The sequence below is a fragment of the Malania oleifera genome, chromosome 13 (genome assembly GCF_029873635.1).
Source record: "Malania oleifera isolate guangnan ecotype guangnan chromosome 13, ASM2987363v1, whole genome shotgun sequence".
Taxonomy (NCBI): Eukaryota; Viridiplantae; Streptophyta; class Magnoliopsida; order Santalales; family Ximeniaceae; genus Malania; species Malania oleifera.
In genome coordinates, this window is record NC_080429.1 from 32,283,971 (window position 1) to 32,356,059 (window position 72,089).

Consider the following 72,089-nt stretch of genomic DNA (forward strand, 5'->3'; position numbering starts at 1 on the left):
AAGGCTTAGATGTGGAGACGGGTCGGTATAATACCATAGGCGGAAGGTGTGAAATATCACTTTCTATACTAGTAGATCACCGAAGGGTGTGGGTTCACCAGATATCGTACCAGCAACCCATGGGAGCCTAGGTCTGCGCCATATGTCTGGGACACCTTGTAATGCGAACTGGCTTCATTGCCGAAGAGTGTGACGACACTGGATATGGATCATGTGTTTGTGAGATATACTGGAACTGTTATTGTGATTATACTGTAACTGCATTGAGAAAATACTGGAATTGTGTTATATTTTATGTCAAAATAACACTCATATGTCACACACTGATATAACCTGATTCTTCCTTACTGAGAGGTGTCTCACCCCTATCGTACGTACATGTTTTTAGATCCCTCGAGTAGCCGGAACTAGTGTCCTAGCGTTGGGACCGTGGTTGTCGGTCTAGCTGCGTTTAGTACTAGCTTAAGTATTGGATTATGGCCGGATTGTTGTGCTAGGTTTTGTAGACACTCGGGGCTTTGTTTTGTATTATGGGACCTGGATGTTGGGTTTTTATAGAATCCGGTATGGTATGGCATGTTATTATAGTTTGACTATTTCCCGCTGCGTAACTGTGTTGGTAAATGTGATTAGGGTACACGGGAATCCCACGGGGTCGGACCCTTACATTGTATTGTATCATGTGTGTTTGAATGGTACAGGGATAGGTTAGGTTACTAAATCACCCCTGGAGCCTATTTCCAGGTTCAGGACGTGAGAGATCTGCTTCGTCCCCAACAAACACCACCTCCCTCGCATCCTTGCAAACAAGCTCCCTCATGAATCCACGATCTAGAAACGCAGATAGGATCATTGTGCAGACCTTCTTTGTAGAGTTCTTTGGTGCTTGTTTGCATCTCCAATCTAGCAACACGCAGAACTATTCCCACCAGTTTTACATTTCACAAATTTCCTTATATTTTTCTTGTACAAATGCTAAGATCACTCGTGGGTGTACCAATTTTCCTATTGTATTGAAGCACCTCCCCGGTTGAGCTAAAAAAAAAAAAAGACAACAACAACAAAAACAAACAAACAAACAAAAAAAAAAACAAACAAAAAAAAAAGAACAAAAAAAAAAAAATCAAACATTTCCTATTTTGTCTCCATAGCTGCCAATACTGCAGGCACCGACAATTTTGATGATCCAAGTCATGTTTTTTATCTCAGTAATTCCGACAATCCTAGTATTGTCTTGGTTTCCAATCTCTTGACTAAAACCAATTACAATACATGGAACCAATCCATGGTCATTGCACTTAGCACAAAGAACAAAGTGGCTTCATTTATGGTACCATATCCAAGCCCTCCAAAACATCTTTTGCCTAGTATCGACAATGGAATCGTTGCAATAACATGGCAAAAGCATGGCTTCTTAACTCCCTTTCAAAAGAAATTTCTGCTAGTGTTCTCTTTTGTGATCTTGCTCAAGATATTTGGATAAATTTGAAGGAGCGGATTTCTTAAGTTAATGGTCCTAGGATATACCATCTTGAACAAGAAATACATAATCTTGTTCAAGGACATACATCTGTGGCTACCTATTTTACAAGGCTAAAATTGCTATAGGATGAACTGTCATCTCTTCAGTCTAATCTCTTTAAGGGAGATGTAACCTCATACCAACAGTACCAGCGCACCATGAAGTTTCTTATGGGACTTAATGACTCCTATGGTGCGATTCGCGCCCAGATTCTCTTGATGGATCCTTTGCCTATGATCAACCGTATCTATAGTTTAATCCTTCAAGAAGATTGTCAACAGAACATCCAAACTACTTCCCCTGTTAATAGGGTTGCATTAGTTGCAAAAGGTATTCTCCCCACACCAAAAGATGGTAAGCCGTTCCACAAGCCTAGACCAAAGTGTACTCACTGTCACAAAGAAGGTCATACGGTGGATCGCTGCTATTTCATCCATGGGTTCCCATTTGGACCCTGTAAAGCTAGCTTGGGTTCCAAGCCACGTGCACACTAGGCCTCTTCCGCTGACAACAATCCGTCCACTAGCAGTCTTCCTTTTACTCCAGATCCATGCCAACAGCTTTTAGCCCAACTCCACTCACAGTCATCGCCTATGGCAAACCACATAGGTACTACTGAGTCTTTATCAGGTATATTCTCCCATCATTCTTCTGAAAGTCTTTGGATTCTTGACAATGGAGCCACCGATCACATGGTGCGCTCTCCCACTGACTTAGCCTATTCTATTCCTGCTTCTGGTCGCACAGTATGACTCCCTGATGGTTCTCATGTTGTGGTAACACATATTGGATCCATTTTTTTTCTCCTTCCCTTATTTTGAAAAATGTTCTTTGTGTTCCTTTCATTTCAACCTCATTTATGTTCGTCTGTTTTGTCCAAATCTCAATTGCGTAATCATTTTTTTTGCTCACCTGTGTTTTATTCAAGACCTACGCTTGATGAGGATGATTGGACAGGGCACTGAGAAGTATGGGTTGTACTACTTCCACAAGCCATCTCCCGCATGTTGCCAGGTGGCTACATCGAATTCCCAACTCTGGCATCGCCGATTCCGTCATTTATCCAATAAAGTTTTGTCTTCACTTTTACAACATATTTCAAGAATTTGTTCTAATTTAGATCCATGTGCCATTTTCCCATTGGCTAAACAAACACATCTTACATTTCCTTCAAATTCTATTTCTTCTACTGTACGTTTTCAATTAATACATGTTGACATTTGGGGGGGTTATAGTGTTCCATCACTCACTGGGGCACAATTTTTCTTGACTATTGTTGATGATTACACTTGATGTAGTTAGGTCTATTTAATGCATCATAAGTCAAAGACTCGTTCTCTTCTCTAAACATTTATTCGACTCGTCGAAAATCAATTTAACCATACAATCAAAATTGTGGGTTGTGATAATGGTTCTAAATTTAACATTCCATCATTTTACTCTAAAAAGGGCATTGTGCATCAAACTAGTTGCGTTTCCACTCCTCAACAAAATGGGGTTGCGGAACGAAAACATCGCCATCTTTTAAATGTTGCCTGTGTTCTTCTATTTCGGGCCAACATGCCCAAAGAATTATGGGGTCATGCTCTTCTTACTGCCATTTATTTGATCAATAGAACCCTTACTCCTTTTTTAGGTGGGAAATCTCCCTATGAAAAACTCTACAACACCTTGCCTAAATATCACCACCTTTGAGTATTTGGGTGTCTCTGTTATGCCTCCACTCACTTCCGCCACCCTTCTAAATTTGACCCTCGTTCCATTCGTTGTGCCTTCATTGGATATCCCTATGGACAAAAGAGTTATGCGTTATATGATCTTGCCACTCACAAAACCTTTGTCTCTCATGATGTGATCTTCCATGAGAATCAATTTCCATTTAGCCACACTCCTTTTGAAACATCATATTTTGTCTTACCGCAACCTCTGGACTCTCCAGATCTCCTCTTCGCCAACCCTACCCAGACACCTCCTGGCTCACCTCCTCTTACTTCCCCTTCTAATGCTCCAATGGTCCTTGTCCGGCAATCTACACGTGCAGTTCAGCCACCTGCCTACCTATGGGATTACCATGTTCACCAAGCACTCCCTTCTCGTTCTATCCCATCATCTGACTAGGCGGCGGTCCGTTCTTCAGGTACTCCTTATCCTCTTTCTGATTTTCTTTCTTATGATTCCCTTTCTTCTACACACCATGCTTTCACCACTGCTATCTCCATTGCAAAAGAACCCTTGTCTTTTTTGCAAGCCATGCAGGATCCCGAGTGGCGTGCTGCCATGCATGCTGAGATTGATGCCTTGAAAGCCAATAACACTTGGACTTTGACTCCTCTTCCACCCCAAAAACTACCCATTGGCTGCAAATGGGTGTATAAAATCAAACACCATCCTAATGGATCTGTAGAACGTTACAAAGCTCACCTTGTTGCCAAAGGGTACAACCAAATGGAAGGGATTGATTACACTGAAACCTTTGCCCCTATAGCCAAGATGGTCACTATTTGCACTTTCCTCGCTTTTGTTGCTGCCCACAGTTGGCACCTCTTTTAGCTTGATGTTAATAATGCATTTCTACATGGTGATCTCGATGAAGATGTCTACATGCATCTTCCTCTTGGATTCGAACGAAAGGGGGAGACCATAATCTGCAAGCTTAACAAGTCTCTATACAGTCTCAAACAAGCATCCAAGCAGTGGTATGCTAAATTATCTTTCACACTTATCAATGTTGGTTATAAGCAATCTAAAGTAGATTACTCTATGTTTGTCCAATCCCATGAAACAAGTTTCACCATCGTTTTGGTCTATGTAGACGATATTATTTTGGCAGGAAATAATTTGGAATAGGTCAACGAGCTTAAGAAATACTTGGGAGAATGCTTCAAATTGAAGGATCTTGGTCCTTTGAAATACTTTCTATGGAAAGAGGTGGCTCACTCCAAAACTAGAATTTTCCTATCACAAAGGAAATATGCCTTGGAGATACTTGAGGGGACTGGTTTCCTTGGGGCTAAATCATGTAGTCTACCAATGGAACCAAACTTGGCACTTAGTGAGACGGATGGAAAACTTATCTCGGATCCATCTTCATATCGAATACTGAATGGGAAATTGATATATTTGACTGTCACTAAACCATATTTGGCATATGCATTGCACACAGTGAGTCAATTCATGGATAAGCCTCGAACTTCCCACTTGGATGCAGCACGTCGGGTTTTGCGCTATCTCAAACAGTCATCTGGGCAAGGAATCCTTTTGTCGCTTCTAGTGGTATTCAATTACATGCATTTTTTTATGCTAATTGGGCTCAATGCAGAGATACTCGGCGATCTGCTACTGGGTACTATATTTTATTAGGAAAATCACCAATCTCTTGGAAAACCAAGAAGTAAACAACAATTTCACGGTCCTCAATAGAAGCAAAATACCACTCTATGGCATCAACCTTTTGTGAAATTACTTGGTTAAAGCAACTTTTGACAGATCTCCAGATAGCTCACCCACAACCAATCAAGTTGTATTGTGATAATAAAGCAGCTATTCACATCGCATCTAATCCAGTCTTCCACGAGAGAACAAAGCATATAAAGATCGATTGCCATCTTGTACGGGAGAAGGTCCAAAACCAAGTTATTCAAATCATTCACATACCCACAAGTCAGCAGCCTACGGATTTATTCACAAAAGCACTCGGACCCACACAATTCAACCATTTACTGAGCAAGTTAAGTATGATCACTATCTATTCCAACTTGAGGGGGAGTGTTGAGGATCGCACAACTCATTCCACCAAGACTTCCCAAATATAGATGCATTGACTCTTATGATTGTAAATATTTCATTTATTCTAGGTTATTAGTTTCTATTTTACATACAATATCATTTAATTGTAATTATTTTGTAACTATTTTTTGTAATTATAAATATAGTATTAACACCCTTGTTGTCCCAAGGGTTTGGGAAGAGTGTTTTGAATGTCAGTGAAGAGAACGATTGTTGCGAGGAGTCGGGGAGGGAGTTTTGGTCGTGACAAGTGATCAAGGGTTTGTTATCGATCATCAGAGGTATACAATCATCGCAAGGGTCTCTGCATTTTTAGGCAACTAGGTTGTCGAGGGAAGCTGGTAGATGAAAGTATCTGGAATCGAAGTTTAGGGTTCTCGTATAGGATGCAGGATTGACTGCAAGGGAGGCTTAGAAGTTTAACTATGGAGAAGAAGATAGAAGGGAGCTAGGAGTTGACGCTAAGGAGGGGCCCACCATACTCAACTGCTTGAAGGGTAGGGACAATCCCATTGGGAGGGAAGCCTTGTCTCTTTGTCTCTGTTTGTCTAAAATAAAAAATTCAGACAAACCAGTATTTGTTTGGTTTGTCTCTGTTTAATGAGAGTTTTAATGTCAACGAGATTATTTTTTCAAGTCCTTTGCTGGACCCTGCATGTGCGGGATCTTTGTGCACCGGGCTACATTTTCTTTTTTATTTACTAAAAATAGTGTATTATGTTCAATTTTATTCAATTGACCTGAAGATAGTAGCATTCCTTTTTGAATTTGTGGTAAATTTGATTTCAGTGTGTTACATTATGAGCCATCAAGCCCCTGCACACAAAAATTACTTCGATTCAATAAAATGCAAGATTAAAGTTTGAATCATTTGAATATGGGACACAATTAACGTATTATGGATCTTGAGTTCATTGGTTTGAATTTCCTGGTTGTTGACACAAAGGTTCTTCTCATTTTTTTTTAATAGAAAACTAAAACCATGCACGCTGTTAAAATAAATAAAATTGTATTATTCCGGAATTGATTACCAAATGAATATACAGAGTATCAGTATTTATACTAATACATGAACTAACTCAACTAAAAATTGAATTAAGAACTAAATTAACAACTAATTAACAACTAATCTAACAATTAGCTAAACTAACTAAAACAACATCTGTTAATACGTCCCTCAAGATGGAGATGTGAATAATGATTTAAAATTTCCATCTTGGAGTAAAAAAAAAAAAACTTCCATTGATGAGAAGCATGAGAGCAACAAAGAAGGCAATGGCGACGAAGATGATCCGGAGAAGATGACGATGGAGAAGATGCCGATGCATAGAGCAGGAAAGACGTGTCGGTGAAGACAAAAATTTCTGCGAAGTAAAGGCCAAAAATATGGCCAAAATTTGAGGAAAAAACTTGAAAAAATTTCCTTCAAAAATCAAGAAACTCCAAGAGATCAACTGTCTCTGAGAAAGAGTGACGAAACACGGCATAGCCGGAGCAGGAATAGCTGACCAGTAGATCAGACCCAATATGAGTGAGTCGGAGACGAGATGGAGATGACGACATAGACTACCAAATCAAATAAAAGATGAGAGTGGAGAGCTGCAAAGTCACTCTGAAGTGCGAAGCTCCTGACCGGTAATCACTGCAACTAAAAACAAATCAAAGAAAATAGAGATATACCGAGCCGCATTCTAACACGAGCGACGGAATAAGGACACCGAAGCCGGAGAAGCAGTCGAAAAACCTGAGGTCGCAAGAGAATCTTGACATTGATGTCCTTCTTTCGAGAAATCGAGTAAAATTATGCTATGGGCCAAACTTGAATAAGGGTGGAGGAAAATTAGCGTGAAGCTGGGAAAACCCTGAAGACAATTGGTGAGCACTGGAGGTAATTAGGTGCATGTGCGAGTTTGGGCTGAGTTACCGTGTGGGGGTTGGGCTGAGTCCTTGCGAGCTGAGATGTGGAAGTTGGGCCAAGGCACTGTGGGACAAAGCCCATCTTATCTTTTATTACAAAGTCTTCTTTCATTACAAACTCTATCTTTTGCTTTACGTAAAGAAAAAGCCCATATGGGTATTCTAGAAGTAGGTTGTTGGAAGTTGTTAAGGGTATATAGTGGCTAGTGGGAATGAGGGAGAGGTAGAAAATTGGGAATCAATTTGTTTTCTATTTCTAGAGAGTGGCTCTCTCGAACCAGCCAACCTGTTCTTTCTTATTTCCATTTCCTTTGTATGCATTGTAGTATTAAATTCAGTTCATCTCTGTAATTTCATTCTCTTGCAAGTAATTCATCCAATCAAGGCATTATCACTCGCTTGAGTTCATTACAAATTGTGTTGAGTTCATTCCATTTCAAGTGGATTCATTACTCGCATGAACTAGATTTCGGAATCCATTATCAGCCACAAAAAATCACAAGAAAAGTGTCAAAAATTTTTGCAGGGGATGCAAACCACTCAAGCATATCAGCTTCGGCAATCCAGCGATCACTCGTTCTCTGATTTGATGGCGGAGGCAGAGACATTAGCATTCCAGGCGGATATAATTCTCCGCGAACTTATTGGTAACTCCTCCGATGCTCTGGACAAGATTCCGATGAAGGGTGAGGCGGTCAACGAGGAGGCGTATGATGAGATGGATGGTGACGATTAGTGCGAGATCGTGGAGCTCGATGCTAGGGATTGGCTTGTCGAGCACATACATTTCTACGAGATCTGCGAAAAGGAGTTTCATCGAGATGTCAATCTGTTAAAGTGCATGCGAGCTCACGAAAATTAGCTCACAACCCCAGAAGCGCTCGCCAAGCCACTGAGCTACGCTGAGACAAAAAGGACGAGGTTCTCGCGCCCGTTCTAGGGCTGCAATCATATAAAATCTCACTATTTTGTGTTTGGTTTGATTTCCTTAATGAAGTCATCGGTGGGTGTCTCAAAAGCGAGTTCTATGGGGGCTTTTGAAATGTCTTCGTTCAAGGGTCCTCCTATAATGGAGTTTTTGCAAGGGTCGAAGCCGCTTCCTGCTAGCGGGGTCTCGGTAGTCGAGGAAGTGAATAAAAGGGGAACAATGTGTTATGAGGATGAAGATGATGAGAAATATGTGGAAGTTTCTAAGCAGTTTTGTGTACATGGGCATTTGTCAATTGCGCCAAAATGGCAGATCGTGGTCGGGAACCAAGAAGTGGTGCTTTGATAGGGACATGGATGCCTTGGTGTTGCAGCTGAAGGATGGGTTTCCGCCAGAGGTTAAGGTCTTGTATGTGGGGAGTTTGAAGGCGGAGATCGAACCGGCGAAGTGGGAAGAGGTTGCCCAATTCTTGCTGAAGAAGTTTGGGTGCGTGCCGACTTTTCTTTCCAATGAAATTCAGGACAAGTTCTACCATGGATTCTGTAAGCATTACCTTTGGCCTGTGTTTCATTATATATTACCTGTTTCACCAATCAATGATGCCCAATTCAACTCATCTCAGTGGCGTGCCTATGTAAGGGCAAACCATATTTTTGCCAATAAGGTCTTGGAGGTGCTAAACAACCCCAATGAGGATTTCGTCTTGATACATGATTATCACCTCATGGCTATGTCGTCTTATCTGTGGAAAAAATTCACCAGGAAATAATGATAAAATCAGGGGTAGAAGGTTCTGGTTTTCAAGTTGATGAGTTTCCAGAGTTAGATATAGCAGTATGCCGGCTGGAAATCAAAGGAATGACATGCACCAACTGTGCCGAGTCTGCTGAACGTGCCCTTTTAATGGTTGATGGAGTGAAGAAAGCTGTGGTTGGTCTTGCCCTTGAAGAAGCAAAGGTCCACTTTGATCCAAATTTCACTAATACTAATCACATCATTGAAGCAATAGAAGATGCCGGCTTTGAAGCCGATCTTATAAGCTCTGGAAATGATGTTAACAAAGTGCACCTAAAACTTGAAGGAGTGAGTTCTCTGGAAGAAATGAATTTTGTTCAATCCTCTCTTGAGTTTGCTGAAGGTGTGAATCAAGTTGAAATGGACATGGAGGGAAGTACAGTAACTGTTAGTTATGACTTGAATCTTACTGGCCCAAGATCTCTTTTGCACTGCATTCAGGAAGCTAGGCATGACACCAAAAAGTACAATGCAACCTTGTTCAATCCTCCTAGACGAAGAGAAAGAGAGAGGGAGCATGAAATACAGATATATAGAAACCAGTTCTTCTGGAGCTGCCTATTTTTAGTTCCTGTTTTTGTTTTCTCTATGGTACTTCCAATGCTTCATCCTTATGGCAACTGGTTAGATTATATGGTGTACAACACGTTCACTATTGGCATGCTTCTAAGATGGATCCTTTGTACACCAGTGCAGTTTATTGTTGGTCAAAGGTTTTATGTGGGATCGTACCATGCTTTGAGACAGAGATATGCTAATATGGATGTTCTGGTTGCACTGGGAACCAATTATGCTTATGTCTATTCTCTGCATATAGTTATTAAAGCATTGACTTCTGAGGAATTTGAGGGACAAGATTTCTTTGAGACTAGTGCCATGTTAATATTTTTTATTCTCCTAGGAAAATATTTGGATGTGGTGGCTATGGGGAGGACATCAGATGCATTGGCAAAACTGACAGACCTTGCCCCTGAGACAGCTTGTCTGCTTATATTGGACACTGATGGAAATGTTGTCTCAGAGATGGAAATCAACACTCAATTGATACAAAGGAATGATATTATTAAGATTTTTCCAGGAACAAAAGTTCCTGTTGATGGGGTTGTAGCCATGGGTCCTAACTTCAGGAAGCTTTCCGTTGATCACCTTGTTAGTGCCTATGTGAATACAAATACTCAGTTGATACTTTTGGACTATGAGGGGACTATGATGTTGGAATCTTCCGTGGACAAAACTCCTAGCAATGAAGCTATTACTGTGTCAAATGCTTTGTGCAGTGATCCCAAGAACGTTGTTTTTGTTAGCAGTGGTAGAGGGAAGGATTCTCTCAACAAATGGTCTTCTACATATGAAAAATTAGGAATTTCACGAGAGCATGGTTCCTTTAACAGGTGGACTAGGGATTTCCCATGGGAATCTTGCCCATTAATAATGGAATTTGATTGGAAAAAGATGGTAGAACCTGTGATGGAGCTTTACACTGAAACAACTGATGGCTCTTCTATAGAACAGAAGGAAGGCGCGCTTGAAGGTGATCTTACTAATGAGCCTGTCGTTGTTAAAACAGGTCAACACATAGTTGGAGTGAAGCCACAGGGTGTTAGCAAAGGCTTGGTAGTGGAAAACCTTATATCGACCATGCGAAGTAGAGGAAAGGCCCTAGAGAAACATCTTTTTGCAAAACCTAATTCTCTGATCCAAAGCTACTGTTGGTTTGTGCATGTAAGAGGGGAGATAGAAGACAAATGGCGTTGTTCAAAGAAGCACTGCCAAGAAATCCTACAGCAGGAGAAGGAAGATGCAATGTGGGAGTGGTATCATACATTGAAGGAGAAGTTTTCTCACCTTGTGGGCAAGGTGCTCTAAAGGGGAGGGTATTGCCATGTGCCAAACTTGAATAAGGGTGGAGGAAGATCAGCAGGGAGCTGGAAGAACGCTGAAGACAGCTGGCGAGCACTAGAGGGAATTAGGTGCACGTGCGAGTTTGGGCTGAGTCCTTGCGAGCTGAGATGTTGAAGTCGGGGCAAGGCACTGTGGGCCAAAGCCCATCTTATCTTTTATTACAAAGTCTTCTTTCATTATAAACTCTATCTTTTGCTTTACGTAAAGAAAAAGCCCATATGGGTATTCTAGAAGCAGGTTGTTGGAAGTTGTTAAGGGTATATAGTGGCTAGTGGGAATGAGGGAGAGGTAGAAAATTGGGAATCAATTTGTTTTCTGTTTTTGTAGAGTGGCTCTCTCGAACTAGCCAACCTGTTCTTTCTTATTTCCATTTCCTTTGTATGCATTGCAGTATTAAATTCAGTTCATCTCTGTAATTTCATTCTCTTGCAAGTAATTCATTCAATCAAGGCATTATCACTCGCTTGAGTTCATTACAAATTGTTGAGTTCATTCCATTTCAAGTGGGTTCATTACAAATTATCGGGAATCAATTTCAACTGAGATAATGGAACAATAGATATGGAAGGGATATCCTGAAGACCTGTTCCATAATTCCTATTGCCACCAATTTTTTTTTTTTTTTAACTAATAGCAACAAACAACATCTCTGCTTAACAATCAGCAAGAGATAAAACAAAATTTCATCCAAACTTCAAAGAAAAACCAAACAAGACCAAGAAGCTGATGAATGGATTCACCCATGTAATTGGGTTCATGAAAGTATATCCACAAACTGTTGGAGGCTTGCAACACCCAAACTTATGATGGCAAATAATCATCACAAGCACCAGTTTCTTTAGGAGATCTTAAAGCGGCAGGAGCACGAAGGCCAAGAGAAACACCTCCACCTACACCTGCACTTTGGCAACGAGCATTTGATGCAAGAAGGGCAATTGCAAGAATTGTAGTTGCAAAGGTTTAATGGATTGCAGCTATAGAGTTTGCAGTCACAGCAAATTGGTCTTTCCAAATGAAGAGAACAACCCGCACAGCAACAAATCCATGAGGATTTGAAGCAAGACATCCCACAGAGCGAGCCACTTCTAGAAGCGACAAGCTTTACGGCTCTCATGATTTTTTTTTTTTTTTTGGGCATTAAAGGATCTGGGTTTGGGACCACAAAATCAGCAACCTCTTTGCCGAGTATTGAAGCAGGTGGAAGGCTTTCAATGGATTTTAATTCCTCCTTGAGAAACCTAATCTCTTTTTCCAGCATCTGAATCTTGGCGAGTTCTCGGCACTTGTCGTACAAGTTGGGGAACTCTGGCGGCGACATAAGGAGGGGCGGCTGCAGTGATGGCACCATAGATGAGCAGCAGCCGGAAGCATACATTGAGATCCGTCGATGGTTGCCCAAAGCAAAAGCAGAGACGAAGAAATGGAAAATGTGATGGCTGATGATGGTACTCAATAAAAATGAAAGTAAGAAACAAATAAGACTGGCAATTGCAGCCCAACAGAGAACGTACTCCCAAAAGAAGTAAATAAAATGGAGCAATAATGGAGGTGCTCTCATCGGAGGATTTGGACGCAGTGTAGGAATTCCAATCTGCCAGAAGAGACGACGAAGATCCCTTCATCTGCTGATCATCGCCGCCGGAGCCCTTGACGATCAGCAGGTACTTGCCGTCGATGTCCAGATCGGTGTTGAGCATCAGTAGCGGCGCGATGTCCATGTACTCGATTTCCATTCTGGAGTTCGATTCTTTGCACAGCTTCATCGCAACACGAATGAGACCTTGATTGAAGGAAGCTCTGCGAAGAGAATCACAGAGAGCCGCAGTGGAAAACGCTATAATACCATGTTAAAATAAATAAAATTGTATTATTCTGGAATTAATTACCAAATGAATATACAGAGTATCAGTATTTATACTAAAGCATGCACATTTATATATTTCAAGAATTTGACCGGCTTCCTTTTTAATGATATTGTAGGTTGACTAATATTTGATTGTTGATTTCCTGCATATGATCCCTTTGTTGCTTCAACAAACGAAGGTTAAATGTTACCCAATGGGGTTATTAGGACCTTGTGAGCAACTAGAAAATTATAACACCAGAAATTTACGTGGTTCGGTCAAGATTGACCTACATCCATGGAGCACACCACAAATTCACTAAAAATTCGCCGGAAAAATACAACTCTCTCCTCACACTCTCTTCTTCCTCTCCTTTCTTCTCTGTTTCTTCTCTCTATGCATTTCACAACTCTCCACAGCTCTCTATTTATAAGGCTGATTATTAATTACAATTTAATACAATAAATCAAAAAAGAAAAGTTTCGTCCATTTAAATTAAATGGTGGATAATAGCTCTAGCTTGCAACACATCTCCAGCTCCTCACGCGTCTCCAGCTCAGCGTCTCCTGGCTCCAGTATAACAATCTCCTACTTGGAGAGACTCAACCAGTATCATGAATAAATGATGTGCTCAAAATATGTCTTCAGGCATGAAGACCAACCGAAGTTGAACACAACTTCAGCTTCTCTGTAGTCACCACCTTAGTTAACATATCTGCCAGATTTCGGCTTCCTTTGATTTTTTCAAGTGTCAACACGCCATCCTCTATTAGAGATTTGACGAAGTGATAACGCAATCCAATATGCTTAGTTCTGGAATGAAATGTTGAGTTTTTTGCCAAATGTATCACACTCTGACAGTCACTATACAAAACATTTCTCTTTTGCTTTAATCCAAGCTCCGAAACCTTGAAGCCAAATCATCTCTTTACGGGCTTCTGTCACTACTACATAGTCAGCTTCTATAGTGGATAAAACAACAATCTTCTGTATCTGTGACATCCAACTAACAGTTATTGTGCCAACAGTGAATATAAACCCGATGGTGCTTCTGCCATGATCAATTTCACCTGCAAAATCAGCATCTACAAATCCTTGGCTTTTCAAATCGTTTTTGTCAAAACATAGGCACTTATCAATAGTGCCACGTAGACATCTCAAAATCCACTTCACTGCTTCCCAGTGTGTCTTTCCTGGATTTGACATATATCTGCTGACAGCTCCCACTGCTTGGCTAATATCCAATCCGATACCAACCATAGCATACATTAGACTTCCAACGGCTGAGGCATATGGTACCTTAGCCATAAAGTCTTTTTCTTCATCTGTTTGGGGAGACTGATCCTTAAAGAGACGAAAATGACCTGCAAATGGTGTATTTACAGTCTTGGCACTGCTCATGTTGAACCTTTGTAAAACACAGCTAATGTACCTCTAACTGAGATAACCGCAACGTTCTTTGTTGCTTATCTTTAGAGATCCGCATCCCAAGAATCTGCTTTTTAGGACCCAAGTCTTTTATATCAAATTCCTCTAACAATTGCTGCTTCAATTTTCTGATCTCTTCTATATCTGATCCTACAACTAGCATATCATCAACATATAACAGTAGAATAATATAGCTAGCACGATACCTTTTAAAATAGCAACAATGGTCGACATTGCACTTCTGAAAATTGTTCCTCTGCATACGTCTATTAAATTTCTTGTACCACTATCTAGAAGCTTGTTTGAGAACATACAAACTCTTTTTCAATTTGCATACAAGATTCTCTTTACCTTTTTCTAAGAAACCTTCTGGTTATTGCATATAAATTTTCTCATCAAGATCACCATGAAGAAATGTCGTCTTCACGTCCAACTGCTCAAGATGTAAACCCTTTGAAGCAACAATACTCAAAACAGATCTGATGGTTGTTAGCTTGACAACTGGTGCAAAAATATCGGTGTAGTCAATTCCTTTCTTCTGTTCGAAACCTTTAACTACTAACCGAGCTTTACACCTCTTGGATCCATCATGCTCTTCTTTGATCATGTACACCCATTTGTTGTGAAGAGTCTTCTTACCATTGGACAATTTAGCTAGTTTCCATGTTTTGTTAAAGTTAAGAGATTTCATCTTGTCTTTCATTGCAAGCTCCTCTTGCTCGAATCTCCTGCCTGACATGCTTCAACATAGCATTCAGGTTCTCCTCCATCTATAAGAAGTAAATGGTTCACATACCTCCTATTTGGTACATGTTGCCGAGAAGATCTCCTAAACTCTGGTGCTGGAGTAGGAGGTGGTGGTGCAACAATCTGCTCCACATGTTCCTCCACCTAAGGAATCTCGATATTCTGCTAAGGATTCTTGGTGTTCTGCTGACGTGTCCTTACACCTTCTAAAACATCATCCATATTTACAAAGGTTGTTTCAAACTCTATAGATTATGTTGTGTGTCTATCTTTGTACATCACCTTTTCATCAAAAATCGCATCTCTGCTTCTGATCACCTTTTTGTTTTCAGCATCCCAAATGCGATATCCATATTCATCTCCACCATAACCGATGAAAGTACATTTTTGGAATTTCGGATTTAGCTTATTTCTGACATGATCATTGATATGTACATATGCAACACAACCAAAAACTTTCAAATGTGAAAGTCTTACCTCTTTGTTACTCCAAACTTCTTCTGGTAGACTATAGTCCAATGGTACTGATGGACTCCTGTTAATCAAATAAGCTGTTGTGTTGACTGCTTCTGCTCAAAATATCTTTGGCAAGTCTGACTACATACGCATGCTTCTGGATTTTTCTGTCAATGTTTTGTTCATCCGCTCGGCCACGCTATTGTGTTGAGGCGTACCAGGCACAGTTCTTTCCATTCTGATACCATGCTCATAGTAGAATTTCTTGAACTCGGTTTCAACATACTCACCACCATTATCTGTTCTCAATTTCTTGAATTTCAAACTAGTTTCATTTTCTACCATCGCTTTCCAAATTTTAAAAGCATAAAAAACATTAGATTTATACTTCAGGAAGTAAACTCATACCTTCTATGAATGATCATCGATAAATGTGACAAATTAATGCTTCCCACCTGTGGATGAAATGGTTGTTAGTCCCCATACATCTGAATGGACTAGCTCAAGTCTCTCCTTCTTTGGGGTACTGATGTTTGTTTGGAAACTGACTCTCTTATGTTTCCCAAATATGCAATCCTCACATGTGTCAATCTTCACCAATTGTAAATCACTCAACTTACCCTTTGAGTGCATCACCCTGAGTTCCTTCTCACTTAGGTGTCTAAGTCATTAATGCCATAAGTTGCTGTCATCATTTCCTGTAGCAACTGTAATAAACATGCATACATCAGGAGTTACATAAAGAGTACTACTTTACTTACCTCGAGCAATTGTCAATGTACCCTTCGAAATCTTCCATTCATCACCAATGAAAGATGTGTTATATCCTTCATCTACCAATTAACCGACTGAGATCAAATTCTTCCTCAAGTCTGGAATATACCTAACATATCTCAGTTTCCATACTAACCCATTCATTTTGATCTTCACTGTCCCCTTACCGGCAATGTCGCAAGGTTGATCATTGCCCAGATATACTTTACCGAAATTACCTTATGTATACTCCTCTAGGCAATCTCTACTGCAAGTGGCATGAAATGAAGCTCCAGAGTCTAACACCCAAGACTCCTTTTTGCTCTCCAAAGAGCAGATCAACAAATCATCATTTTCTGAAACAACATTGGCTTTTGTCTTTGCCCTCGTCTCATATTCTTTCTTCAGACTTCTATACTGGTTCTTGTAATGACCAGTTTTTCCACAGTAGCAGCACTCAATAATTTTTGTGCTCTGGGAACCTATGTCCTGAGAACCTCTGGAATTTCTGGATTTAGACCGCCTGGGCCTAGATCTGCAGTGGTTGTTTGATAGTCCATGCTTGTTTCCTCTACCTCAAATTTCCATGTTCAAAGCTGAACTCGAAGTGGAGCCATGGTTTGACTGCATTCTGATTTCCTCTGTCAAAATCATGCTGACAATCTCATCGTATACAAGCTTTGATTTTCCTACAGAGCTACTGATTGTAGTAACAATATCATTCCAACTTTCGGGCAATTGATTGAGAATCAGTCAGGCACGAATCTCATTATCAAATGTTATCCCGACTGAGGTGAGTTGATCTGACAACTCGTTGAAATTATTCAAATGCCTGCTAAAACTTTAACCTGCAGACATGCTCATAGTAAATAATCTTTTCATGAGATGTACCTTGTTAGCGGCTGACGTCTGCTCGTACATATTAGAAGCGCATCTTGTAACGACCCAGAGAATAATAGTATTTAAATTATAATAAAGAGAAGGGGAAATGGAAATTGGAAACATAAGGAAGCAGTCGACTTTGTCAACGAATACAGGGGATTCGTCGACAAAGAAATACCGAGAGAGGTTTCTGAGCCGCCTGAATTTCGTCGACGAGGAATGAATTTCATCGACGAAATTAATGAAAGATTCGTTGACGAAGGACATGGCTCGTCGACGAATCCAGTTCTATATAATTGTAAAAATCTGATTTTTAACTTACAAACGAAGCCAACTCTCTCCTCTCTCTCTCTCTCCCCTTCGGTCCTCTCTCTCTTTCTTTCGTCGATTTCAGGCCAGATTTATGCCGGATTGACAATCCAAAGTCACCACGATGCTCTTGGGAAAGTTCTCTCCAAATCTGTCAGAGCGGATCATTGGTGGAAGCAAGTTGGAAACCATCCCAAATCCAAGGTAAGACTTTCTACTCAATATTTGGACTTTTGACAGTTGAAGGAATTGTTATACGCGTAGAAATACTGAACTTTAATACTGGGAGTTTTCATTTTCAGGGTATTGGTCAGGAAATCTTACGGGGGTTAGACTAGATTTTCTTATGGGGCTTTTCAAGAATCAGGTAAGGGGATAAACTAAGTTAGTATTTGTTGAAATTATGTATACTTCTATAGCATCTGATTTCGGAAAAAGTAAATATGTGTATATGTATATATGATTTATATTTGGGAAATTATTGTTAAAATGATGATATGTTGAATATGGAAAATCTGTTCAGTGTGGCATGAGTATAAAATGTTATGAATTACTGTTTTTTGTAATGGGATGGTGATATGGATTTTTATAATGGGAAAACCGGCGTACGGGCCGAGATTTTTATATATGATGTGGTTTGCCAGCGTACGGGCTGTGCTATGATATATTTGTTGGCGTACGGGCTGTACTATGATGTGATTTGCTAGCGTACAGGCTATGGTATGATATGTTTGCCGGCATACTGGCCGTGCTATGATAAAATGTGTAATACTGGCGTACGGGCCGATGATTTTCATGATATACGTATATATGTGAAATGATATGATTAAAGTGAAAATTAATGATATGAAATATCCATGTATCACAATTTCAGTATATGCTATATGGTATCAGAACCTGGTTGGCTTGGTCTAGGCTAGCACTTGCACGGTACCGTTGCTATGTGTCCATGGTCTTCATGATCATGATATTTGTGTTAACGCCGCTGTACGAAGTGGTGTGAGATTGGATGGTCGATATGGCTTTCAAGAAGTGTGTGTGATCGCCCCTGGTGTACGGACCAGGTCAGGCAGGCCCATCGAACTTACAGACTGTATGTTTGACTTGGCAGTGGTTGGCCAACCATTGTCATGTCCCGCCTTCGGGCCACACAACCCAGTCATGTGGGGGTAATACATGACAACAGTCAGTTAACCTACCAGAATTGTTTTTATGTTATTATTATTATATGAGATGAGATATGTTTGTAAAACTGCAATATGTTTTGCCATGATTTGATATATATATGTTTTCCCAGATTTGACAAAACAGTTATTGAATATGTTATGTATGGTATATGTACAACACAAAATACTCATGTTGCCACACACTAGTATTAGTTTATTTCCCTTACTGAGAGGTGTCTCACCCCTAAATTTTATAAACTTTTCAAGAGCCCCAGATAAGAGAGCGGGAAAAGCCCCACAGAATTAGTGTTGTTTATCCACCTTTTTGAAGGGTGAGTTTTTGTAGGGACAGATAGATTTTGTGGAAATGTCCTTAGAAATAATTTTTGGGATGTATATACGGAAATAAAGTGATTGTAGAAACTCTGGTATTGTGATCTATGGTATTGTGATGTATATTATAATGAGATGTATATATTTCCTGCTGCTTAGGCTTCCGTTATGTGTTTTGTTGTATCCTTGGTACCCACGGGTCCAAGTGGATTGTGATATGCTGAGCTGGAATGTATGACGTTGATTTTAGTATTATAAAAAAAAATGTGGAAAATAAGCAGGTCGTGACACATCCATCAGAGACTTGGTGGATGATATATGCTTGATATTAAATGCCACAGACTTTGACAATGTCATTGGCTCCGAGAGCTTTTCGATCAAGCAACTCCCACTTATCCTCATTCATAGATGCTGACTTACCTTTCAATGGTAAGTGCAATTCCTTCCCAAACAAATAATCTTCTATCTGCATCTTCTAGAAACCGAAATTGTTGCCATTGAACATTTCGATTTTTGAGCTCTTTTCGTTCAACATCTCGATTTGCTAATCTAGAGATGAAATTAGCTCAAATGGATAGCACGATTGGATCCGAAATGGTTGAAAACCTTAGAAATGGTTCAAGGCGTTCTAAAAACAGACCCAAAACGACTCTGAAAAGCTCGGTCAAAGATTAGGTCAAACTGGTCAACACTGACGTGGCAGTGCTAATGTGGCACTAGGACCCACCTGCTGGCGTGACAAAGCTAATGTGGCACTGGGGCCCACTTGCTGATGTGGCAGGTGACGTGGCACTGATGCAGAGCTGCTGACGTGGCTGGGTTCTAAGGCGGTGGGTCGGATACAGATCCGAGTCGAGGACCGGGTCCGAGTCGGGTTGTCAGGTCTGTGTCAGTTTTTTGGGTCGGGCTAAGACGGTTTGGGCAAGGAAGACACGTGGCGCGCTTGGGGCGTGTGACCGATGCGTGGTGAGGCGTCTTGCTCCAGCAAGGCGCGTGTGCCTCCGTCTGAGCTCCTTTCAAGCTCTGGTTTGCACCGTTGGCTTCGTCTCGGCGAGGTGAAGGTGATGGTGACCTCAAAATTTATTTTCAAGCCACTGGACAAAGTTCTAATTTCGGTGAATAACTTCAATCTGGCCTTTCTACTCCAATCGGGCTCTCATACCACTTGTTAGGACCCTATGAGCAACCAAAAAATTATAACACCAGAAATTTACGTGGTTCGATCAAGATCGACCTACGTCCATGGAGCACACCACAAATTCACTAAAAATTCGCCGAAAAAATACAAATCTCTCCTCACACTCTCATCTTCCTCTCCTTTCTTCTCTGTACATTTCACAACTCTCCACAGCTCTCTATTTATAGGGCTGATAATTAATTACAATTTAATATGATAAATCAAAAAAGAGAAGTTTCATCCATTTAAGTTAAATGGTGGATAATAGCTCCAGCTTGCAACGCGTCTCCAGCTCCAGCACAACAGGGGTAATTTTTATACTGGTTAAGACGATAAATGCTTCACTAGCTGAACATAGCCAATTGTCATTGTGTTTGCCAGCATGGATGTAAGAATCTACTTTGGTGAGTCCATAAATTTACAACCATTCAAAACTAGCCAGGTTTTTGACAAAGTCCTAATTCTACAAGTAAGTAGAGAAACTCTGGTGAAAAAGAATTCTTCCATAATTTGCTGTGTTAACTAGCTGAAGCAAAATGTTGCATAAGGTTTTAAAATATGTTTGGTTAGCTGTTCCTCTAAGCTTAGTGTGCCTGTGGTTCTGTCCTACTTGAACAAAGGGAGAAGGAAAGAGCAGACCGAAACAAATTTGAGAATAATACTTTTCAATTTTGCAAATAGTTATCAGACTCCTTGCTGCTATTCTATTGTAACATTGCAAGCATATTTGCAGCATTTAAGGTCCTTCGAAATATTATATTAAGGAGGGTCAGGATCATGAAACAAGGGACAATCGAAAAACATTGTTCAAATTATTACCAATTATTATTTGCCAATTTATTTTTCCATCTAAAGAGCATCTTTGGACCACTCCAGTTTCTTAAAATATATGTCAATTTACACGTTATGGAAGTCGCTGATTTTCTAGCAAAGTAGTTCCCCACGCTCCAGTCTCCCTTGATTGTTCTAAAATTCTTTGAGCTGATTGTTTGTAGAATGCTTATTTTATGCCTATTCTTCTTTGAACCAGCACTGGGTGTGAAAGCCAGTTGAAGCTTCTGAAGGTGGAATCGCAGTTGAATCTGTTTGTAGAAAGAAAAATGAACATGAGAACGGTGGCAGAGTTATCGAGTATAATGAATATCGAGGATGAGATAATGGATTTATAAGCACTTTTCTACTTTAGAAAAAAAAACTGTTCTTTCCCATCCGCAATATTCATAGCAGCAGCCGTGTTTGTAATTTGTCCTATGTCATTTCGTGGTTTTTATGACTATTTTTCCCTAATGATATATAAACATACTGATGGTTTTTTCATTTCCAGGTTTGTATCAGAATCAATTGATTGGCTTTTGTACCAATCAAACATAACTACTTTTTCCATGTTTGTAAGCTTTGATAGTAAAAGTTTGGTTACATTTTAAATTGCCCCGTTGCGTAGGCCTTTGCTTAGAATGATTTGAAGTTCTGCCCAAATTTTGGTGTTAGGTGAGCTATAGATCTGAATCAACAATCCCTCTAAAATTTCTCTTGGATTAGATTTACAGCACCTCTGTATTTGTGTTTCTGCTTTGCCATTCATTGCCGGATGAGCAGGAATGGACACCTGACATCAATTTATTTACTTCACATAGAAATAGCTTAAAATTACCATTAGCTGTGTTTATTTTAAGAACTAAGGACATCCCAATATAAATTATTTTTTCCTTTATACAGCACTAATGTAAGTAGCGCCAGCGTCAATTAAATTATTTTCATGAAGTATATTAACTAAATCTATTCAGAAAGTTATGCGATTTATTGGTTATAAAATCTTCAATAGGTTCCCATTAGTCGCTCATCTCCATTGGAATGAAATTGATTTTTATAATTTTACGTAGTTGCTATATAATTTTTCTTATTCTATTTCATCATGCCAAACATATATTGGCCTTGGGACATGGGATAGGGTTCTCTTACCTGAAGAATTTCTTTCTAACACTAACCAAAACCAAAACCAAAAGCGAACCTTCATTCCAAACTAGCACCCCCTCCGTAGAGGGTATTGTCTTTACACAGCATGAGACCCTGGGGGCCGGAGCCTACAAAAACACACTTCGCTATATAGTGTGCTAAAGTATTGATCTCTCTAGGGCAAACACAAAAGGAACAAAAGCTGATCATGTTTTCCAAATGAACAATATCATCACTATATGAACAGATATCCCAATAACAGCAGCAACCATCATTCAAAGAGTTCACTGTGTTCTTGGCTTAGGTCACTTCCTCCCATCCAGTATCCCTTGCTGCGATCAAGCTCTCTCATAGCCTAGATTTCTATCTATGCCAGTGAGTAACACTTCAAATTTTTTTTTTTTCCAGTGATTTTAATTGGGTTCCGATGTACATTCCTCAAGATAAGACCAGCTGTAGAACTTCCCGAATCCTTTCGTTATGCAGCGTCGTACCGAGTTCCTTGTGCCCTTGTGGTCCTGAAACATGTTCGCAGTAGCTTCAGGAATAATCTCTCTGAAAATCCATTTTTTATTTTCAAACACAATATTGTTTCTACCTTTCCAAATTTTTACACCAATATCACTCAGCCAACACCTTCAGATGTGTGAGCTTCTCATGATGGCTCCAATTGTTTTCAGAGATAAAATTTGGGATGGAGTGTAAATCACCATTAAGACTGAATTTAGTTTGCGTAGGAGATGAGAGCCAAATTTTCTACACTTCTCGACAACTCATAAAAAGAGGATTGATGCTTTTCTCATGGTTTCCATAATGTGGACATAATCCATTGTCAATTATGTGCATATTCCAAGGATAAGATTCCTAATCAACTTCCAATAGATTATTTTTTTGATTTTGGCCAAGGTGTCAACTCTCCAAATCAACTTAAAGATACTACCCCCGAACCGAATGAATCTCTGGTCAAACTCAATGAATCCTCTCTTAATCTTTGTGCCAATCAACAGAGAACTCCCCAGATTTAAAAATTTACAAATGCAACGATCATCTCTTTCAACAGAAGGAATAGGGATTTTTTGAATTTCATTACAAGCTTCTCGAGATAAAAGGGCCAAAACACTCGATTTTCCATTGCCTTTATTTCTCAGTCCAAAGTTCCGTTCTTTTTAAATTGGGATAGGAACACGGACCGAGGAGATGCCATCAATGCTAGGAATCCAAGGTGTATTCCAAACATTTGAATTTCCCTCGGCAGATGTTCTTAAAAAGATACCCTTCCATCCCATGAAGCCAAATTAGGAGTCGGACACTTAGCTTTTGAAATTGAAAAAAAAAAAGGGCGTCCAGGTCATACCCCTATTTTGTACAGAATTGCTGTTTCTTTGGATTCGAATCCATGATCAACTAGTCACAAAGGAGCAACCTTACCGATGGTTCAAGGTCCGCCTTCAGCTTCTGAAATTGAAGAAAATGGGAAATAAAGAAATTTACAAAGCCTGGACAACAAACTATCTGGTCTAGTGAGTCATCTCCAAGTTAGTTTCATTAGAAATGCATCATTGAACATTAGGAATGCATCGAGGAAGAAACTGAAATCTCGAAAACCCAAGCCCCACAATGATTTGGGCAAGCACAAATTATCCCATTTTGCAAAATGGGTTTTCTTCTCCCTGTTCGAGCTCTGACCTCATAAAAAAATCTCTTTTTTGATCATTAATCATTTTACAAACAAATTTTGGAAACATATTAGCCGTCTTTGAAAAAATAGGGATGTTAGAGTTAATAGAATTAAAAAACTGTTCTACTAACCTGAGACAACATTCTCAATCTCCATCCTTCAATGTTTTTCTAACCTTTATCCAGATTTTTGAAAATATCAACTTCCTTTTCTAAAATTAATATATGTGCCCACGTTTTCCCAAATCACAAATCTTATGAATGTTAATCCTTTTTCCCATCAACTTCTTTAATATATGTGGGGTATTTTGGCTAAATTGGCAGGCAGACTTTTGGAAGTCAATTTGGAGCCCTATCAATCTCTTGAGGTTCTCAAGAACTTCTTGGGCATGGAAATTTTCAAAATCAATTTCGGAAATGATTAAACTATCATCTATTGTCTATATCGCATCTTATCCGGTTTAGGGAGGCACGTACTGATGTTATGGTTTGTCTTACTACAACTCGATACTCCATTGGTACTCCGATCTTTACATTTTTAAATGTAATTTCACGACATGTTGCAAGGCACTGACAATGATATGGTCGGTCTTAACACAAATTCTTATTCTTTATGTAAAATGGGTTAGGGGTGGAGCACTCAGGGTTGACACTTGTAACAATAAATGGAGCAAGACTACATGAGGTTCTGCTTCTTCACCCTCAAGAATATTCTCTTCAAATCATTCCTAAAGAAGAAGCTCATACCAAAGTGAATCGATGTGTAGTACAATTCATGTATTTTATGGTAAATAAATTGTTCCATACAAAGTGTCAATATTACACAGATTGGAAAGATTGGAATAAGAGAAGCATTCCCCCAATATGTCCCTCCGTTCTATACAGCTTTTCGAGCTAACAACAAATTACAAAGTACAAGATTTTTCATAACCTCATGTATCAATTTCATGAACATGATGCTGACATTTTCTAATTCATAGTATAAATTGACACATTTTTGTGTTTGATGTGATTATTATATTTTGTGTTTAATTTCTCGGCATTTCCAACTTAGTTATGATTGTATTTAACAGGACAAATTTATACAACTAGTGATTTATTTATATCTTACATCGAAACTCTAATTTATTTGAATACCAAATATTCATATATATATATAGTAGTACATTTGTAATGCAGCTTGGCCATCAAACAACATGCAGGCAGCCACCCAGACCAGAGTTCCTCCCAAAACACATTTCCACTAGTGGTGAGAAAATGGGTCAGTATTCATTAGTGATTTATTGGTTTAAATCGAATTCGTGACCCATTTATTGGATGAATCTAAACTGGGTTTACCTGTCTAACCAATAAACAAATTTTAATTTACATTTTTTGCAATATGAAACAAAATAATAAATTTAAAAAAAAAAAAAAAGTGACTAGCATTAGTTGAAATTTTTTATTAATGAATTTCCATTTATAGCCCATCAAGGCATTAACTAATTGTATAGATTCAAGTTTGTGTTTTATACAAAATTTATAAACAGATCAATTTGAATCCAAACCCATAATCTTCATCAACACTTGTACTCAGCTAATAGACCCATTTTGCCATCTCTAAATCAGTTTACCCAGTCAGAGTTCTAATACTAAAATAAATTTGAACGACATGATTCATTGCAAAAATAAAATCCCGACCTAATTATTCATTTATTGAGTGATGATAATGGCTATTGGCCCCTCATAAAATCCATTTTATAGCTAGGAAACCCATAATTCTTACAATGACAATCCTGTTAAACAGAACACTCACCCAAAAAAGAAAAGATTTTACTCCATTACTGCAATTCCACCAGCAGCCTTAATCTTCTCTATTACGTCATTAGCTTCCTCCTTGGTGATACCTTGTTTCACCAACACAGGAACCTTTTCAACCAGTTCTTTTGCCTCCTTCAATCCCAAGTTTGTAAAAGCCCTGACTTCTTTGATCACCTTGATTTTTGCCGATGCATCAAACTTCTCCAACTTCACATCAAATGCCGTTTTCTCTGCCTTCTTTTCCTCTACCTTTGTCCCAGCAGCTGCCCCTCCCTGCGCACCCATATCCATACCTTCTGTGGAGATCTGCTGCATCTTTGGATGCCTAAGCTTGTTGCTGAGCATGGGGCCAATTTGTAATCGCTCTTCCGGAAGAAGGGCAGCAATGCGCTCAGCAAGCTGAACGATTTTTTCAGATGGTGGGGGTTTTGGCCCATATGGATCATAGAAAGGGGGAAGCTTGTATCTTTTGGGTTTGGCCTTGGGATCTCTTGGAACAAAATCATGTTGGAATGAGCGAGATTGCACAGGCCCAGTTATTCGGGGAAGAGTAGGAAGAGCCCGAATGGTTCTGAGAAGCGCAATGAGTTTCATAATTATGTTGTTGGGTGGAAATGGTGTGCCAATAGATGAAAATGGTTTGAAAGAGGATATGTGCTTCAAACTACATAGAGGCAGACCAAAACTCTGTAGTACCTGAAACCAAAAGGTATCAAAGAAATAAGCAAAACCTTTAACTGGTTAGTAGAAGAGGAAAAAAATAAAAAACTGCTTTCTCATCAAGTGTTGAAAAGATAGGAGAATCAGAAACGAATGAAGCTCAAACTTCATGGCAAAATACAACAGCAAAATTAAGCACAAGAAAGAGAACAGATGGCTATAATTGTGGGACATGGGTGGAGGCACAGGGCAACCATATAGAACTCAACTACAACTTATAGCTCAGCTAACTCAGTTACCAAAAAAATCCAATAAAATGCAAAAGCAAAGACTAGAATCCAAAACTAGAAGCTCCTCTCTCTCTCATAGAACTCGATAACCATTCAATTTGTTATGACATTTCATTTAAAGGGCATCACTGTGCTCGCAATTTCAATTTTGCCCAACGGCATTTAGAAAAACATCCTGCTACAAATGGACTGTAAACAAACTAGAATTCAAGCACAACCAGGGAAAGGCTGTGCTGTTAAATGAAAAGGCTAATCATGCTTTGGTTTTATATTAAATGCATAATATAATTATGAATCCTAAAAATAGCAAAGTGCATTTTGCATAAATGATATTTCATTCAAAAACAGAAAATATCTTTTTTGAAATTTTTTTTTTTTTGGTGACATTTCATCAGAGCATTCTGGGACTAGAAAAAGGCATTTACTTTAGCAAGGGCAAATATCAATGACAAGTACACAGTACATATCCCAAAAAGCCTAGATTATCCATGCAAACCCAAATGAGAAAACAAAATAACAGAAACAAAAAACAGAACAACAATGAATGAGAATTTTTCAAACCTAAAAATATTGAAGAGAAACAACAGTAGAGGAGTTCAGAAAATATCAAAAATCAATGAACATAGCAAATCAGTCCTTGCCAAAAAATTAAAGGATGAGATAAACTAGAAGTCTTTGTGCCGCAACTCTAACTTAACAGAATGAAGTAATGAACATCATCTGAGGCCCATATCAGCATGCTTACATGCTCAATATAGCAAATGTCACTCGGATGTTTTCAAACGAGACCATTCAGGGCAGTGGAGTTCCAACCAAAAAATTTGAGATATTTGTCATATGGAGAGAATAAAAATAAGAGAATTATTTAATTAGTATCTTGGAATATTTGTCTTGACTCTCTCTCTCTCTCTCTCTCCATAAATAAAGCAAAATCATGGTTTAGCTGCAACCGGTTACAGTAAACCTCCAGAACCCCAGGTCCCCCATTATATAAAAGAACAATTTATACTTGATTTTTTTGTTCTCAATTCAAGTTATAAACTTATACACAGTTTCAAATAACGCTTTTAACACGTGGAACGTGTCAGCATTCTTTTAGCCTTTAATTAATATCAAGGAAAATATTATAAGAAAACCAAAGTTCAAGCAAACAGCAACAATTTATCCGCAGCTGAAATTTCACACAACCGATACAGAGTTCAAAACCAGAAACTTGTCCTCAAAACTTACCAAGTCTGAATAATCCTCCTAGTGGAGGTGAAGGGCACGCGAAGGGCAAATCTTTTGCAGTTGGAGTGACAGCGAGGGGGTTTGGAGATGGTTACAAGCAATGGAGTTCCTCAAACCTTTAAGAGAGCAAACAAAATGGTCATATTACAGTCAGTTAACAAATCAGACATAAAAGCATCCAAGCACTGACCATGGGGGGTGCCCCCGCAGGGGGGGGGGGGGGGTGGGGTTGTTGTTGGAGAGGAGAGAGATCTAAAAATGAAATAGAAATACAAAAATAAGGGGAACTACAATAGCCTGAAAGCGTAGAAGAAACAAGGGTGCGGGACTGCCCAGGGAGGAATTGCATGGGTTAGCTGGCAAGGGTTCTTCAGTGCAAGAGCCCACTCTCTATTCTGCTGGTTTTAGGGAAAAAAAAGGCATCTGTTGGCTTTCTGGACTCATGAACTTCTTTGGTTTTAAGCCATTGGGACTTTCATGCATAGCTTTTAAACTCAAACTAGCCACTAACCCAATAAAACCATTGGGCCTCAGATTTATCACGCCAGCAAGATGCAATATTTATCTGTGTGCAACTATTTTTATTATAGCAGTGGACACGCACTACATCTGTGCTGACTGTGCTCTACAGCTCAGTAACAGTTGCAGTGTGAACTCCAATGATCTTATTCAAGTAAATTTGTATTCTCTGCATTCTTCAATCTTCATTGCTGCGTATATTTTCTTTTTCTTAATGAATTTTCCATAAATTTTAAATATAATTATCAAATTTGTATTTTCAGCAATCTCCATAGCTGCTATGTTATAATTCCTACTGATGCACAGAAGGAAACTGAAAACAAAACAACTAACAGAACTAACAGAACAATTGTTGTGCATAGACATCAAGCTAAAAGGTTCTAAATCAAGAAGAAACACCCTTCCAAAAATGAAACTAACCCAAAGCATATATAGTTCAAACAACAACATACAGTCTGAAGATTGTGGCAGAAGAAATAATAATAGCCCATGGATGAAATAAAAAAGAATTTTTTTTTTTTTTATAGCAAAAGAAGATAACTTTATTAGAGAAATAAGAATGTAAAAGAAGGAGAACAAGAAATCCTCCAAAATAGAAGAAAGGAAAGAGAGAATATAAATAAAACAAAATTCAAACAATCGCACTAACAGAGCCAACCAATCCCGCTCAATATCCAAAAACCTCACTAAGCAACTAGCAGAAGCACACTAAAGCAAGGCTAAATAATGAATCTTCTCTCAAATAAAAAATTCATTCATCTTTTTTTCCATAAATATATGGGCATTTCTTTCAACCCATAAACCCCTCAGAACTGCAAAAACCACACACGTCCACAAAGCATGAGCATCCTTCCTTTTACCAAAGCCAGCAAAAGTGGCCAACAAATCCTCCACTGACTTTGGACAGCCAATTTTCCCCCAAAAGACCAAAAAGCTTACACCATATATTCCAAGCAAACAAGCAGTGCAAAAACAAATGAGTCACTGTTTCAGAACTATCACGACAAAGAAAACATATATCAGGAGAAAGTACCTTTGAAAATCTACTACTCTGCAACAGATTGTTGGAGTTTACCCTAGTAAGAACAACCAACCAAATAAAATCCTTGATCTTTAAGGGAACTCTTAACCTTCCAAATAATTCTATGAGCGGAAAAAAAATATTATCATATATCAACTAGTCCTAAAAATATTTGTAAAAATAAGCCCCAGAATAATCTAAAGGCCAAAAACACATATCCATCCCAAAGGAAGGACGAGAAGTCCCCAATAATATCAAGAAGGAAGACAACTCCTCCACCTCTCTATCATTAAGAGTTCTATGGAAATGGAAGTCCCAAGAAATGAATGACCTTCAGAAATCAAAAATAAGGAAATAGCCTCATTATGTCCTGAACTCAAATAATAAAGACAAGAAAAAGAATATAATAAAGCAGCATAACCCACCAGAAGTCTTCCCAAAAATGAATACAAGAACCATTACCCGAGACAAACTTAGTGTGAGGAAAAAGAAGGGGTAGACCGGAGAAGTACACCTCCACAGACTTTCTGAAGAACATCTAATTCCTAAATTAGCATCCCAACCATTCACATGCACACCATATTTACTTTGAATGACTCTTTCCATAGAGAGGACTCCTCTTAAGGGAAACGGCTATACCATTCAGCCGGAAAAGCAAAGTTTTTAGACACCAACTTACCAAGACTCAAAACCCTCCAACCTAGTCCTACAAACAAACAGTCTCCAAGTTATCTCACGATTTTTTTTTTGCTCAACTTTGACTTAAATTATGGGCCTAATTTCTTTTTATTTCAAATGAAATCTTGCATTATCTTCTCAATTTTACTGGCTACCCCAACCAGAATCCTTAAAACAGACAAGTAATAAAGAGGGATACTAGCAAGACAAGCCTGAATAAGAGTAATGCGACCCCCCAAAGAAAATAACGCACCTTTCCACCCATCCAAACACTTAGAGACTCTCTCCACCACTGGATCCCAAAAAACCATAGACCTAGGATTACCTCCCAATGGGACACCTAGATAAGACAAGGGCCAATCCAAAAGACCAGAACCGCTAACAAGACCAACTCCCTAGACCAGATGTCAAATTGATGGCTGCCATACCACTTCCCCAAATTCATTTTAAGCCCAGAAACCCTCTCAAAATTTTGAAGAAGAGTCAAGATATTCAAAAAAAAAATCTGTATGATCATGAATGAAAAACAAAGTATCATCAGCAAACTAAAGATGGATCTCTATCTTTTAGTCCTTTAACAACTAAACCCTTATCAAACTACCCTCTCCACCATTCTACTCAAAACATCAACAACCAAAATAAACAAAAAGGAGATAATGGATCCCCTTTTCTAACACCTCTCGACGATGCTTCAACCCAAGATTTAGGTTTTCAAATCACAATAACTGAGAAAAAAGCATTAGACAAGTAATCCCTCATCCAAATACTCCATCTCTACCCAAAACCTTTTCTAGCTAACACCTCATCCAATAACTTCCAGTTAACCTTATCATAAGCTTTTTCAAAATCCAATTTCTATTCTCCTTCTTCCTAAGAACCTCCCCTACAACCTCATTAGCAACCAAAATAGCATCCACAATCTGCCTATCCCCACACAAGCACTTTGCGCTTAGAAATAGCATCATCTAACACCACACTCAATCTATTAGCTAGTAATTTAGCAATGGTCTAATACTGTTATACACACTAGTCACAAAACTATTAGGCCTAAAATCAGCATTCTCAATAGATTTGTTCTAGGCACCAAAGTGATGAAAGTGGAATTAATGCTCTTGCTAAGAAATCCCATTATACAATAGAATTCATTAAATACCTTAACAAATCAACTTTAACCACGTCCCAACACTCTTGGAAAAGAAACCCAAATTAAACCCATCTGGACCTAAAGCTTTATCCCTTTCCATCCCAAACACAATTGCCTTAACTTCCTCCTCCTCAAAAGGCCTTTCCAACAAACTTACATGATCCCAAGAAATGGGATTCCAATCTAAACCCTCAATCATAGGCCTACAGAAGATTGGAAAATAAATTAGTAATCTCATTTGCAATCAAACGAGAATCAAAATAACCTCATCACCTCCCAAATTCAATCCCTAATCAAGTTTCTCCTAATCTTCCCATTAGCCAATCAGTGAAAAAATTTGTGTATTACAATCATCTTCTTTTGCCCACTTAAATTTAGTCTTTTTCCTCCAACCTCTTAATTCTACAAAAACATCAAATCCTCCAACTTATTCTTCAAGGAAACTCATTTACCCTCCTCACCATCCAATAAATTAATACCTTCCTCTTTTCTATCTAAAAAATCGAACTCTCCCAAAATGACAGCCTTCTTCATCCTTATATCCCCAAAAACCTGCCTATTTCATATTTTCAAAGTCTTCTTAAGACGTTTAAGTTTCCTCATTAACATAAAACCTTCCCAACTCCTCTCCAAATCAACACACCAAGAATCTCTCACCACAGAAAGAAAAGAATCGTGATCAAGCCACATATTCTCAAACCAAAAGGGAGAGGGACCCCACTTCAAGATTCCAACAAAACAGGAAAATGGTCAGACGCAGTTCTAGACATAACAGTTTGAGAAAGATTAGCAAACTCATCCTCCCAATATCTACAAAATAAAAATCTATCTAATCCACTGGGAACAGCCCTCTCCCCACCCACAGACCAAGAAAAACGAGCAATATCCATGGGAAAATCCCTCAAACCCACAATCCCTAATAAACCTACCAAAATACTGCATACTCAAAGAAAACCTACCTCCCCCTTTTTTCTCCTCAAGAAACCTGACAACATTAAAGTCAACACCTACAATCCATCTAGGGGACAAAAACCAAAAAATGCATACAACTCACCTCAAAAATAAAAAAGACCGAAAATTGGGTCTCGAAAAACCATAAACAGACATAACCCACCAATGACCTCTACCTTTAATATCTACCAAAACTGAAAGTGGAAAAACCCAACAAAACTATCAACTTTAGTAATAAACCGAGTACACCAAACAAGAAGAATGCCCCCAGATGAGCCCTGAAAAGAAATAAACTCCCAATCCTGACACCTGCCCTCCCAAATAATCTTTGACTACCCCCTCCCTCCCCACCCCCCCACCCCCAACCCCCAACATTTTCTGATTTAGTTTTACATTTTCTAATTTAGTTTCCCAATGTAAAACTAAATCAAGAGAATGCCTAATCAGCACTTCCCAAATCAGCCCCCTGTTCCTAACATACCATAGAACCCTAATATGCCAATTAATAAGCTTCATTATTTAGTCTCTTACCCCACCCCTTTTACCTCCTCCGTTAACCCAACCATAATTAAAAGAAGAAGCTAAGGGGCCGTTTAGTATCACTATAAAAAATTAGAGAAACAAAAATCAAAAATCGGAAATAGAAACTAAAAGCTAGAAACCAACAACTTGTTTGGTTAACATTTACAAAACTAATACAAATTTAAAACTTAATCAAAAAAATGCTCATTTTCATCTTTAAATTTTATAAAAATATGATTAAATAATAAAATTATAAATAATATATATTAAAAAATTACTATAATAAAAATAAATTTTAATAATAATTATTTTACTTAATTGTTCTACTTTCAAATTTTACTTTACAATAAAAATTTTATTGGACATGAAAATTAAAAAATAGTAAAATTATTTTGTAATTGGCTTTATTATTATTTTTAAAAATTTATGTATATTTTTCTCTTAATTATATTTAAATCTATACGATCATTTAATTTTTATTTTAAATTAAAAATGTATAAAATGAATAAATTAATCCAAAAAATATATTTCCGAATATTAAAATTTCTAACAGTTTTCCAAAACAATTGAAAACCATAAAATTTGGTTTAGCAAACAACTAAAACTGACAATAGAAACAAACAATTGACAACATAAACAAACACATTTTTATAATCTGTTTTTTTACTGTAGAAAAACAAAAATAGAAAACAAAAAACAAGAAAAAACAACAATACCGAACAAGCCCTAACTTATTGAATTTCTTTTGAACCTTCATTTTTTTTCCCTCTCATAAGTTCTAGGACTCACCCCCAACTTTATCTTATGGCCTAAAGGACTCACTAGCTTTAAACCCATATCCTCTAGGATTTTTTGCATATCTCTTTTGTCTCTCTCACCCCCCAAAGAACTAAAAGTAATGACATCTCCCTTGAAGGAATCCCCTCCCTAACATACAACATTATTAGAAAAATTAGAATGATTGGAAATGGGAAGGATACCTCTTTGCGAATACGAATTTTTATGATCCTCCAATGAAAGTGCATTCGCATTGTCAACACTTTCTCAATAGACATGGAATCTCCAGGAATATGAATAAGTTAACCTCAAGATAAAAAACAATAGCCAAAGAACCCTCTTCAACCAAATCTATTACATGATTCTTAGTGTTCCTCAAATGGTAAACACCAACTTGTGCTTCTTCATAGGACTATCTAACCTACCTTCCAACTGATCAGACCAAGGAACATATTCCAAACCAATTGGAGCAGTCAACTCATTTACAGGCACAATCGCAGACTTGGGAGTCAGAAATTCAGCCTAATTAATATCCCTATCAAATCCATTCTCAAACAACAATTGACCTAAAAGCAAGCCTTTTTCAAACTCACACATACTTCCCATTTCATCATCAAAATCAGAACCAAAAACCTCCAAAGAGTGCGACCCACCCCCAATATCAGACAACAAAGAAGAAAGAATCTTTTAATTGGAATACTCAATTCTGGCAATTTTTTTTAACATGCTTCACTTGAACATTGGAGAGCGACGCATGAACCTCCAGCTTCTGTCTCTTCAAACCACAAGGAGAATCAGAACCTATACTATGTATCCCAGAATAACATGCTTCACCTACCTTATTTTGCTGGACTTCGGCAATTACGTTAAGACCCACAGTGGACTTAATGATCCAGCTCAAAAACCTTAGCTGAAACCAAGCCTTCTTGATTTTTATTGGCTACAGCAACCAAACTGGACTGATCTAGGCCCAACTCCCTTATAATACCAAGACTCACATCTTCATCGGGATTAGCTTGTCTTTTCTTCTCAACCCATTTGCTTACTACTCTTCTCTTCGCAAGCCTGAAATCCTTAGGCTCATTTGAATTTAAACCATAACGGTTTAAATTTAAATTAGAAAAACCTCACCTACCAAATTTCGAAGAAGGTGCTGAAACCAGAAAATCCCTTCTATTCAGGCCAAGTAGTTTTGCATTATTTAAATTTAAATTTGAAGAACCCCACCTACCAAATCTTGAAGAAGATAAATAAGGGACAGCAACAATGCATATCTGCTCGAACCCTAGAGAGAGAGAAATTGAGCCCTGGAGGGACTGCATATCTAGAATGAAGTTGATTTAAGGGATATGTGGCCATCCAACAATGGGAGTTGCAGAGATGAAGATTGAAGAGCACAACTATGATTGTAGAGTTTTGAGAGAGTGCACACTTATGGAGTTTTTAGAGAGTGAGAGAGAGAAGGGTGTGTGATTTGATTGGGGCTCCAAGGGAAATTTCCCTCAAATAAAGTGTTTTTAGCAGGGAATTTTTAAGGGTAAAAATTAGGAATGGACTACTCATTCCTGTGAAGACCTCATGTATTTTACCATTCCTTAAATAAAAGGAATGCTCATTCCAAAGGAATCAGCATTCGAGTCATCTAGTGAGTAACCAAACAACAAATAGGAATAGTGACTGGAATCATGATTCCATTCCAGCCTTGAATAAATCAAACTGTGAGAAAAAAGCAACAGAAGGAAGGCCTTTGACTAAATATATATAGCCATCCATTTAATACAGTAACACGTAGTAGAACAGCAGCTGACTACTATCTTGTGCACGCACTAACCAGGAAAAAAAAGGGTGAAAATATTGATATCTGATAGTGCCATTCCCTTCCTCAATACTGCTGAATTTATTTATTAAAAAGAAAAACCATAATCTCAAGAAAGTAAATAACAAATAATAACATATCTAAAATTACAAATCATCGTCATGAAGCAAAAAGAAATATAAGAAGAGGCATTTGCCCTTGCTGCAACAGATTTCAGCTAGCCAAATTTTGGAATTTTAGAATTATACGCATATCCCCCATTGTGAATCAAATTATTTTGGTCTACTAAAGGAAGAAATCCTTAGGTGAAGTCCAGCTTATTTGCAAATGGACCCATTGCGAATCGTGCTAAAAGGAATGCATTTCTATGTCTGAGCTCAGTATCAAGACTGTTGATTTTCCACAAGTCTGGAATGAAGACAGTCAAGTCTTTGGTTCATCTGAGTACCTTGAGAAATGAGTTTATCGACCTTATGATCAATGGAAGATAAAGTTGAATTCTGAGATCTAGCATTTTGGGTTTGCCAGTTTAAGACTTGCTCAGCTTGTGAGGGTAGTTTCTTGGAACCATCTGGCTGGACTTCAGAGGTTTGAACAAAAGGTCTAGAATGAAGGTTTGATTCTGGATATGACCTGGGTTCCAATGGTGGAAAATGTTTATCATATGGGGATGCCATGAAACAAGGAATAGGTTGGGCTTGAGTCTTGCTAGGCACTGGGCTTTGATAAGGAACTGGATCAGTTTCTTCTAGAGGAAGAAATCCTTCTTCACAAAGAATCTCAAAGGCTCTTTCATAGATCCATAAGGGCTTAGGTTTAGGATCCGAACGTCGAATTCCTATCCATGAGTTATTTGGATCATCAGGCCTTTTGTGAGGAGGAAAAGGTTTGCAGGACGGTTGGGTTTCCTTTCGATGTGATATATGGCAATCACAATTAGGATCACACATCGAAAGATCAACATCCCAGATAAAGTGTCCTTCAATTTTGTCAGTGTAGATGGGAGATCCATCTGCTTTAACATTGTTTAAGGGAATATCTTCTTCCAAAGTGACCGGCTTTATCATCAAGGATTGGAAAACTGGAGGTGTGCTGGAGGAAGCACCGTCTTTTGGATCAAACACAGCTTTCACAGTTCCTTCTGGAAGTCCGAATCTGAAAGATGAATTGGTATGGAATGCTAGTGAAGTTGTTCATAGCTGGTAATCCATTCCAAAGGAATAAGCTGTTTTAATTCATCTCTGGGAATTTGTCTTGGTAACTTTAAGATTGTTGGCACTTCATCTTCTCTTTCAGCAGTAATAAGAATAGTGTTGTCAGACTATCCCGGAAGGGGAAGATCAACAGCATGATCTCGTAGTCTGTAGATGAGCTGGTGGTGAAGAGTAGCCATATAGGCAGAGGATATCTGAGGAGCAGCACTAGTGATTTGAAGTTGAACCTTTATACAATTCTTCAAATTTTTATCCCATAAAGGAATATTGAAGTTTGGGAAAAAGGTGAGACAGACACTTCCAGCTTGAAGTGTAGTGAGAGTAGTCCCAATAGCAGCATGCTCATTCTAAGTATAAGTGGTGTTGAAGAGAGTGATCCTTGCAGTAACGGGAAGTCCTTTTCTGCCATGCAGGGTGAGAAGAAGACGAACAGCACCGAAGTGAAGGTGAGTATAACCTTCTTTGATCCATTGGTTGATCAGGTCTTGGTCAAGCTCAAGGTCAATATATTGTTCTCTGGAAGAAGGTGGGATAAGACACTTATCAAGAGTTTTGGTCTGAACATATTCTTTGACATGAGGTCTATTATGGGCGATGAGAAGAGTATGGACTTGGTTGGCTAAGGATTTCTTTTTTCTAAAAATATTATAAGGATTAACAAGAGGAAGAGAGGTTTCCTGGATCTGAGCAGAATCAGGAATATAGGAGTATTCAACTGGATTGGCAATTTTGGAAGAGGTGGTTCTTTTGATGGATGGGAGGAAGAGAGATGGAAGAAGAAAGACGATTGGAATCTTGAGAGGGTGTATCCATTGTTTGCAAGTTTTCCCTATTGCTAATTGTACCTTGTTCTTCTAAATTCACTTCTATGATCTTAGGAGAATTTGCACAAACCTAATACAATTTTGTATTACATTTACTCCTATTCCACACAAATCTAAGTATCATACTTCTCCCAAACATAGGGTGATAGTAAATGTCAGACGTCCCAGCTTGGGAGTATATAGTCCGGAGGGGGGGGTGAATGGACTCTTTTGCGGAATTACAAACTTTCTCTGCAAAATAAAACACTTGGCAAGATGCAAGCAATTATATCACAATATATGAAATTTAAATCATATACAAGACAAATAATAAAGAGTATAGGGAGAAAAAATCAACACCGGTATTTTTACGTGATTCGGCACCAAACCTACATCCACGCCTTGAGACCAACTCAAGGACTCCACTATATGATCTCCTTCACCAGCAGAGAAGCCTTACAACTCGGGAACAAATCCCTACTCGCTCACCAAGAGCCTCTTCGGTTCACAAAGAACCTTCACTAAATGGTCCACAAAGAACCTTACAAGAAGATGATAGAAATTTAATATGATGCTCCTCAAATGAGCAAATATTAAATACAAAACAAACCTCACACTATCTCTCAAGTAATGAATCAAACACAATTAAAGAGCAAGAGAGAATGAGCACTTGTGAATGAAGAACAACAATGCAAAGTGCTAGGTGCTTAGGTTTTGGGGTAAAAAGATATTTTTCACTAAGAATAATCAAAAGCCTTCAAAACCATGTTGATCAAAGTTTAATAACTTGTATTTATAGCCCAAGAGCCAAGGGAGCCGTTAACTAGCCGTTAGGCGGAAGAAAAGATATTTTATTTGGTAAACTAGCCATTTTCCGCCCATTAGCATCATTCTGCCCGTTGGACTCGTCGATGAGCCCTTACTCTCGTCAACTAATCACACACTGCAACTCGTCAACGAATCCCCTGTGTTTGTCGACGAGGTCCCAGAATTAGAAAAAATCGTCAAATTTCTATCAAATTTTTTTTTTTTTTTTTTATCAAAATACTTTTTCTAATTCAGGGATCTCGTCGACAAACACAGGGGATTCGTCGACGAGTTGCAGTGTCTGATTAGTTGACGAGAGCAAGGGCTCGTCAACGAGTCCAACGGGCAGAATGATGCTAACGGGCGGAAAATGGCTAGTTTACCAAATAAAATATTTTTTCTTCCCCCTAACGGCTAGTTAACGGCTCCTTTAGCTCTTGGACTATAAATACAAGCTATTAGACTTGTATTAACATGGTTTTGAAGGCTTTTGATCATTCTTAGTGAAAAATATCTTTTTACACCAAAACCTAAGCACCTAACACTTTGCATTGTTGTTCTTCATTCACAAGTGCTCATTCTCTCTTGCTCTTTAATTGTGTTTGATTCATTACTTAAGAGATAGTGTGAGTTTTGCTTTGTATTTAATATTTGCTCATTTGAGGAGCATCATATTAAATTTCCATCATCTTCTTGTAAGGTTCTTTGTGGACCATTTGGTGAAGGTTCTTTGTGAACCGAAGAGGCTCTTGGTGAGCGAGTAGGGATTTGTTCCCGAGTTGTAAGGCTTCTCCGCCGGTGAAGGAGATCATATAGTGGAATCCTTGAGTTGGTCTCAAGATGTGGATGTAGGCTTGGTGCTGAACCACGTAAAAATACCGGTGTTGATTTTCTCTCCCTAAGCTCTTTATTATTTGTCTTGTGTATGATTTAAATTACATATATTGTGATATAATTGCTCGCATCTTGCCAAGTGTTTTATTTTGTAGAGAAAGTTTGTAATTCCGCAAAAGAGTCCATTCACCCCCCCCCCCCTCTCTGGACTATATACTCCCGAGCTGGGATGTCTAACATTTACTATCACCCTATGTTTGGGAGAAGTATTATACTTAGATTTGTGTGGATTAGGAGTAAATGTAATACATAATTGTATTAGGTTTGTGCAAATTCTCCTAAATTCAAATCCAAAGCCTGAAACTCGCACTCTCAAACACGATATCAAGGTATAGAAAAAAAATACAATAAGAAAGTATCATTCTTCTCCCACAATTGTGAGATGCTCAAAACTCTTTCCTAACCCAAAAAATGAATTTCAATAAGAGGAAAACCAAAGTGAGCCCCTTTTATAATTCACTATCTCTTGAACTTACTCTCATGCTCTACTCTATCCACATAATTATGAAACTTATTCCTTATATAGACCTAACATGTATATAATATTCGACCACACAATAAATAACATGTCACAATTGTGAAGACAATTTGTCCATGAAGTTAGTACATGACTTTTTAAAAATACTCTTACATGCTTGAGAAGTAAAGTTGTATAAATCCTACTAGGAGTCCTCAATTCAAAGAAGAAAACACCAAGCTACAAAGTCAACATGCACATTTTGGAAAGATATATCTCCGTTTACCAAAACTAATTAATAAGCCTTTAAAACAAGTTTAGCATGGAAACTAAACATTTATGTCACAACTTCCTACACCCTTATTTTTATTTTTATTATTTATTTTATTTTATTTTCTTATATTAGTTAGGTCTCACCACATGGGCAGAACCAACCAAACACCTACAAACAGAGGCATTACTTGAAAAGTTAAAACCATACTAGAGCTCTTCAAAAAACAATTTTCTACAAACTAAGATTAAACTTCTTTTTGCTTAACAACTAAAAAAAAGTTTACAATTGAAATTCTTCTTCCTTTGACACATTATCAAATGGCTATGCATATTGATGTATAGCACCATTCCTAGGGTTGTAGTTGAGTCGAGCTGAATTATGTCGAGTTTAATAGTTTAAATTTGATTTATTTAATAAATGAATTTAAAATGAAACTCAAGTTGGATTTATTAATTAAAAGAGTTTAACTCATCATTGATCATGTTCAACCCATTTATTAATCAAGTTTAGAATAAGTTTATGTAAGAGAGAGAGAGAGAGAGAGAGCTTAAATTTTTGCTACATGACCATATGTAAAAGAAGTTGACTTGCAAGCTAGTTAAAAAGAGTTAGATTACGAGTTTAGGAAGTCAAATATCATTTGCCTCAATCTTGGCTTATTTATATTTTGAGCTTAAAATGTGAGCTTGAGTTTGGTCCATTCACCTTAACAAATTAACAAACTCGAATGAGCAATTCTTGAGTCAAGCAATAAGTAACTTAGATGGGATTTGACTAATTTGTAGCCCATCAATAGGGTTGTGCAATGGGTTGGTAGGGTAAGTTCGATCAATTAACTGAATTCATCAAAAAATTTAAGTTAAATATATCCCTTAAATGAACCAAACAGAACTAAGGATATAACCAAACTCTTACCCGACCAAATTTTATTTCAGTCAATTCAGTCAACTGAAATTAACCGAAATCATGATACATTTCAACTTTACATATATATATATGTGTGTGTGTGTATATATATATATATATATATATATATATATATATATATTTGCTTCTTTAAAATATATTTATAATTTATATCTTTATATATATACACATTTGGTCGGTTAATTTAGTTAACCAAAAAAAATTCTCTTAAACCAAAATGATAACCAAACACCAAAAAATTTTAAAAATTAAACTAAAACAACCAAAATTAAAATCTTAGCCAAACCAATTTGACTAAATCTAATCAGTTCAGTCACGAATTCAGTTTTCACCGAATACTACTCGACCCTACCTATTGATACTATACATGTTGAGATTTTAACATGTAATAAGCATAAAGACTTTATTGAAAGTGGCTTCATGACTTAACGTACATTGATGTAATGTTATTATGGGACAAAATCTTAACACACCCAATGTTGATACTATACACAACAAAGGAGTCAAGGCCCAAAACAATCACTCTCCTAGTGTGCTAAAAAAAGCTTGTAACCATGCACTAAACAAAAATCATTGCTTTCGAGGTTTAATTTTCCAAAAAAAAATTACCAAATTGTGAAATCAAGCTTCTACATCATTAGTCCTTGGATCATATGCAATCCAAAGAATGGATCAAAGGTTGATATTGTAACCAACGAAAAATCACAAAGGAGTCACTATTTCTATTACCCAATAATTTGAATAATAGTTTCTGAATTATTGTCTTGATTTTGGTTGTGAAACTTATGCATATAATTAAGGTAACATAAAATTGGTAATTGTTTCTTAATTCCTAAAGGCTTTGTCCAGATCAAACATTTTGTTTGAAAAAAAATAAGAAAAGAAAATAAGAAGGGAATATATTTTTATTCTATTTTCTCTATATATCAAATATTATAAGTAAAAATTAAATGAAAAAATCTCTAGAATGATTAAAAAGTAGAGAAAATTTTGCTCTTTAATTTGCTACATGTTTTAAATTTTTGCCCACCTTTCTAAAATGTAAATAGGAAAAATAAGAAAAGAAAATAAGTAGGAAATCTATTTTTATTGTATTTTCTCTATATATCGAATATTATAATTAAAATTAAATGAAAAATTCTCTAGAATGATTAAAAATTAGAGAAAATAAAATTTTAATCATATGTAAAATAAAAAGTTTGCTCTTTAATTTTGCTACATGTTTAAAATTTTCCCACTTTTCTAAAATGTAAGTATGAAAACACATTTTTTCATACTTTTCTTTATTTTTTCATAATATTTTCTAATTAAGTTCTAAATTAACAAATCCTAATTGTATTCTACACATTAACAAGAATTCCATACAAGCAAAAAAAAAATAATTGAGAGGAATCTACAATCTATTGACATCAGATTTAAAATACTACAATCATAGAATTAACATTAATACAATTAACCAACAGATGCATGTTATGCATAGGCATTGTTGCCAATAATATCGGTTTGATCTCGTGGTACTTTAAGAGTGCCTTGATTGGGTTCATGTGGTAATGGAGGTGATGGTGGTGACAATGAATATGGTGTTTAGGTTGCACATGGTGATGCCGGTGGCAACAGTGCTTTGCTTCAATGTTTTCTCTCTATTCCTATTAGACCTGGCAAAGCGGATCGGGTTAGATAATCCATGGTAGATAAGGCAGATTATCGGGTGAAGAAATTATAATCCATATTGGATTAGGCAGATTCGGGTCGAATAATTCATGCCGGATGGGCGGATAATCTGCCATTCTCAAATATAATTTTATTAATAATTTATTTTGTGTCATAATAATTTAAGTTGTATAAGACAACTTGCAATTAGTTTGTGTATTAACTTTTCTAGGAACTATATCAATCATTCAATCGTTTATACTAATTAACAACTCCAGATTCATGTAAGTAAAACTATAAGTATTAAAACATAATAAATTAGTCCCAATCCAACTCAAAATAGAAACTTAAACCATGTGACTCGTGTGAGTCTCTCTAAAATCTAAACATTACAACTGTTCTTAAAGCATGCGAGTTTCTTTAAACACAACTATTTTCAAATAGTGAGAATTTCTCAAAATAGACATTCCCAATTTTCCATATTAAAAATAGCATATTATCATTCCATATTCAATGTTATGATGCATTCTTATTTACATTACTATGATAACATCTTTTAATTTTTTTAAACTATCAAATTCTTATATTATGATTTTATATCCTTAAAATAGACATTGATTGAATGAAAGGTAACCTTAATTCTTAAAAACTATCTCATTATCTCTTGCTCTACCAACAAAGTAGCCAACCAATGCTCAAATTACATATCTCAAATTGCACTAACCTTTTTTTTTTTTCAAATTCACAACAATTAAAATCATAAGTTCCAAACTCATACTCTTAATCACGATTGAATGTTCTCCCGACATATTTGCCTTTTTTCAAATAAGTTGTAGAATGTGATTCTTTTTTTTTTTTCTAACTCTCGTTGAATAAAGGGCAAGGCTCAATTGTAATGGAAGAAAGAAGAGTTATGAGCGACTTAAAAGAGCTGTACCAATTGAAAATATTGTTATGTACAATATATTAAATAATAATAATTGAAAAAGTAGATGGATTCTATGAAGATAAAATAAAATAATAAGAAAATAATTTTTTTTCATTGTATTTTCTCTCTATATTAATACTATTAAAAATAAAGATTACTCAAATAAGATTAAAAACTAAGATAAATTTTAAAACGAGAAATTTGTTCAAAATTTTATTCTATATTCCTTAAATTTCTCAGTGATTAAATATGAAAAAAGTAGAATCTTCCATATTTTCTTTCATTTTTAAATTTTTTTTCCTAGTTCAAAATAGAACCATACTATACAGCTAATTCCTATTCTACACAGTTTCATAACCAAACATAAAAAAAGTAAAATCTTTTGACTTTTCCTTTTTTTGTCCAAATAATTTCCAATTTCAAAACATAATTTTACAATTTTTTTACAATAACTTAACTCCAAACACATGTTTGGAACCATAAAGTTTGGATGTCAGATTTATATTTTTAGTGTGAAATTATATTGAATACCATCTAAGTACAAAGCTCCAAATCAACTACCTCAAATACAACTTAAGACAAAATTTTTATGGGCTGATTGGTATTATAGTCAAAAATTACAGAAACGAAATCAAAAATAGAAATTAAAAATCAGAAAAAGAAAAATAAAAAAATCAAAAACCAACAAACGACTCAGAAGTCAGAACTCAGAAGACAAATTTCCCCAAAAGTGAGAGAGTTGAACCTGGTTTCATGGTTCGTGAAGCTGAAGCAGCGAGCGAGTGATGGGCGGCAGTCGTCGACGACGACAACGAAAGTGAAACCCTAAACGAAAGTGAATGAGAAGTGAGAACGCAGAGAATGAGATAAGATTCAGAAAATTCAGATTTCAGACTGTAGAGTGCTGTCTGTGCAGTGTAGTGTGTACACAGAGTAAGAGTGTACACTGTAACGACGAGCGACTCGAGCGAGAAAGCGATCGGCGAACAGCGAACTGGCGAAGGTACGGCAACACTGCGAGGCGAGGGTTGTCACAGACTCACAAGGCTCCGCGAGCAAGCGATGGGCAGCAATCGACGACGGCGACGAAAAATGAAAGTATGAAACATAAACGAAAGTGAACGGGAACTGGGAAGTGAGAACGCAGGGAATGAGAGAAGAATCAAAAGATTCAGAAGAGTGAGACGCGGTCACGAGGGTGCTGTGTGCTGCCGGTGGCCTGTGCTGAGAATCTGGGCCGGGGGGTGTGGGCTGTGTGGCCGCGTGCGCATGGGCACTGGGCAGTTGACAGCGAATTGGACGTGGGTAAGTGGGTTGGGGGGCTTGCTGGGCTTTATGTGTTAATCATATAATGGTTAAGCGGATTGGCATATATCCGCCGCATAAATCCGACCAGACCGTTAAGGCGGCGAATATAAAATGAAAAATTATATTTGAGTCACTTAATAAAAGTTTTGATTATAATCGATTAAATCGGATCGAATGTGATTCGGATTAATGGATTTTTGTCTATTTTGGTAAGTCTAATTTCTACTATTAAACTAGATAACTTCCAAATTATGATAATTAAAGAAAAGTTATATGATCTCTTTCTCTGTATATAATATGGATTCTAAGTTATCATTATTCGAAAGAAAAGAATTGATCTTAAGAATCGGAGGCATTTTATTTCAATTTTCTTATTTTTTTTATTTTTTATTTTTTCATTTCAATTCGTTGTTAGACATGTAACTATTTTAGGATAGATTTTGTCTCTCTATATAAAAGAGCATTCTCTTCTAAAATCATTTTCATAACTCATCAAATACCAACTTTAGCGGCAATTTAGTCTTTTTAATAGGTAGCCTAATTGACGAGTGTTTCAACATAAACTTGAGACAAGTTAATAAGCACAACTAGTCCAGTGCAATTTAATTTAACCCAAAGCAATCTTGTGAACCTTATCAATGAACTAAACTCAACCTAACAACATAAGATTATTTAACTCAACATCATTTAATTTGATTATTGCCTTTGAGAGGCCATTCATCCCAATTCACTTTACAAGATGCATAGGGATCTAGTTTAGTCAAAGTGTCGCTCACATTATCATGTATGCTTTTGCTTAACTAACGCAAGCAGAGAGAGAGAGAGAGAGAGAGAGAGAGAGGAGAGTTGCAACGCACACATGCAACTAAAGAGTGCAACAGGATGTAAAAGTCTTCAATCCAATGCAAGAACCCAACACAAGAAAAATCTTTCTAACACCGATGTTGTACAATTATTACGTGACAATATCTTAACAGCCATAACATTAATGCTCTACATAACAAAGGAGTCAAGGTCCAAAATAATCTTCTTAGTGTGTTAAAAAAATAAGCTTCCAACCATTAAACCAATATGATTGCTTTTGAGGTTTTGTTTTCTAAAAGCTATACCAAATTTTTAGATCAAGCTTCTACAACACTAGCCCTTGGATCATATGGAATCAAGAGACAAAAGGTTTACATTGTGATTGTTGGGAATTAACACGAAATTCTCAAATCCTGTGAGAAACAAAAATAAAGAAACAATCCACGCCAAAAAAAACAATCACACGCATAAGACAATATTTACATGATTCGACACGAAATTGCAGGGATTTCACTATTATCAAGAAGAAAAATACAGAAAGTGCGTCGTACAATGATTTTCTCTCTCGTTCTCAAAATGACAGCCTAACCTAATCACCCAAAAAACAATCATTTTATATACTGTGCACAGGGTTCTAAATGGACTACAAAATGAGCCCAAGCCTTCGCTCCATGGACTAAGCCTTAGGATAGAAATCTCTCATTAAAAACCACGCAACATTACTTTAGGTCAGGTCATCATCATCCGGATCAAACGAAACTAGGCTCCACAAAGCCCAACAAATCTCCCACTTGGAGACTAGTTTAATCACCAACATCAACCGCAATCCTCCAAAAGAACAATCCCTCATTCTCACAACTCATCCTCCTGTCCTCAAGCTAGAAGACCAACTGAAATTGCACCCAGCTTCAACTTCTCAATAGTGGCACCCTTAGTCAATATGTCAGCTGGGTTCTTAGATCCACAGATTTTCTCGAGTATTACCAGCTTATCTTCAAGGTAACGAATGAAGTGGTATTTTGTTTATATATGTTTCGACTTTGAATGAAAAGCCAAATTTTTAGCAAGAAAAATTGTACTCTGACTGTCATTGTGTAGAATGCCCATCTTTTGTAACTCACTCAAAAAATGAGCAACTCGAAAGCTATATCCCAAGTATAGGAATTCAGTCATGTAATAATTAGCCCAAGGGTCAGATCGTCTCTTTAGGAAATGCAGTTTAATTCCAAATTTTGTGTAATTCCAAAAGAAAATAAGAAAAGAAAGTTTTACTGAACATAATTCAGATTCGGTTTCCTGAGATTTTTGAGATTTTGTGATGAAATTAAAACAATGTGAAATTTAAATTATGAACCTAATACGCACTAAATTAACGACAAGAAAAGGGAAACAAGCACAATAAAATAAACGATAAAAAATTTAACTACGGAAAATAATCATATGTTTAACCATTCAGATAAGAAATAAAACTTATGTTAAAAATTTCGGACAATGCCAAAACGAAAAACATCAGTCTGTCTGGTGGAGGCTTTAAAGGAATTTCATCTGGTGGGTGCAGGTTTATAAATTGAACCAAAAAGTCTCCAAATTTGAGTCACCACCATGAATCAATCTTGTTACCTGCACAAAAGTTAACCTCAAATAAATCAATGTGTTCTAAGGTATTCGACAAAACATGTGTGGACTGTCTTCCTTGTTTTAACAAATAAGGATCTTTATTCAGTATATTTTCCAGGAAATTCACTTTTTTAAGAACCGATCTTTGAGACAAAGTTGTTAGAGCAGTTACCTTTGGTTCTTCAAAAGCATTAACATTAAAATTTTTACCTGGTTCCTTTAAATGTTCACCATTCTGCTCACCCTCTTTATCGAGTGTACCCACCACCTTACCACTGCGGGGATTTGCTTCAACATTGCACTCTTTAACATTTACTCCAGTAGGGAGTGATGGTTTCATGACTGTCAATCTCTGAGGGTAAGGTACCAAAGGTTGGTACTCCATACTGGTCTCGGTCTCCACTTTAACTACTCCTTCAATTGTAGGCTTGCTTCCTCTGATTTTTCTTTGACCTCATCTATCTCAATTATAACTTCAAGTGTCGAAACAAATGTTGGTCTATTGATGAGTATCTTAGGTTGGGAAAATTATTTTCCACTTCTCGAAGTAATAACGGCCTCTACTATCTCAAGAGAAACATTATGTATGTGTTGCTATTGGTGCTGGTATTCTTGAGGATTAGGCCGAGGTTCTACTAAAAATTCCCTTTTTTCTAAGATATTCAACTGCGTGCTCATCTCATTAATGGTGTCCCATTCATTCGTGGTTTGAGTATTAATTTGGATGAACTGCTGAAGAGCATCCTAAAGAAACTTCTCCGATGGAGCAAGTGCTGCATTAGATTGAAATCCTAAAGGTGCACAGTTCTGAGAGATCTGTTTTGGCTGATATTGATGCTGAAAGGCAGCCTGATGATATGGTGACTGATAAGGGGGTGCATAGGACTAGGAAGGTTGATTTCAAGTTGCTCTGTACTATTCTCCTTTTCCATCTCCATAGCTTCCACTCTTTTGGTGAGTTCAGTCATACGTGCCTCAACATAAAAATCATCTTTAAGTTCATACCACTCTTTACCATGCATTGCTCTCAATGGTTGAGCTGCAATTGGTTTTCTATCAATCCTAGTGTTCCATTGCTGAGCATAGTTAGCTAAATGATCCAAAAATCCAATGTCTCATTAGGCTCATTATTGAAGAAATATCCTGAACATATAGTATGAACGAACTGTTTCAATTCATAAGTCAACGCTGTGTAGAAATAGTTGACCAGACGCCATGATTCAAATTCATAATGGGGACACATGTTAACTAGATCTCTAAATCTCTCCCAACTTTCATGAAATGTCTCATCAAATCCTTATATGAATCGACTGATCTTTTCCTATAAAAATTGAGTTTTCTGTAAAGGAAAAAATTTATGCAAAAATTCGTTTTGCATATCAGCCTAACTAGAGATAAAATTAGGCCTAAGAAAATTAAACCACGTTTAGCTTTGTCTTTCAATGAAAAAAAAAAATAGACACAATCTAATTGTCTGATTAGTAGCAGCCTCATCTATGAATGTAACACATTCAAGCTCAAAATCAGTTAAATGCTAATCTAGATTTTCATACTCCATCCCATAAAATTGAAGTATCACAAATATCATTCAAGGCTTAATATTAAAGTTTTGTGCATTCTCATGTAATATAATGCAAGATGGTTGTGTGGTTCGTGTGGGCTGTAAAAAATCCATAAGCATACGTGGTGCAGATGAAGCCATATTTTCTTCAAAACTCTTTTTTTTTCTTTTTTCTTTTTTTTTCATGAGAAAAATTAAAATAATGGGAAAAACATTAGTTTGAAACTAAAACTGACATTCCCTAGCAACGGCGCCAAAAACTTTACTCACTCGAAAAATGAACAGCTCAAAAGCTATTCCAAGTATAGGAGTTCAGTCGTGTAATAATTAACCCAAAGGCGAGATTGTCTCCTCAGGGAATGCAGTTTAATTCTAAATTTTGTGTAATTCCAAAAGAAAATTTAACTAAATATAGTTCAAATTCAATTTCCTAGGATTTTGTAACGAAAGTAAAATAATGTGACATTTAAATTATGAACCTAACACGCACTAAATTAATGACAAGAAAAGAGAAACATGCACAATAAAATAAACGATAACGAAATTAACTACGGAAAATAATCTTTTGTTTAACCATTTAGATAAGAAATAAAACTTATGTTAAAAATTTCAGACAATGCCAAAAAAAAAACAAAAACTTTACCACGTAACTGAAACGTGCAACCCAAAAATTCATCAATCAAACATGAACTCAAACAAAACTAACTTTAAACATTCAAGAACTTAACAAAATCCAAACTAGAAACTAAACTTTAATAAAAATCAAACAGAAATTAAAAATTCCAAGACTTTAATTAACACACCACCTTGATGAACAAAATATTAACTTAAACAATTATTTAAAAGAAAAGAGAGAATGAAAGAGAGATAATAATCTTAAAACTAAACATTCAATGCAATATTAAAGTTAAACCAACAACCAAGTAAATAAAAGTAACAAAATTAATTAACTAAAGAGAAGAGAGAGATGGAGAATGATTAAACTCAACAAGATTCCAACCGAATGCTTAAAAAATAAATAAACTTCAACACTTGATTAAATAAATAAAAAAACAAACTTCCAACTATTTAAATAACATTCAAATAAAACTAAACAAAGATAATAAAAAAAGAGATGAGAGATGGAAGAGAGAGAGAGTAAGCAAGCCGTCAGAGGAAGAGAGATTAGAGCTGCTCTCAGGTTGCTACCACGTAGTAGGCACAAGCACATGCACAACAACTCTCGGGTTGCTCCCCCTTCCTTGCACACAGCAGTAGCACCAAGTAGTAGATGAGAGAAGCAACAGCAGCAAAGAACCAGTTCAGACAGCAAAAACACGACAAGGGCATAGTAGAGCACGTAGCAGACAGCAGCACACAGCTTTGCTGTCAGGTTGCACAAAATGGAAAAGAGAGAGCTTGAGAGACTGGCAGAGATGAGAGGATAGAGAAGAAAGGGTGAGACAAAGAGGGAGAGAGACATAAAAGTATGAGATGGAGAGAAGGTGAGGGAGAGATAGAGAAGTGCTAAAAAAAACAAAGAGAAGAGAGGGAGAGAAGGGCAGCGAAGAAAAAAAAAAAGAGAGAGAGAGAGAGAGAGAGAGAGAGAGAGAGAGAGAGAGAGAGAGAGAAAGGGTGGTGAGGGAGAGCTGAGAGAAAGAGAGGGGGTAGCGAGGGAGAGACTAGACAAGTTTTAAAACTCCCCAAAGGGAGCCCTACTCCCCAGCGCACACACGGGCTTCACGTGCATAGCCGAGTCAAATCAGGCCCAGCCACTCACTTTTTATTTTCTTTTGTTCTAGCACCTACACGGCCAGCTTGTTATTTTCACTTCCAAGCCCAACTTCTTTCACGTCCTCTTCACAAGCCCACACGCACACGACTTCTTCACAAGCCCATTCATACACACGGCCAGCATAGCCTCACTTGCATGGCCTTATGATCTGCTCACTTGCACACATGGCATGTTTACTTATCAATTGGCCTCATAGAAAAAAAATTTTCTTAAACTTTAATTTTCAAAAATTATCTTGCAATAATAGAGTACAAATATGAACAAATTATTGAATAAAATTCCAATTATTACAAATTCAGCTCAATATTAAAATATTGAACATAATTAGACATTTAATTAATATTATAATCTTTAATTCACGATTCCAAAAGCCTAATTATTCATTTTTGACGTGTAATCATTCTGCTTCTTACCTAATTCGTCTAAGAAACCATGTAGCCAAATCATCTCCTTTCCATCTTTGTTGCAACACACTCAGTTTTTGTAGTAGACAAAGTAACAATCTTTTGTAGATTGGAAGCCCAAGATATAGCTATACCACCCAGAGTAAATACAAACCACGTAGTACTCTTTCTACTATCATTATCACCAGCAAAAGTAGCGTCTACATAACCCTACAGTTTCAAACTTGCACCTATGAAGCAAAGACATGTATCTTATGAACCCCTCAGATATCTTATAATCCACTTGACTGCCTCTCAATGCTGCTTTCCTGACCTACTCATGAATCTGCTCACAACTCCCATTACATGTGCAATGTTTGGCCTTGTACATACCATGACATACATCAAGCTGCCAATAGTTGAGGCATAGGGTACCTTGCTCATATGGTCCCTTTCTTCTTCTGTTTTTGGTGACTATTTTTTGCTTAGTTTGAAATGACTACCCAAGGGTGTGCTCACTGGTTTGGCTTCATTCATGTTGAACCTGCTGAGAATTTTCTTAACATACTCTGATTGTGAAAGCTTCAATGTACCATTAGCCTTGTCTTTAATGATTCTCATACCAAGGATTTGCTTTACAGCTCCCAAATCCTTCATTGCAAACTATTTTGAAAATTACTTCTTCAGATTGTTAATCTCCTCAATGCTAGACCCTGCAATAAGCATGTCATCTACATACAACAGTAGAATGATGTAAGAATTGCCAAAGAACTTAACATAGAAATAGTGATCAGCTTCACATCTCTTGAACCCAATTCTATGCATAAAGCTGTCAAATTTCTTGTACCACTATCTTGGAGCTTGTTTTAGGCCATACAAGCTCTTTCTCAGTTTACAGACTAGATTCTCTTATCCCTGGATAGTGTACCCTTCAGGCTGAATCATGTAGATGTTTTCTTCCAAGTCACCATGAAGGAATTCCGTCTTCACATTTAACTGCTCAAGATGTAGGTTTTCTATAGCCCCTGTACTAGTCTAATTATTGACATATTTACAACTAGAGAAAATATTTCTACAAAGTCAATGCCCTCCTTCTATTGCAATCCTTTTACAACTAATCTGGCCTTGTAACGCTTGCTCCCATCATGCTCAGTCCTTATTCTGTATACCCATTTGTTGTGCAAAGTCTTCTTCCCTACTAGCAATTTAGTCAGTTCCCCAACTAGGAATCCATCTCATCCTTCATGGCTAACTCCCACTTGCTTGAATTTTCATCGTGCAAGGCTTCATCATAATACTCTAGCTCACCACCATTAGTCAACAAGAGATAATTTAGAGCAGGTGAATAACACTGTGGAGGACTAATGGTCCTACAAGATCTACGGACCACAGTTACATATATACTTTGATCTACCAGTGATTTTACATTCTCCTTATCTTCTTCACCCCTTTCCTGGACAGTACCTTTAGTCAACTCATCTATGTTAACAAACTCGGATTTCTTTTGATCTATCTCTGTGACATCTGGCACTACAGTTGACCTATCCTTGTACATAACATGTTCATTAAATATCACATTTTTTTTATGATGATTTTCCTATTTTGTTCATCCTAAAATCGATAGCCAAATTTCTCATCACCGTAGCCAATGAAAAAACATATTTTAGACTTTGCATCAAGTTTACTACGTGCATCAGATCTATATGAACATCAGAAACACAACCAAAAACTTTTAAATGGAAAAAATTTACCTCTTTATTGCTTCAAATCTCTTCAAGAAGTCTGAACTACATGGGAACTGAAGGTCCTCGATTTATCAAGTAAGTTGCAGTACTAACAACATCAGCCCAAAAAGTTTTTGGTAGTCCAACATGCAACCTCATACTCCTAGCATGCTCACTAAGAGTTCTGTTTATGCGCTCAACCACACCATTTTGTTATGGTGTCTTAGGAATGGTCTCCTCCATCATGATTCCATATGTAGCACAATACTCACTGAACCCTCCATCTTTGTACTCTCCTCCATTGTTTAACCTCAAACATTTTACTTTCAAACCCGTCTCTGTCACAACCATAGCTATGTGTAGTTAGGCGTTTAAATTCATGCATTGAAGACTATAATTTTAATTAAAATGTCTGATTATGTCCTATATTTTAACATTGAACTCCATTTATAATATTTGGGTCATTATTCAATAATTTACAAATTTTTGATATTTATTATTGTAGGATAATTTTTGGACATTAAAGCTGAAATTAAAAAAGTACGTAAGCCGTATGCGTGTGTGAAGGAGCCGAGCCATGCACGCAAAGTGAGTTGTGTACGTGCTTGAAAGGAAGTCGTGTTGGAGTGATATGACCGGTCCACGCAAGCCACGTAAATAGTGTTTCTTTGTTTGGAAAGTATATTTTTGAGGAGCTCATAAACCGTGGACATGCACTGGGAGTGTGTAAGTGGGCTGCTGGTGCATGTGTGAACATTGAAGAAAGAGGAAGCTAGGCTTGGGAAGGCCATGCACATAAACAAGGGTTTCATGGATTTGGGAGTGGGCCATCCATGCAAGTGGGCTAGCCGTGAGTCTCTTGGGCTGCCAATGGGTTGTGTGTGTATTGGAGAAGGGCGTGCGTGCGTGGTCGTGTGTGTGTGTGGGCTGGTATTTTTGGGGGTCTTCTTTTTTCTATTTTCCAGCGTCACAACAGCTTCAGGGGGAAGGAGCATCAGCTCTAGTCTCTTTGTCTCGTCTCCTCTCTCAACTCTCGGCTCTCTTCTCTCAGCTCTCAGCCTTCTCAATCTCCGACGTTGTCTCTCTCTGTCTCGTCTCCTCTCTCAACTCTTGGCTCTCTTCTCTCAGCTCTCAACCTTCTCAGTCTCCGATGTCATCTCTCTCTGTCTCGTCTCACTCAACTCTAGCCACATAGTAGCTCCGGCTTGCCCAGTCTCTGCAACTTTCTCTCTCATCTTGCTCTCTCTCTCTCTCTCTCTCTCTCTCTCTCTCTCTCTCTCTCTCACTCATTCTCTTTAATTAATTAGTTTTACTACTTGTTATTTACATTACTATTAATTTAAGTTGATTATGCCATTGAATGTTCATGTTTAAAGTATTATTGGGTTTATCTCATCACTCTCTTATCTTATCTCTCATTTCTCTTTTCTTTCTTGAGGTTATTTTAAAGTTCATTTTTTTTTTGGAGTATCATTAATTTTCAGATTGTTTATCTTTCTTGCTTTAAATTTTAAGTTCTTATTTAAAAGTCTTTGTAGGGATTTAAATATTTTCTTTGGATATCTTTATTATTAAAGTTGGTTTTTTATCTTGTTAGAGTTTAATCTTGCTTGGGCTTATAGTTAAATTTAGTATTGTTATTTAGTTCAATTTTCATTATTGTTTAGGATAGTTGGTTTTTATTAGTTGAATGGTTGCAGGTTTATTTTTTTCGTTATTCTGGACTTGAGTCTGACTTTTATTCAGTTATTTTATGTGTGTTAAATTTTTAGTTAGAGTTTAATTTCGTCACAAAAATCTCAAAAATCCAAAAAACCGAATCTGAACCATGTTCAGTTGTAACGACCTGCCTATTTTTACTATATACATATATTCATACATTTTTTTTTTCTACATAACAACATTCATAATAACTCAGAAATCTTGCTAAGTTGATATAGTCATGATAAACCCAAACCTATGGGTATCGGGGATATACCTGTCATACATCTCTGATACCTAAGAAGCGGAAAATGTAAATTACATACAAGCCAGTCAACATCAGGCACAATACTAGAGATCTACTGAATCTGTTATAAATATACAAACATCCAAAAAAGGAACAAGAAGTACCCTAGGGTCATAACCCAAAAACCAATCTGACCCTACCTCAACTACTTACCCTTCTAATAGAGTAGTTCGGTCAACCTTTACTGCTGCGGAGCTCTATCTGCCCTTCTAACTGGATTTCCTAAAATGTTTGTATTGTTGGGGTGAGACACCTCTCAATAAGGGAGATAAACTAATATTAGTGTGTAGCAACATGAGTTTTATCGTGCTTAAACATGAACTGTACATAATATATATATATGATAAAACTAGTTGTATAAATTCTGAGTAAAACATGATTCATCATATCATAATAAATAACTTACTAAATTCTATAATCATGTAAACATCTTCTATAACTGTACAATACTGAAATAATACCCATGATGAATAGCTAGCTGATGTCATGTATTACCCTTATATGACTCGGTTGTGCGGCTCGTAGGCAGGACCTAACAATGGCTCGTCGACCACGCTAAGTCAAACATAAGTTTGTAAGTATGATGGACTTGCCCCATGTAGAGACTCCAACCTATAAATAAGAAAAGGGTAAAAAGGGAATTATAGCAGGGTTCATCGACGAAGGTAGTATGTTCGTCGACGAAGTCCCTTCAGCTCCTCATCACCAAAATTTAAAGAGTCATCGACGAAGAGATACCAAGTGAAACCAAAGGAAATATCCGAATAGGGTTTGTCGACGAAGGCAGAGTCTCGTCCACGAACTAAGTGGCTAGGTCGTCGATGAAGGGGCCGCTTCGTTGACGAATTTGACTCAGTTAAAGGCTAAATATCATATTTGGTTGCTTAAGGGTTAAGAAAACCCAAAAGCTTTCTCTCTCTCTCTCTAGAACCAGCGAGTTCTCTCTCTCTCTCTCTCTCTCTCTCTCTCTCTCTCTCTCTACAATCCTTCGTCATTCGTCATCTATTTCTACGATTGGAAGTTTCTGCGGGGATCAGGGGAGGAAACTCTACAGTTATAGCAGATTAGATCGTTGTTTTGAAGATTTTCGGGATTGTCCCTAAAATCGAGGTAAGGATCTGATTTCGTTTCTGATTTGGTAGTTATGTAGTAGTCGAGATTATAGTAAAGTATTTGTCATTGATTTTTAGGTTTCAGGGATCCCGAGTTGTTGTTTTAGATCGATCCGTTCATGTTTAGAAATTCAAAAATAGGTAAGGTGATTTGTTTACATCATTATTTTTAGAAAACTAAACCGCTAAAAAGTTAGTTTATGTTTATATGTATGATATGACTACTGTTGACTTTATAAGTCTAATCCAGTTTTGATAATAACAAATCACTTGGTATTTGATCTGTGCATTGAGATTGTGAACATAAACTAGATTAAGCATGCACGGAAGGATAACAAGTCATGGAATCCATGAAGATTGAAGCATACATATCTTGGCACAATTCATGGAACTCAAAAAGTACAAGAATGAAGATGCAAGCAACAAGTTCAAGATCATCATGGGAATAAGTACTTAGAGGTAATGTATTTACATTTCATATGATTTAATTTGAGGCTCAACATATACCCTAGAATGACCTTAGGACTCATGCATCTCATAAACATCATTAGGGGACATTCATGGACTTAGAAATACTTTTAAAACCCCGAAAAATATTTTTTATAAAAGAGCCAAGAAAGAAAGCAAAATAGATTTTTGAACTAGAAAGAAGAAATTCAGGAAATGGTAACTTCAGTAGCCTGAATTCAAAGTTCAGTTGCTTGAAGAATTTCTTCAAGAGACCAAAGATTAAGTTCAGTTGCTTGAAAAATTAATGGTGAAACACAAAACTTGGCTGAGATACCTCAGTAGACTGAACTCAACTTTAGTCGCCTGAACTCGTCACTTCAATCGCCTGACCTTCAACTTCAGTCACCTAACCCTGTATCCAGGTTAATTTTTTGAAAGCTCTAAGGAACTTCAGTCGCCTGAACTTGCGGGAAAACTTAAAAATCTAATTTTTAATAAGAGAACTCGAGAGATATTTTTTGATCCAACGGTTACGATTGATTCTAAGCGTAAAGCACCTATATATTGAACATCCAAACCCTAGTGTAAGAGCCAAGATCAATGTGAAGAGAAGAGAACATCTTTTTGATAGAGAATTGAGAAACTTAAACATATTGCTATACGATTGCCTGCACTCCAGCTCATACTCATCAAGCTTGGGCAAATCAACTCAGAAAAACAAAGGGATTTCATATACACATCTTGATTTCTTTATGATATTGAGATTTGGTAAATCACACTACTTTTAGAGTTATTCTCAAAGAGTTTCTTCATCTAAACTAATTTGCTGATTAATATCTAGTTTTCAAAGAGCTAGTCATTGCAATATCTATTTTTGAATATTTGTTAAGAGGTTGATCTTGATTGTGCATAAATTAAATCATTTTGATAAGATTACCACTTGAGAAAAGCTTTTGTTATTGATTAGATATTTTTTATTAAAGTGAGTTTTCATTCAAGACTTGATATTTTTAATATTCCAAAATCACTTGATTGAAAAGTCTAAAGGATATTTGTAACGACCTGCTATTTAACTTAGGTTTATTTTTTAAATATAAATATATACTATGAGATTTATAATGCTCTGATACCAAACTCTCAACCTAAGCAGTGAGAAGCGGAAATCAAATAAACATAACCATACATAATTATATACAACACCAGAGTGCTAAAATGTTTCCGAAAATATACATATACGACTATTTCCTAAAAATACCCACAATAGGGCTAGGGCTATACACAATACTCCTAAAATACTCACTCTACTGACAGGGCAGTACTGAAGCCCCTCCATCTGCGAGCCTGATCTAGCTCGCCTACCTGGATCACCTGAAAAATGTTAAAGTAATGGGATGAGACGATGCTCAGTAAGATAAAATATGTTATTGCTAGTGTGTGGCAAATGAGTTACAATAGTATGAAAAGTCGTTACTATATAATCATGTATAACTAAATCTGTAAATATAATACAAGTAATATAAACCATCATCTTTTCCCTATTGCTTAACATATCTCTACTCTAGGTTTCTACTCAAAACACTTCTAATACACATAAGTATATTCTCTATCTCTGTAAATTTATATATACATAATAATAACTGAAAACTTCCCTGTGGATAATTGTGTGTCATGATTTAACACCTCATGACAGGGTTGTACAGCCTGTAAGCGGGATCTACCTTGGCTGGCCAACCAAGATAAACCACTACACTCCATCAATCTGATCAGTCCTCCTTAACCCATATTTGATGGAGAGTCTGTCCCCTCGTGCGCTCTATATGATCGACTGTTATACCACATATTATTTGAATAGGTGGTTGCACTCTATACTGTATGTAGTAACGATACCGTGCTCTGTAATTTGTAATGGTCCATCAGGGTCTGATACTAAAAAATATATTACTATATACAATCTATCTGTTTTACCATGATTTTGTAATATTTGTATTAACCATGACATTGTAATAAACTGTATTTGTATCAACTGTATTTTCTGAAATAAGCTGTAAAACTGTATGTCATGGTACTGTAAACTGTATTTGTATCAACTGTATAATCATGGTATTTTGTAATTACTATAAAATATATTTACGTATGTATAATCTGTAAAACATAGCTCTAAAAAATACTGTAACGCATGTCTCTATACTATATCTATATTCTCAAACCACACAGTAATTTAAAACATATTGTACATAATGGATAAACGGTATTATTTCCTGCTGTGAATAATAATATGGTACAAATATATATACTATACTGAAAATCATACCAAATTTGGCTAGCATAGCATATTTCCCTTACCTGATTTCTGCTAAAATCTCTCTATTGTAACTGGTCCTACACCCGCATGGTTCTCCACTCAACACCCTGAAAATCATAAATCCCAGAACAAAATATTATTATTTCTACATCTATGTTATTTCCTACAACTGTTGAAGAGCCTAATTTCGAATAAAAGACCTTACCCTAAATCTGGGATGAATTCCAACTTCGTCCTACTGACGATCTGCTCCAACAGACTTGGAGAGAACTTCCCCAGGAGCATCGTGGTGGCCTCAAATCATTGATCCGGCAGCTAATGGGGCCGAAATTGAAGAAAAATGGGAGAGGGACTGTAAAGAGAGGATAGAGAGAGAGTCTTCATTGAAATTTCTACATAAAAACTGAGTTTAAGCACTATTTATACTGCGAGATTCGTCGACGAGCCATGTCATCTCGTCGACGAGTCCTGTAGAAAGTTCGTCTACGAACCTACACCCTCGTCGATGAATTTCAGACTTTTAAAAATCTTTCTTGGTATCTTCTCGTCGACGAGATCCTCGACGAGACAGGATCTCGTCGACGAGATCCTAAAGAACCTCGTCGATGAACCCCTGTGTTCATCGACGAGGCCTAAAAAATTTCTTGGGTTATTTCCTTCAAAGTGCAACGTCGTCGACGAATGCAAGTCGCCTACCTCCTTATGTTACTGATTCCATTCCCCCCCCCCTCTTTATTATTTAAATATCATTATTCTTCGGGTCCTTACATTTTCCCCTCCTTATAAAATTTCGTCCTCAAAATTTACTATTCATAAAACTCATCATCCTTTAAAGGAAAAACAGTCTACTTATTTTATTACCTACCCTCACTTATAGCGGAGGAATACCGTGGTTACATGGGTAGTTTTGGGAGATTACAAGTATAAAAGAAAATTTCCCCAAAACCAAAATACTACCTATTATATACTCTACATTACAATTACATTATACAAAACAAAATTATCACTACTTTAATTTACACATCACTGCTATGACCCACTAAATAGATGGGGGTATTTATGTCTAATCTCATTTTCAAGCTTCCAAGAAGCTTCTTCTATCGTGTGGTTCCTCCACAGGACTTTGACTAGTGGTATCTTTTTATTGCGCAAGTCCTGTTCTTTTCTATCTAGGATATGTACTGGAGTTTCCTCATATGCTAAATCACCATTAAGTTCCAATTCCACATAGCTGATGATGTGGGAAGGATCTGGGACGTATTTTCTTAACATAGATACATGAAACACGTCATGAATTTTGAATAGAGATGGTGGTAAAGACAACCGATAGGCAACTGACCCAATCTTATCGAGTGTCTCAAGTGGGCCAATGAACCTAGGGCTCAACTTATCCTTCTTCCCAAACCTCATGATTCCCTTTTGTGGTGATATCTTCAGAAATACATGATCACCCACTTCAAATTCTAGTTCCCGGTGGCGAGTATCTGCGTAGCTTTTCTGCCGACTATATGCTACACTGATCCTATCTCGAATGAGTTGAACTTTATCGTATGCCTGCTAGATTATCTCTGGCCCCAAAAATTGCCTCTTACCCATCTCACTTCATTAGAGAGGAGAACGACACTTCCAACCTTAAAGTGCTTCATAAGGAGTCATGCCTATGCTAGCCTAATAGCTGTTGTTGTAGGAAAATTCGACCAATGACATATACTGAGTCCAGCTACCCCCAAAATCCAATACACACGCTCGCAACATATCCTCGAGTACCTGAATCATTTTCTTTGTCTGACCATCAGTCTGAGGATGGAAAGTGGTGCTGAATGTTAGTTGAGTCCTTAGTGCCTCCTGCAAACTCCTCCAGAACCGCGATGTGAAACGTGGATCATGGTTCAAGACTATGGATATTGGCACTCCATGGGGTCGAACAATCTCTTGTATGTAAGTCTCTTCTAACCTGTTCATAGGGTAGCTAACCTTAATGGGCAGAAAGTGTGTTGTCTTCGTCAACCTATCAACTATTACCCAGATGACATTCTGACCATGCGGCGCCGACGATAACCTAGTAAAAAAATCCATGGATATGTGGTTCCACTTTCACTCAGGAATGAAAAGTGGCTGCTATTGACCAGCCGACCTCTAGTGATCAACCTTAACCTGCTGGCACGTCAAACACTACTGCACAAACTCTACTATTTCCCTCCTCATGCCACTTCACCAAAAATACTCCCACAGATCCCTATACATTTTTGTACTGCCAGGATGGACAGTGTATAGAGATCTGTGTGCCTCTTCTAGAATCGTCCTTCTGATACTGTCATCTGCAGGCACACACAATCAGGTGCGAAATCTTAGAGCCCCATCATCAGAAATGCTGAATTCTTCCCCCTAACCATCTAGTATTCTGGCTATCACTTCTGCCAATTTCGGATCATCCCTCTGAGCAGCTTTAATTCTATCAAAAAGTGTAGGCTGTACAACTAGACTGACAATAAATGCCTGAGGATCAATCTAAACTAATTCCACATCGAGTCTTTCCAAGTCCATCAGAATTGGATGCTGAACTACTGTGGCTAACTATGCTATATTTCCTGATTTATGGCTCAGTGCATCAGCTACCACATTTGCTTTACCTAGATGGTAACTGATGGTGCGGTCATAATCCTTGATGAGTTCTAACCATCTCATCTAGCGCATATTGAACTCTTTCTGTGTGAAGATGTACTTTAGGCTCTTTTGATCAGAAAATATTTCACATTTTTCACCATATAAGTAATGTCTCCAGATCTTCAGTGCATGTACAACCACAACTAATTTCAGATCGTGAGTAGGGTAGTTCTTTTCATATTCTTTCAATTGCCTAGATGCATATGCCACCACCCTACCATGTTGCATCAATACACAACCAAGCTCTTTCAAAGACGCGTCACTGTAAATCACATACCCATCACCTCCTGATCGAATTGTCAATACTGGTGCAGTGATGATCCGTTGCTTTAGTTCCTAGAAACTTTGCTCGCATTCTTCATCCCACACAAATCTGGCATTTTCCTAGTCAACCGCATGAGTGGTCCTGACAAATCTGAAAATCCCTCCACAAATCGACGGTAATAACTTGCCAGTCCCAAGAAACTTCTGATTTCTTACACGTTCTTCATCCTGACCCAATTCACTACTATATTGATCTTACTGAGATCCACTAAAATATCGTCTCCTGAGCTCATGTGGCCTAAAAATTCAACTTTCTCAAGCCAGAACTCGCACTTTGCAAACTTGGCATAGAGTTTCTCTTCCCTGAGTGTCTACAGTACCTGCCTCAAATGCATCTCATGATCCTTAAAACTCCTTGAGTAGATCAGTATATCATCAATAAAAACCACTAGTCCAGATACTGGTGAAAGACTCTATTCATCAAATCCATAAACACGGTTGGGGCATTCATCAAACCAAATGGCATGATGAGGAATTCGTAGTGCCCATACCTGGTCCTGAAAGCTGTCTTTGCAACATCCTCTGCTTTTACCCTCACCTGATGATAACCTGATCAAAGGTCGATCTTGGAATATACCCGCGTACCTTGGAGCTGATCAAACAAATTGTCAATATGGGGTAGAGGATATTTATGCATAATAGTAACCTTGTTGATTTCTATATTATCAATACACATCTTTAGAGACCCGTCTTTCTTCTTTACAAACAGCACTGGAGCTCCCCATGGCGATACATTGGGTCGTATAAATCCCTTACTCAGCAAGTCTTGCAGCTGATTCTTCAATTCTCCCAACTTAGTTGGAGCCATACGATAAGGAACCTTAGAAATCAGTGTCGTCCCTGGAGGTAAATCTATGGGAAAATCCACCTCACGTTTGGGAGACAATCCTAGTAGCTCCTCTGGAAAAACATTTGGAAATTTTCGTACGATTGGGGTACTGTCATGCTTCACTTCATTCTTTGACACTTCCTTTACAAAAGCCACAAACACTAACTTCCCTCTAGGAGAAATCTACTCACTGGCATTGCTGATACTAGCTGCGATGGAGCACATACACGAGAGCCAACAAACCTGAATTCTTGCTCACCAGGGGGTCTGAAATTTACTTCCTTCTAAGAACAACCAATACTGGCATGATTAGTTTCCAACCAATCCATACCCAGTATTACATGAAACCTACACATCTCAAACACAATCAAGTCTGCTGGTAGCACTCTCCCCTGAATTTCTATTGGATAGCCTCTGAGTACCCTTTTACACCTCAACATTGACCCTAATGGTGTAGCTACTGATAATTCTTTATCTAATAACTGAGTCTCACTTCCAAATAATTTAACGTACGATGTAGAGACAAAGGAATGAGTAGCACCTGAATCAAATAAAAAAATAACGGAATGTGATAAAATAGTAAAAGTACCTGTCACCACATCAGTGGTAGCCTCAGCATCACCCGGTGTCAACGCGTAAACCCTCATCAGGGCCATATTCCTCTCCTGTCCTCCACGAGGCGCCTAATATCCTCCCCGATAGGGCCTGGGAGCTGGGACCTGGTCTGGTAGTCCTGGGCATGTACGTGCCATATGGTCGGGTCTCCTAGATCGATTGCATACATCTCTCCCTACCTAGCACTCCCTCAAATGACATCTTCTGCATGTCTGACATACCAGGATGACCGGCGCACCCTGATTCCCTCGAGGTCCCACCATTTTCCTCTAATCTGCCCTATCACGACCTCCTCTCCATGGACCCCTATTGGAGCCAGCCTGAAAGCCCTGAGGCGCAGCCCTCTTCTTCTAAGTTTGAGCCGCTATAGCCCTCTGTATACCACTTTCAATTATCGTAGCTCTGTCTACAACCTCTATAAATATCTGAGCTCTGAAGCCAATCACCTGCTGAAATAAGTTCTGCCTCAGTCCTTCTTCAAACTTCCTTGCCTTTTTCTCTTCACCAAGTGCTAGATGTGGAGCAAAATGTGGCAACTCGATAAACCGAGCCATGTACTGGGATGTCGACATTTGCCCCGATACCAGGTGCATAAACTCTGTTGCCTTCGCACTCCAAACGATAGTAGGGAAATACCGCTCGAAGAACAGCTCCTTGAAATGGTCTTACGTCACTGGCACTAGCCTCTGCTCCTCCATTAATCGCGCTAATCTCCACCGATGCTTCGCCTCCCCTATCAACTTAAATGCTATAAATACTACCTTCTGCTTATCCGAAAAAAGAAGCACTGCCAAAGTCTCTTCAGTGTCTTAAACCCAATTCTCAGCTATAATCGGGTCATCTCCTCCAGAAAAGGATAGGGGCTTCATCCGTGTAAACTGCTCGATCGAACAGCCACGCTCCCCAGAGCTCCTAGCCATCTCAGCCATCTCCTACTGGGTGACGCTGCGGAGCACAACATTTGTATCTCCTCCACCAATGCTGGAAGGTCCTGGCCTATCCTCCCCAGCATTTGTGCCACTGTTTTCTGAGTCCATCCTGAAAACAGGAAACACATTTAAGCACCTTATCTCCTACACAAACCTATCCTATACCAATTCAAAATTAACTACCTTCCTTGACCTTAACTCAATATCCAGTTTTGTCACCTAGACACACGACCTGACAATAGTTTACTATGGTTTTCTTGAAATTATCACCCTAGGAAAAACACAGAAACCACCACGGTAATCCTGTACCCAAACCACAGAACAAACCTCAAATCCCTCCTTATACTTTGGTATTGCTTCCGCTGCACTCTAAAGTCTATAAAACTTAGCAACCTAGGCTCTGATACTAACTTGTAACGACCTGCTATTTAACTTAAGATTTTTATTTTTATTTTTTATATATACTATGAGATTTATAATGCTCTGATACCAAACTTTCAACCTAACCATCAACCTAAGCAGCGAGAAGCGGAAGTCAAATAAACATAACCATATATAATTACATACAATACTAGAGTGCTAAAATATTTCCCAAAATATACATATACGACTGTTTCCCAAAATACCCACAACAGGGCTAGGGCTATACACAATACTCCCAAAATACTCACTCTACTAACATGGCAGTATTGAAGCCCCTCTATCTGCGAGCTTGATCTAGCTCGCCTACCTAGATCACCTGAAAAATGTTAAAGTAATGGGATGAGACGAAGCTCAGTAAGACAAAATATGCTATTACTAGTGTGTGGCGAATGAGTTACAATAGTATGAAAATCCGTTACTATATAATCATGTATAACTAAATCTGTAAATACAATACAAGTAATATAAACCATCACCTTTTCCCTGTTGCTTAACATATCTCTACTTTAGGTTTCTACTCAAAATACTTCTAATGCACATAAGTATATTCTCTGTCTTTGTAAATCTGTATATACATAATAATAACTGAAAACTTCCCTGTGGATAACTATGTGTCATGATTTAACCCCTCATGACAAGGTTGTGCAGCCCGTAGGTGGGATCTACCCTGGCTGGTCGACCAGGAAAAAACACTATACTCAATCAGTCTGATCAGCCGTCCTCAACCCATATTTGATAGGGAGCTTGTCCACTCGTGGGCTCTATATGATCGACTATTATACCATGTATTATCTGAATAGGTGGTTGCACTCTATACTGTATGTAGCAATGGTACCGTGCTCTGTAATCTGTAATGGTTCATCGGGGTCTGATACTAAAAAATACATTACTATATACAATCTATCTGTTTTACCATGACTCTATAATATTTGTATTAACCATGACGTTGTAATAAACTGTATCTGTATCAACTGTATTTTCTGAAATAAGTTATAAAACTGTATGTCATGGTCCAGTAAACTGTATTTGTATTAACTGTATAATCATGGTATTTTGTGATTACTATAAAATATATTCACTGTCTGTATAATCTGTAAAACATAGCTCTAAAAAATACTGTAACACATGTCTCTGTACTATATCTATATTCTCAAGTCACACAGTAATTTAAAACATATTATACATAATGGACAAACGGTATTTTTTCCTGCTGTGAATAATTGTAACAACCCGAAGAATAATGGTATTTAAATAATAAAAGAAAGGGAAATGGAAACCAAAAACAGAAGGAGGCATTTGAGCGTTCATCGATGACATTACACTTTGGAAGGAATAACCGAGGGGAAATCATCAAGGCTTCGTCGACGAATATAGGGGATTCATCGACGAGGGTTTAAGAGAATTCATCGACGAAGACTGAATTTCATCGATGAAGAAACACTGAGAGAGGTTTTTAGCCGACTGAATTTCGTCGATGAGGACTGAATTTCGTCGACGAAATTATTAAAGGATTCATCGACGAATGACGTGGCTCGTCGACGAATCCAGTTCTATAAATATAAAAATCCAGATTTTTGTTACTTCACAACTAAGCAAACTCATTTTCTCTCTCTCCCCTTTGGTTCTCTCTCTCTCTCTCACTCTCTCTCTCTCATCAATTTTGGGCTAGATTTACGCCGGATTGACAATCCGAAGCCACCACGACGCTCTTGGGGAAGTTCTCTCCAAATCTGCCGGAGCGGATCATTGGTGAAAGCAAGGTGGAAACCATCCTAAATCCAGGGTAAGGTTTTCTACTCAATATTTGGATTTTTGATAGTTGAGAAAATATTATATGCCTAGAAATACTGAACTTTAGTATTGAGAATTTTCATTTCTAGGGTGTTGAGTTAGGAACCTTGCGAGTGAAGGACAGATTTTCTTAGGGACTTTTCAGAAATCAGGTAAGGGGATAAACTAAGCTAGTATTTTATGAGAGATATGTATACTGTTATAGCATTTGGTTTCAGGAAAATAAATATATTCATATGTGATTTATATTTGGGAAAATACTGTTAAAATTATGGTACGTTGAATATGTGAAAAATATGTTAGTGTGGCATGAGTATAAAATGTTATGGAATACTGTTTTCTAGAAATGTGATTATAACGGGAAAATCAGCGTATGGGCCGAGATTTTTATATATATTTGTCGGCGTACGGGCCGTGCAACGGATGTGATTTGCCAGCGTACGGGCTGTGCTATGATATGATTTGTTGGCGTACGGGCCAAGCTATGGATGTGATTTTCCAGCGTACGAGCTATGCTATGATATGATTTTCCGGCGTACGGGCCGAGCTATGGATGTGATTTGCCAGCGTTCGGGCTATGCTATGATTTGCAGGCGTACAGGCTGAGCTATGATAAAATGTGTAATATCGGCGTACGGGCCGATGATTTTTCATGATATTCATATATGATTGATCTGATAATTAATGATATGAGATATCCATGTATCACAGTTTTAGTATATGTTATATGATATCAGAACCTAGTTGGCTTGGTCTAAGCTAGCACTTGCACGGTACCGTTGCTATGTGTCTATGGTCTTCGTGATCATGATATCTGTGTTAACGCCGCTGTACAAAGTGGTGTGAAATTGGATGGTCGATGTGGTTTTTAAGAAGTGTGTGAGCGCCCCTAGTGTACGGACCAGGTCTGGCAGACCCATCGGACTTACAGACTGTACTTTTGACTTGGCAGTGGTCGGCCAACTATTGTCAGGTCCCGCCTTTGGGCCACACAACCCAGTCATGTGGGGGTAATATATGACAACAGCCAGCTAACCTACCAGGAATGTTTTTGTGTTATTATTATTTTATGAGATGAGATATGTTTATGAAAATGCAGTATATTCTGCCATATTTTGATGATATATATGTGTTTTCCTAGATTTAACAAACAGTTACTGAATATGTTTTGTATGGTATATGTATAACACAGAATACTCATGTTGTCACACACTGGTATTAGCTTATTTCCCTTACTGAGAGGTGTCTCACCCCAAAATTTTATAAACTTTTCAGGAGCCCCAGATAGGAGAGCGGGAAAAGCCCCACTGATTTAGAGCTGTTATCTACCCTTTTTGAAGGGTAAGTTTTTGCAGGGGTAGTTAGATTTTGTGGGAAATGTCCCTAAATCTTATTTTTGGGATGTATATATGGAAATACAGTAGATATAGTGACTCTAGTATTTATAGTATGTGATGGTTGTTTCCGTATTTATAATATTGTGATTGTATGTTTCCTGCTGCTTAGGCTTCCGTTATGTGGTATGATGTATTCCTGGTACCCACAAGTGCGGGTGGATTATGATCTGCTGAGCTGGAATTTGTGATATTGATTTACAAAAAAAAATTATGTGGAGATTAAGCAGGTCGTCATAATATTAATCAGGTATAAATATATATACTATACTGACAATCATACTAAATTTGGCTAGCATAGCATATTTCTCTTACCTGATTTCTACTAAAATCTCCCTACTGTAACGGGTCCTACACCCACAGGGTTCTTCACTCAACACCTTGAAAACCATAAATCTCATAACAAAATATTACTATTTCTACATTTATGTCATTTCCTACAGCTGCGGAAGAGCCTAATTTCGAATAAAAGACCTTACCTTAAATTTGGGATGAATTCCAACTTTGTCCCACCGACGATCCGCTCCAGCAGACTTGGAGAGAACTTCCCCAAGAGCGTCGTGGTGGCCTCAGATCATCGATCCGGTGGCTAACGGGGCCGAAATCGAAGAAAAATGGGAGAGGGATCGTAGAGAGAGGAGAGAGAGAGTCTTCGCTGAAATTTCTGCGTAAACACTGAGTTTAAGCACTATTTATACTGCGGGATTTGTCGATGAGCCACGTCACCTCATCGACGAGTCCTGTAGAAAGTTCATCGACGAACCTGCACCCTCGTCGATGAATTTCAGACTTCCAAAAATCATTCTCGGTGTCTTCTTGTCGACGAGATCCTAAAGAACCCTCGTCGATGAAACCCCTGTGTTTGTCGACGAGGCCTGGAAAATTTATTGGGTTATTTCCTCCAAAGTGCAATGTCATCGACGAAGTTGCCTACCTCCTTCTGTTTTTAATTCCATTCCCCCCCCCTATTTATTATTTAAATACCGTTATTCTTCGGGTCGTTACATTATTTATATACACTTGAGAGAAATATTGTTGTGACAAAGTGTATTTCAAATCTTTGCAATCTTCAAAGTTTTTTTTTGTATTCAAAGATTTAACCTAAATTCTCCAAAGAATTGATTTATATAAATATTTTTGGAAGATTCGATAAAAAGGGAAGTTAGTGAATCACATTCTTGCATATAACGATTATATCGTTTTCATACAGTCCGAGCTTCAAGTTTCATCATATGATTATGTACTAGGAATTTCAATTGTACTCACTAGCTTTGTTAGAAGTAACATTGAGTGTTTTGCAGATTGATATTATATTGTAATCAAGGTTTGGGTTGTGAACCGGGTTTGAGGAGAGAGTTGTATCTCTTGTAAGCAGTGGATTAGGAGGAAGCTATACCTCTTGTAAGCAGCGGATGTAAGGGAAGTTCCGTCCCAATTTAAGGAGCAGGAATTATAGTGGAATCCTTGAGTAGGTTGCTCAAGGCGAGGATGTAGGTCGGGTTGGCTGAACCTTGTAAAATCGCGTTTGCCTTCTCTCTTCCCTTATCTTTTTAATTTCTGCAACGCACTTCATTACTTACATTGCATGTATGTTTGTTGAATAATCTCACACGAACTTGATAAATAATTGGTTAAATTTAGACATAGGGACCAAGTGGTTAATAAGTTTCAAAGAATTTTTAAAATAACCAATTCACCCCCTCTTGGGATTACACCTTAATCAACAATTGCTTATTTGCGAAGTTTCACTGGGTAAAAATGCCGATTTTACAATTTTACGATTTTAGTAAAAATAAGGGTTTTGGCTTATGATCTCCAAACTTTTCAAAACTTCTTTATTTGGATTAATCTTAATGTAAGAGATGCTTGAATCCCTTGTTTTTCATTTAAATGATATTTATCGAGTTATATACTATATAGCGGATTTTTGATCAAATGAGTGTGACATATGATATGAATCGGAATATATGAATCTGTTTTAATACTTATATGAACTATGGGAACTGGAGTTCCTTTTTATTATATGAGAAATATGGAAAATGGGTGTTAGTTATATATCGAGCTATATACGTAAAAAGGGTTAAACCGAGAGGGTGTGTGCTGGTTTATACCACAGTACAATTGAATGAGTTTGTGAAAATACTGAAACTGTACAGGTGATTTGTGAATGTGAAACAAGTTAACTCATTTTAACTTAAATTGTATATATGATATTTGAAACCGCAGCTTGTTACTATTAGAGCCTTAAAAAGCTCACCATTATATGAGAGCCCTAAAAAGCTCAATGTAAAGCGCGGTTCCGTTGCTATATATATATATTGTGTAATGCCTCGAACCCTTAATCCTGGGTCCGGTGCGTTATATCTGATAAATTGCAGATGATCCATAATTCATAACATATGCAGCGGAAAACATAAACATAATCTTCATACATATAATACCGTTAAACCAGAGTTTACTAATTTCTATCTATAATCCATAGTAATCATCCATCACCTGCATTTCCATAAATCTACACAACTCCCAAAACATTTTAGTATTTTCACAATCATTCCTTACTTAACAGCCTTAAAACATAAAGACATAAAATATAAATATTTACATTCCCCAAAGTATTATCAGTATATACCCTTTCTCTTAATACTTCTAAAAAAAGCCTAAAAACCCTCGAGCTCTTTAAGCTCGACCTCAAGAATGTTTTGAAAAAGAAATAATCATATTCGAGTGAGACACATCTTAGTAAGGGAAGAAATATACATATTAAAATAGCGTGTGACTAACATAAGGTATATAGACATCATTTTAATTTCATTTGCAAATCATAAACATAACACTGAAATCATTTTCTGAGCCTAACCAAACACATGCAAAAGATTTAACTCATGAGATTACCTAAGGATAGGGGTGATTACCCGTCCATACAAGTAGCACCCCTCTGCTCTGATATATAAGCAACCCTAGGGTTGCTGCTAAAGCATACTAGGGCACTCACCTTACTCAATAAGCCCTCAAGTATTAGATTAATCTAGCACTCACACAGTTCAAAAATGGTTTACTAGCGATGGCCCCAAGGATAGGGAAATCTACTCGCCCATACAAATAGCTTCCCTCTTCCCTAGTACGTTATACAGCTACTGCCACATCTGAAGTTACTAGCGCACTTGCCTTTCTCAGCAAACCCTCAGGCGAAGAGTACGCCTCGCCCAATCGTAACATGTTCTATATACATAGATACTTCTAATATCATAATACAATATTCTTTCTGTCATTATTCATTTATACACATCTGTTCATATTCATTGCTTTAAACATTGCATTGCATTTCACTTTACGTAATTCTTCAACATTTCATTGTTCACATTTGTCATTTCATACCATAGTCATTTCATTGCATTTTCATTTCTTTTCTTCATACTACAGCTGGTTTTTAGCCATCATCAGTTAGTCTACAGCTCCTTTTAACTGTCATCAGTTAGTTTACACAGAAGTGTGCTAGATCTGCTAACATAACTATCTTTCAACTGTCTTACGTTTACATGGTTGCATTTAACATACACAAGCAACATAGTCCATTTCATATTTTATTCTCAATGCTTTACTTACTTAGCTTGCATCTCATACATTTAACATATATTTGCACAGAATCTCATGCCACACAATTTAACAGTAAAATTCATATATATTTCTCGTAAAATAAGCCAACCCACATTTAACATTTATATACTGAAAATACATTTCATTTCTTACATAATTCCCCAAAAATTACTTTTCACTTTCATCAATTCATTTCCATATATACATAGCTAAATAAGTGGTCCTAGGCTCAGAAATCATAGTTTTACATGGTTGACATTTTAATAATTCACACCAAAACACACATATAATATAACATAATTATTACCTTTAATTTTATAAAATCTGCTTTAATATATAATTTCCCCTTACTTGAATCCTTGAACTACACCAACAGGAATCCCACACAGATGTCCGCGATGCTTACCCGGACCCTGATTCAAAAATCCTGGTTCCATTAAATTAACCCTAAATAAAATATTATTTTAATATTTCCTAGGGTCATAATTTTCAAATAAATAGTTATACCTGCAAATATAACCAATTTGCCAAATTTCCCAAATCCTATTCTCGCTTTGGAGTGGGGCCTAGAAAACCCCAATTGGAAATTTACTCTCGCCAAAATGACGACAATCGCGACTAGGACCTTATAGTAGTGCCCGATCGTCGATTTAGCGGTAGATTTAAAGAGAAATTGAGAAATTAGGAAAAAATTGCCTTACCCTAGGAATGGTGTCTACGCCACTCCCAAGACAAATCTGTTCTAGTAGAAATATTGGTGGTAGAGCTAAGAATCCAACGACACCTTCCGTTTCCCGATTAGCCAAATATCCATTAAGAAATGAGGGGAGAGAGAGACGAGGACAAAGAGCACGAGCAGAAGAATTCTAGGGAGGGGGGCGCGACCTTTCTCTCTATTAGCATTAAGGAATTCAATTTGGATGCTTCTCAACATCCAGATTCAAATCCTACTATATAATATAATATACTATATTATAATATTATATTATTATATCTTATTATTTATATATATATATATATATATAAATGTATAAATATCATATACTTAATTTAATTAATTTAATTAAATATTGTTTAATTAATTTAATTTAATTATTTTTTTTCCATACTATTCCTTTTATCTGTTCATTTATTATTTTATTTATTATTATTTTTTCCTAATTATTTCAATCATTTTAATTTTCCGGATCTTTACATATTGGATATAGTGCAACCACACATATGATTTTCAGTGTGGGTATCGAGATAGTTGATTGGATATTGGAGTGGCCACTTGTGGATTAATGGACTTGGCGATACCAGTCAGACTGTAGTAAATTGCAAAACCCGTAGGCCAATCGGTAATGTGTTGGTAGTTTTTATTATTGTATCTAAGTTGGATAGTGTTTTAAATATGCATATTTATGATTTGAAAACTAAAATGGGCAAAGTCACAGGTTTGAGTACTGGGCGGAGAGATCGTACAGTGTATGGGCCTGTACCCTACTCTAACCTTGGGAACTCTCGCTTGTTATAATGCTAAACCATCTATCATAGGATTTATGTC

At 37.4% G+C, this 72,089-nt stretch overlaps 2 protein-coding genes across 3 annotated transcripts; one reads left to right on the forward strand and one right to left on the reverse strand.

The window, feature by feature from the left end:
- The first annotated feature begins 8,921 nt into the window (after positions 1 to 8,921).
- On the forward strand, positions 8,922 to 10,814 carry LOC131145788 (copper-transporting ATPase HMA4-like). The gene has a single exon (XM_058094974.1). The coding sequence runs from the start codon at positions 8,922 to 8,924 to the stop codon at positions 10,812 to 10,814; it is 1,893 nt and encodes a 630-aa protein (XP_057950957.1).
- Positions 10,815 to 25,234: 14,420 nt separating this feature from the next.
- LOC131146500 (uncharacterized) lies at positions 25,235 to 44,294 on the reverse strand. Of its 2 annotated transcripts, XM_058096134.1 has the most exons (4): positions 43,883 to 44,294; positions 43,683 to 43,762; positions 27,556 to 27,671; positions 25,235 to 26,071 (listed from the first exon to the last, which is right to left on the reverse strand). In XM_058096134.1, the coding sequence occupies exon 4, from the start codon at positions 25,967 to 25,969 to the stop codon at positions 25,388 to 25,390; it is 582 nt and encodes a 193-aa protein (XP_057952117.1). In that variant the 5' UTR covers positions 25,970 to 26,071; positions 27,556 to 27,671; positions 43,683 to 43,762; positions 43,883 to 44,294; the 3' UTR covers positions 25,235 to 25,387. The 2 variants fall into 2 exon arrangements, with proteins under 2 accessions (XP_057952117.1, XP_057952116.1); XM_058096133.1 differs by lacking the exon at positions 27,556 to 27,671 and having other exon boundaries at positions 43,883 to 44,264.
- Positions 44,295 to 72,089: the final 27,795 nt, after the last annotated feature.

What these genes read in the sequence shown, in the direction of transcription:
- LOC131145788 (XM_058094974.1), top strand. Translation starts at nt 8,922, where the DNA reads ATGATAAAATCAGGGGTAGAAGGTTCTGGTTTTCAAGTTGATGAGTTT.
- LOC131146500 (XM_058096134.1), bottom strand. Translation starts at nt 25,969, where the DNA reads ATGAAACTCATTGCGCTTCTCAGAACCATTCGGGCTCTTCCTACTCTT.